This window comes from Stegodyphus dumicola, chromosome 1, assembly GCF_044657685.1.
Source record: "Stegodyphus dumicola isolate Sdum_Otavi_A_Nest chromosome 1, ASM4465768v1".
Classification (NCBI taxonomy): Eukaryota; Metazoa; Arthropoda; class Arachnida; order Araneae; family Eresidae; genus Stegodyphus; species Stegodyphus dumicola.
In genome coordinates, this window is record NC_140768.1 from 157,941,511 (window position 1) to 158,013,599 (window position 72,089).

The following is a 72,089-nucleotide window of genomic DNA, read 5'->3' on the forward strand; positions in this document are numbered from 1 at the left end:
GCTGAAATTTTGCCAGCGCCCCTGAAAGGCCAAACGGCATACGCAAAAATGCATAAGTGCCAGACTTGGTTATAAAAGCAGTCTTAGGCACGTCCTCAGGCCTAACCCCTATTTGAAAATAACCAGTCGTTAAGTCTAAAGTCGTCTTATATTTGGTGGATGTTATGTTCCTTAGAATCTCTTCAATAATAGGTAACGGATATACCGGATATTTAGTTATGGAGATTAATTTACGGTAGTCAATTGCGAATCTCCACCTTTTTGGATGTGTCAAAGGATAGTCATTATTTTTCTTACATAAATCCACCGGGCTAGCATAACTACTTGAGATGGGCGTTATGATCTTTTTTCGTAGCATATCGGTGATATGCCATTCTATAATTTTTTCCTTATTCTTATCATACCGGTATGCTTTGTGGCGAACTGGCATTGAATCTCCGGTGTCAATACTATGGTTAGTAACCTGAGTAAATCCTGGAATATCACTAAACAACGAAGCAAATTCACTTACCTCTTGTCGGATTCTTCCTTGCTCGTCATTAGGCAGGTGGTCAAGATTTAACATCGGTGGTTCAGCCTTTTCTGCACGAACTGGTTTCATTGTCAGCTCAAGGAACGCTTCATTAAAATCCAGCGTTGCTTGTGCCTCTGAAAGAAAATCTATTCCTAAGATTATATGTGCTTGCAGATTCTTTAGTATAAAAAACATCACCTTTACTTGTTCGTCCTTGATACGGACATAGAGCGGTAATTTACCTATACACTTACATTTTTCTCCTTGCGCCGCTAACACTGTCGTATTATCCGAATTATATATGCGGTATTTCCGAAAATACTTCCTAAAAAATCTTCTGCCACACAGGAACACTGCGCGCCTGTATCCAGGAGTGCGGTGGCTGGGATATTATTCACCCACAGTTCAATCTTCGGAAGAGTCAAATTTTTCACCATTACTGTATTTAACTTGAAGGAAGAGGGGTTTTCGTGGCCTTCGGATTTCCGCACCCTCTCGTCAGCAGAAATCCGTTTTAGTTTAAATTATTTTTCATTTCCGTGCTTTCCTTCTTTTTCCACTGGCCTTGAGACTTTTTTCCTGGATTGCTATTGAACTTTCGACGTTCGCCGGCTGTTTTTGAATGCTCGGGTTTCCTTGCCCACTGATTCGCTTTGCTTCCGTAGCCGTGTGCTTCAGTTTGCTGTAGTCTTGGCTCACCAAATTGGTTTCGCTGTTGATATTGGCGTCTTCTTTCAATGTCCGCCGTTCTTCTACTTTCAAACTGGATTGCTAGCTCAAATAACTTTTCCAGTGTAGTCGGACTTCTTAATTCAATAAAGTCTTGCACTTGGGGCAGTAACCTCGGCAAAATCACTTGAATTATCTCAGGATCCAGACGGTTTCCATACAAGAGTTTGAAGACGTGAATTTTTCTTAAAATAAAGCTTGAGAGGTTTTCGATTCTTTGTTGATATATACTAAAAAGTTCCATTTCTAATTTCGCACGATCCCTTACAACAGGGAATGCTTTTACTAGGGCATTCTTGAAATTCTCGTAAGTATAGGTGGGACTTCCTGCTTGACCCAAGAGACTTCTGCCTATACATTTGAACCAGTTAAGCGCTTGGCCCCTCAAAGCGCTGGTAGCTAAGGTAACTTTTTGAAATTCGTGCACGGGGTAGAGCATGAAGTGGTCATCCAATTTTTCCAAAAAACTGGTTACCGGTGAGTTTCCATTAAATGTTGCTTCTGGTTTCATCGAAGCGCGCATGGTCTGGACGATGTAACCAAATCCTTCCAGGGCGGCAGCTGGCATTTCTGGATTCTGAGCCGCTTCTGCAGGCTGCACAGGTTCTTCTTCAAACTCGGCCATGGTTATTCTTCTTCGTTGGGCGCCACTATCAGGTTCAATGTTCCGTCTTACTTTCTTCGGGAACATGCAAGGACCTGACTCGGAACAGAGAGCTTACTAAAGCTATGTTCAATCACTGTGGGAAGTAGACAGGATACACAAGAAGGGTATACAAAACCCTTTATTTTTCTCTATTTACAATAATTTCCGTACTTCGGAATACAAAGACTCACTACTTGTGGTCTAAACGCAAGAATATAAAAATAAAACTAAACTCTAATTTAACTTTAAAATAATAAACGTGGAAGATTGGCCTTATATTAACAGGAAGCTGTATGTAGTACAGAGAACTGTGAACACTACAATACGTTTAAAGTTATCAAGAGGATTAAAACCTCTAGCCTGGAAGGCAACCAGCAACTGAGTAAAACTTCTAAGGTAAGCGGCCTGCTTCGACTCACTGCTTTCTCTCTCTCGCTTGGCAAAAAGCCACAACTTAAATACTTGGCGTTCGCCAGACAAACTTTGCATAAATACATTAACGCTTATAATTCTGGCCGGAAGTAGAAAATAAGAAGTGATAGTAAAGATTTAAAATAAAATAAACGTTAGTAAAACTTAAGATCCTTACAAGCTTATGGAAAATTTCTGTCTGCATACGAACAACGAACAAAAAATTTCAGTAAAGGACAATGAAAATGCGCGAAGATCCCAAAATCAGGACAAATTTGCGACATTTGAGTTGCTCTTCATTACTATGACCAACATAAAGTTCTTCTTCTAGTAAACCGCAGCCAAGTCTCTTCATCAGAACGTCATGCAAGGATCAAGGATCAAGGAAGTGCAATTTACGGAGTTCATAGGCAATTACGCCTTTACCTCCACATCTTGAAAGGAAATTAAATCATCCGAAAGAAAGGCAAAAAACTCAGAAGTCAAAAAAAGGCAAAAAACTCAGAAGGTCTTAATTTTACGCCGAAAAAGGGCCAGAATAATTTAGATAGGGGCAGCCATAAAAATTTTGACTAGAAAAATAAAAGGTGATGTTTCTTTGAACCTTGATAATCATTTTCTTTGCATACGTCAGATGAAGAATAAGCAGGGGAATTCCGATGCGCGTTCTTCGAGGTGGGAGGGAGGGGGGGAATCTGTTTACAGGTCGAAAAAGTAGTTCTGCCAGTGATCAGCTGGGAGGGAGAAGTTTCATTTTTGACCGCTATTCAATGCGGTTTTTAAAGGCCAAAAAGGACGCTGTTAAGCGCCTAAGAAAGTTCCTTTTTAAAGGAAGAGAGAAGCTATAATTTAAAAATCTTTTTCAGTTTTATTTCATTTGATAGGTTAAAGTATTTTAAATCAGTCCTATTTGACTGTGATGTTTCTTATTAAAGAAACGTTTAAGGAGGTTCCTCGAGTTAATGCCGTGTGCATTAAAGAACTTTAGAGGCGGGGGGGTTAAGGAACGAGAGGTAGTTATTCACGTGGCTATCAGTGTGCTCATATCTAGCCCGTTTAAATGGCAGAGCTGAATATTCCCTGTTAAGAACCGCTCTGGATCTTTTCCGGGAAGAAGTAACAGCAGGATCGTATACGGGTAGCATATGAAGCACAGGATTTGCAACACGTTGAATATTTTTGAAAACTTTTTCCGAAAGTCACTGTATATAGCGATTAATGGGCATAATTTTGAGGTCGTTATGAATCTCTTCGTTCCGTACAAACCACGGAGCTTTTAGAATTTGCCGAAGCATTTTAGATTGAAAAATTTGGACATGTTTTCTGTTAGTCAGTGCACATGGGCCCCATACGAGACACGCATACGTAAGAACAGGCCTAATCTTTGATTTGTAGAGCAAGATTTTGTTATCAGTTGACAGGTCGCTATGACTAGCTAAAAGAGGGCGTAGGGCGGTTTTGACAGCTGTCGCACCCGCTATGATTTTGCGAATGTGAGGCTGCCAAGTTAATTTTGAATCTAGTAAAACACCTAGATATTTGTAAGAAGAGACCCAGGGAATGGGTTCACCGAAGAGCATAAAATTAGGTAAACTTGGGATATTCCTTCGGATGCACATATTGGCAGCACATTTTGCGACATTAATTTTGATTTTATACAGACCGAGCCAGAGTTCTAAGGTCGAAAGGTAACTCTGCAATTGTGAGATTACCTGGAGGGTGTTGGAGTGTTGTGAAATGATGGCTGTATCGTCTGCGTATAACGCAAGATCGATATTTGGGGCCTTAGGAATATCATTTACATAAAGGTTAAAGATTGCAGGGGCGAGGAGGCTACCTTGAGCCACCCCAGCATAGATTGGGCGGGGAGAGGAGAATTCGTGGTTAACTCGCACGCGGAAACTGCGTCCGGTCAAGTACGAGTTAATAATTTTAATGAGATGGGCCGAAAAACCAAGCCGCATGAACTTGTAAATAATCCCGTCCTGCCAAGTCCTGTCAAAGGCTTTGGCAACGTCCAGATAGACAATTCCAGTTTTCTCTCGCTTACGAAAGCCTTCATGAATGAATTCCACTACACGGAGTAACTGGTGTACCGTGGAGTGTTTAGGTCGGAAGCCGAACTGTTCCGGGATTAGTAAATTTTGATCCCGACAGAATTCATTCAGGCGATTAAGTAAGACAAATTCATAGATCTTAGAGAGAGAAGATAACAGACTTATGGGTCTGTAATTGACGGGAAGGTTTAAATTTTGTCCCGGTTTTGGAATGGGGACAACTGCTGCAATTTTCCAGCAGTCGGGGAAATAGCTTCTCCTGAGCATTAAGTTTATGAGTACCGTGATCCATACGATAAACATAGGGGGGAAGTTTTTGATCATGCGATTCGAAATAGAATCTATGCCAGGTGCCTTGTCAGGTTTCAATTTATCTATGAAAACCATGACTTCAGTAGGGTCCGTTGGCCTGAGTTCAGTTGTGATAGGTTGTGTTAAAAAATCTTTAACCCGTGCTTGTATGCCCCCCTGTGTAACCGGGCGGTTACAGTAGGAGTCGTGGTTTGGTGTGAATTGAGTTGCAAGGCTGTCAGCTATGACATTCGCCTTTTCTGAGTCAGTGTAGGCCATCTGTGCGCCATCGGCCGTTTGAAGGGGCGGAATGTATGTTTTATGTTTGCGTAATCGGGCGGCTGCGCGCCAAATCGATTTGTCTTCAGTCGTTAGGGACTCGATGTATGTTTTCCACTCCACTTGTTTTAATAACCGGGTTTCGGTCCTTATCTCGTTCTGTATCTTGCGAAATTGGGCACGGATATTGGGATCTCGTGACCTTTGCCAAATTCTTCGCAAGTAATTTCGCTGCTTAATTTTGAATTTAGTCTCAGGTGGGAGCCTAGCACCTGGGTGTTTGCGTGGTTTTGAAGCCGCAGCTCTCGCTTCTTTCAGTAAAGACTCCAGACTTTTGATATGCCTGTCAAAGTCCGAATTGCTGGAAATTTTGATGGGAAGGACTGACGTTTTTTCCAAAATAAATCTAAAGTCGTCCCAATTTGTTGAGACTTGCTCCTTTAATTTTGAGTATCGATTTTGAATATCTAGGGTTATCAAAACGGGGTAGTGATCAGAGTCCAATTCCTGAATCACTTTTATCTCATGCCGAAAAAATATATTATAAAAGGCAGCCAGATCAAGAACTGCAGGGGACCCTCTAACAGGGTAAAAAGTCGGGAGGGTAGGAGCTATGATCTGTACATGGTTACTCTGGCACCATGAATTTAGACTAATACCATACCTGTTCCTATTAGAACAAAACCATGCGGTATGGCGTGAATTTAGATCACCAGCAATTATTAGGTGATTTGAAATATTCAAAAGTTTATCAAAATCACTGACAGGAAAAGCTGGCCTTCCACGTGCTCTAGACAGTGGAGGTAGATAAGCTGAGACTATTGTCAGCGCGGAGGAATTTTGAAGGAAAATTTTGATGATTGTCGCTTCCAAAAAATTTAAATCAGGGGACGGTATCATGTGATGCTTTAACGAACGCTTCACATAGATACAAGTGCCACCACAGGGATTTCTGCCCTGTGACACCCTGTCAGTACAATAAATGTCATAATTCCCAATTTTGGGAGTATTCCCTGGGGTAAGGTGAGTCTCTTGGACTAAAAAGACGTCAATATCGTGCTCTACTACAAAATCACGAACTTCGTGAATTTTCGATGTTAATCCATTGGCATTCCACGTGCAAATGGTCAGTTCTCTGGTGGTGTTTGAACTGTTATTCATAAAATTGAATTTTAAACCGTTATTAGAGGTTCATCACTGAAAAACAGAAGACATGGGTCTAAAAAAGCCAAATTAGGTTGAAAGCTCAACATAGCTTTCATAAATATAAAATGCCCTCATTAAAGCATCTGCTTGCCTGAGTTTAGGCATTGCTTTTTTGAAGGCAAGGAGCAGAATATGCTTGTCTACCGCTGGGTCGCGGGAGATTTCAATTAAGCATTTTAGTGTAGATGAAAAGACATCGTCGGAATCATTGCTACACTCTGCTGTGGCTGACACTGCTGGGGCTTCTGCAGCCGGCAGCCTTGGATTCGTGGATTTGAATCCGTGCTCGGTGGTGTTCTTCACCATCTGTGCATAAGATGGTGAACTGACGTTGCTTCGGGGAGCAGGCATGGGACGTCTTGTCTCAGCAGTTGCTGGGGGCTTAGAAGAACCCTGCGGGGGGCTGTCTGAGCAGCTGACCTAGTCTTAGGCGCGGAATTTTTGCCACGAGCCCGTTTGTTACCTGGGTAGCGGGGACAAGATTTATATGAAGCAGGATGATCTCCACCGCAGTTGCAGAAAGTGGCAGGTACATCTAAGCCTTTGGTACACTCACGGGCCCAATGGGGTCCAGAGCATCTGACACAACGGATTGGAAGGGTGCAGAGTTCCGAAGAATGGAAAAAGCCCTGGCACCGAAAGCACTGAGTAGGGCCCTTGCGGCCGCGGTAACGCTCAATGCTGATCTCTGTGCCCCACATGTCAGTGACGGCAAACAGATGATCGAGGAAGGGGTGTGGGATGACTTGTAAATAAACAAGTGGCATTGGGTGTCTGGAGCGAGGCTGAGTAAGCCGAACGATGCGATGCACTTTAAATCCCATCGCCTCAACTTCCTCTTTGATGTCCCCGACGTCTGTTTCAACAGGGAGGCCTCTGATGAGAATTTTGACTCGCTGGTTCTGCTTGAGATCAAAAGTTTTGAATTGGATGCCGGCTTGCTTCATCCAGCGGGTGACCTCCCTGAACTCCAGCTCTGTCTGAACAAAAATTTTTAGATAGGGTCCAGTCAGGATGCTCCGTAAATTAGGGGAAATTTCTCTCATGAAAGACACTTGTGTCTTCCAGTTCTTGCTGCTTTTCAGATGTATTGCCGGAATCTCAGACTGCGGTGAGGGGATACGTTCCGTGCCTGCTCGGAATTAACTCCCTCAGTAGTACTTGCAGTAGCTATTTCTGCGTCATTGGTTTGATCGCTGATTAAGGAATTTTTAATTTTTTCGTACTTGTTAGTACTCCTCTCCTTTTTAGGAGTAGCATTTTTTGAACTGGTTGGCAATTTGGAATTTGGAATAGTAGCATTTGTTTCTTTAGCGTTTTGTGCCAAATCATCTATTGTGAGATCCACAATAGGCGCCTTCCCTTCTTTCGAGCCGCGGGGGTGATAAACCCGTCAGAGTCGATTGTCTGCGTCTTTTGCTTCCGCGATGACGTCGACTGGACCGGTTTCCCCCGCACCTCGTGCGTGGGAATAGATGCCTCTTGCTTACGAGGATCTTCTGTGGATTGAGATGCAGCCATCTTGGCTAAGCGCTCGCTCTCCAATATATTTAGAAATTCCTCTCTGGTCGAGGGAAGGTGAAAAATGGGTACATCCAGAGCATTAGCAATATCATTAATCTTGTGAAAAAGTGACTTACCCGCCCGGTCGAGCTGGTCGTAACCACTTGCATCTAATGGAGTAGGAGTTCGCTTCATGAAGCTCTTCTGCCGCTGAATCGCCTCGAACTGTTGTTTCAGGTCATAAAACTGGATGACAAGATTCATGCGTTCGTCATCTGGCGACGCTGATTGCACAGAGGTAGCCTGATCCCTAATCTCTCTCATATCATGATCAATAATTTCATTATTATCACAAAAATTCCCAGAATTGCCCTGCGTTGGCGGGAGCTCGTTACACGAGCGACCGTCACCCTCGCCGTCCATCCTCGGAATCCCAGAACGTCATGCGTGATTGACATTCATTATAACCAATGAGAGGGTGCCATTTAGTGGGAGGAGCGAGAAGAGGTCCGGTTAATAACGTGTCCCGAAGTAGACAGATGTCTTCTTGTTATGCACCCGCTAAGTCTTTCTGCCCGCATGACGAAAATCAAGCTTAGGTGCGAAAGAAAAGCAAATAGAAAGATCAACGATCAAGGATCAAGGAAGTTAATTTACGGAGTGCGCTAGGCTAGGCCTTTAACTCCACATCATCAGAGATAGAATAATTACATCAAAAGAGAGGTTCATCTAATAAGGGGAAATTTTGAAGCCTTATTATAAAAAGAAAAGCTTTTCAGTTAATGCCTTCCGCACGAGAAAAAAGGAAAACTCTTAGAAAGTCTTTAAATTAAATTTTGTGTTTAAAAAGGGCCAGGAATAAATTTTGAGAGAGGAGTGAACATTCAAAAAGTTTTGAAAAGAATAAAAAGGTGCAATACATTTCCTTGATTCTTGATATCAACAGCAAAATAAAATCCTTATGACAAGCAATCCGGAGAGTTGGGCAAAAAGGGCTGGGGGCGAAACCCGTTGGGCGGGTTCTAGTAGCAGTTCAGTGTGATACACTGAAGAAGGAGAAGAAAATTATTGGTCGCTATTTAGTGCGACATTAAAAGGTCCCCTTAGGGGATCGAAAGCAACCCGTTTAGCGGGTGGAAAAGAACCTTTTAAGAAGCTATTGAGAAATTAAGTGCAGTCGCATGCGGCTGCGGAGATAAGTTGTCCCTTGTTAAAGAAACGTTAGAAGACTCTTCTTAAGAACAGGGTTCCTCCGGTCAATGCCCTTACGCATTGTTAACGCGGGGGCGGTTGGGGTTTAGGAACGAGAGGTAAGCATCCACTTGGGCGTCTGTATTCCAATACCGACGCCGTTTAGAAGGTAGTTGAGCATAATCAGGTTGTAAGATTGCTCTGGGTCGCTTTTTAGAAGAGGCAACCGCAGGATCATAAACTGGCAGGGTATGTAATACTGGATTTCCAACAAGATGGATGTTTTTGAAAAATCTTTCCGAAAGTCGCTGTATAAAGCGATTAATGGGCATAATTTTGAGGTCGTTATGAATGCCATCGTTCCTTATGAACCATGGAGCGTATAAAATTATGAGGGTACACTTTTAGCTTTTAGAAACTATTTATTTACAATCTTAGAATGTATAATCACAGAGAACTGCAATACCAGCATAGTTCTATTTTCAAATCTGTATCCAAAGTGTTGCCAATTACAAGTTACTAAATATTAAATGTTACCATTTACAAATTATTAAATATTACATCTTCCGTTTTTTTTAAAGAGTTCAAAAGTTTTAACAGCCTAAAATCAGTCCAGATATCTGGCCGGCTTTCTAATTATTCGCTCACTTCGAGTTCTTAGCTCACCGTTCCTTGTTTCTGAGTTAGCAGAGTTTGGTAGTTGATCTTCTAAACTTTGCCCTTGAAATATCTGGAATCATATCCTTTTACATCTGTCTTCTGTGCATTAACTCCTTGTTCTCTTCCTCTGATATTCTCATCAACAGCTGAACTGTTTTCTCTAATATCTTTTCTATTTCTTCTCAATGATCCACCTGATCTAAGTATATATGATCTAGGCGTCTTATGCACTTCTTCTACAACTGCTGGTTTCCAGCGATTATCTTGATATACCCGAACACTATCTCCTTTATTTAGCGATGGTAATGTTTTTGTGTGACAATCATAATATGACTTCTGTTTAGTTCTTTCTTGGTTGATTGTTTCTTTTACATTTCTCACAACTTGAGGTTTAAGTAATTCTTCAGATGTAGGAAGAATCGTTCTTGTTCTTCTACTCATAAGTTGTTGAGCTGGTGATCCTAGCATATCATTAGTTGGAGTGTTCCTATGAGCTAACAAAGCTAAATAAGGATCAGCATGATCTGCTTGAGCTTTCTTTAACAATTTCTTCGCCGTTTGTACTGAAAGCTCTGCTAATCCGTTCGACTGTGGATGGTATGGGCTGCTTGTTATATGTTTAAATTCGTACTTCTTTGCAAATTCTGAAAATTCTTTACTTGCAAACTGAGGTCCATTATCAGATATCACTATCAATGGTATACCGTATCTTGCAAAATGAGATTTCATGTAACTGATCACTGTCTGACTTCGAGTATCCGGTAGTTTGGAGATTTCAAAAAAGTTGGAATAGTAATCTACAGTTAATAAATATATATCTTTGTTAATCTCAAATAAATCTGTCGCAACTTTATACCAAGGTAAATTGGGAATTTCATGTGGTATCATAGGCTCTCTTATGTTTTTGTTCTGGTATTCATTACATATAGAACATTTTGAAAATTTATCTTCTAACTGCTTGTTCATAAGTGGCCAAAACAAAACATCTCTCTTTTCTTACATTTTTCTATACCAAAATGACCCTCATGAATTAAATTTAACATTTCCTTTTGCATAGATAAAGGAATAATTACCCTTCCTCCTTTGAAAAATAAGTCATTTTCCATTGTCAACTCATCTCTGTAGTCCCAAAATACTTTGACTTGAGGTTCTACCTGATGTTTCCTTTCTGGCCAGCCTCTCAGAATATATTTCTTTAAGCACTGTAGTGTAGCATCACATTCACTTTCTTTCTTCAATTCATAAATTTTGTCATCAGATGCTGGAATCAGTGTACAAATTTCTGTATCTTCATAATTATCTTCTTCTGTTGTATTCAAATATGCTCTACTCAACGTGTCTGCTATTAATAAGTCTTTCCCCTTTTTGTATTGTACATCTAGATCATATTTTTATAAATTTAACAGCATTCCTTGCAATCGCTGTGGTGCTTTAAAAAGAGGTTTTTTAGTTATGCTTTCTAATGGTCGATGATCAGTTTCAACTGTAATACGTTTGCCATATATATATTGATGAAATTTAGAACATCCAAAAGTAATAGCTAAAAGCTCTTTTTCTATCTGAGCGTAATTTTTCTGACTTTTTGTTAGAGCTCTGGAAGCATAAGCAATTGGTTGGTTTTTTTGTAGTAAAACAGCACCTAATCCTTCAGAACTTGCATCTACTGAAAGAGTTACATCCTTATTAACATCATAGAATTTTAATACGGGTGCTTTTGCAATCAATTCTTTAAGTGTTCCGAAAGCTTTTTGATGCTTTTCAGTTCAGTGCCAGAGGACATTTTTCTCAAGTAACTGTCTTAATAGTGCAGTAATAGTAGTTTAGTTAGGAATAAATTTGGCTAAATAATTAATCATTCCCAAAAGTCTTTGTAGCGAAGGCACATCTGTAGGTTCTGGCATTTTAACAATTGCTTCCACTTTAGAAAAATCAGGTTTTAGTCCATTTTCACTTAACTCGTGCCCTATATAATTCACACGATTAACTTTTATTTTACATTTAGCCTTATTGAACTTCAAATTATTTTCTCGTGCTCTCTGGAGTACTTTTTTAAGTCGTAGCTCATGTTCCTTTTCATTAGATCCCCATATTAAGATATCATCTATAATACATTCAACGCCTTCTAGGCCTTCTATTATTTGGCTTAATTTTCTTTGGCAAATTTCTGGAGCTGAACATATGCCAAAAGGTAATCTTTTAAATTTGTATCTGCCAAAAGGTGTATTGAATGTACACAAATTACTACTTTCTTCGTCAAGCTGGATTTGCCAAAAAGCACTATTAGCATCTAAAACAGAAAATATTTTTGCGTTAGGCATTCTAGTGACAACTTCGTCAATGGTTAACATCGGATAATGTTCTCGTTTTATAGCTTTATTTAAATCTCCAGGATCTAAACATATTCTTATTTTGTTCGGTTTGACAACTGTGACCATTGAATTTACCCATTCAGTTGGTTCTCTTACTTTCTCAATAACATTTAAATTTTCCATTCTTTGTAATTCTTTCTTAACTTTATCACGTATAGCTATGGGTATTTTTCTTGGAGAATGAATGACTGGTGTTACATCTTGTTTTAACTGGATTTTATATTCTCCATTCAAACAACCTAAGCCTTCAAATACATCTTTGTATTCCTCCAGTAAGTCTTCAGTGTAAACAGACATTACTTTCTGAATCAAACCTAGTTGCAAACATGATTTTAATCCTAATATAGAAGGTACTTCTTTGTCAATAACTTGGAATTCCACAACATAATTATTTTTTCCATATTGGCAGTTAAGTACTACTTTTCCTAAAGTATCCATTTTATTCCCAGAGAATGTAACTAATCTTTTAATTTCAGACTTCTGTATCGGAACATTTAGCAATTTCACTTTGGTTTTAGAAATAACATTGAACATTGCTCCAGTATCTAACTGCAAATTTAGTTTACTTTTATTTACATTAATGTCAACAGTCCATTTCTCTTCCTTGTTATCTGAATTAAGGTTTAATGTGCCAACATAAAATTCTAATTCTTCCTCACAGTCATGATTTATTAATTTAATTTGTCTATCTTTTTTGTTTACCTTGAGTGGTTCATTTTTTATTATATAGCTTTTACACTGATTCGCAAAATGATTTGCCTTTTTACATTTATGACAGATTTTTCCATATGCTGGACACATTCGATACTCATGAGATGTTCCACATTTAGAACAAACTTTTGTCTTTTGCTTATCGGTATTTACCTCTTTGTAGATATTCTTATTATGTTTACTTAGTTTCTTTTTCACTAAGTTTACAGCAGTTTCCTCATCTTTTATGATTTTCATTTGATGTGCACTTATTTCAGCAGATCTGCATATATCAAGAGCTTTTTCTAATGTTAATTCTGTTTCATGTAACAATCTTGCTCTCACTATATCATCTTTAATACCACAAACAATTTTATCCTTTATTAAACTATCCGTTAATTGTGCAAACTCGCATGTTCTAGCTTTATTTCGAAGGTCAGTTACGTATTCATCTATGGTTTCTGACGCAGTTTGATTTCTAGTAAAGAATAAATGTCTTTCATATGTAATATTTTTCTTAGGAATACAATATTCCGTAAATTTTGTTTTAATTTCACTTAATTTAATTTCTTTACCCTCTTCTATAGGAAATGTACGAGTATTATATATTTCAAGACCACGAATTCCTATTACATGAAGAAAAGTACTTCTTTATTATGTAATCCACTAGCTACTTCATATATTTCAAATGATTGCAGCCATCTCTGCCAATTCGAAGACAGATTTCCATCAAATTTCATCGGCTCTGGTGGTTTTAAACTTTCCATTTTGAAAGCAAAACACTCCTGACACCATATAAAATTATGAGGGTACACTTTTAGCTTTTAGAAACTATTTATTTACAATCTTAGAATGTATAATCACAGAGAACTGCAATACCAGCATAGTACTATTTTCAAATCTGTATCCAAAGTGTTGCCAATTACAAGTTACTAAATATTAAAAGTTACTAAATATTAAATATTAAATGTTATTTGGACGTGTTTACGGTTAGTCAGAGCAGCTGAGGCCCAGATGGGACTCGCGTAAGTGAGAATAGGCCTTATGATAGATTTATAAAGCAAGATCTTGTTATCAAGTGACAGGTCGCTATTTTTAGCGAAAAAGGGGCGCAGGTTGGCTTTGACAGCTTCCGAATTCGCAATAATTTTTTGAATGTGAAATTTCCAAGTTAATTTTGAGTCTAGTAAAACACCAAGGTATTTGTAAGTAGTAACCCAGGGAATAGGTTCACCGAAGAAAATTAGATTATCTAAACGAGGGATGTTTCTTCGGATGAATAAAGTGGCAGCACATTTAGCGACATTAATTTTGATTTTATACAGTCCGAGCCAGAGTTCTAAGGCTAAAAGGTAACTCTGTAATGTAGAGATTACCGTGGTGATGTTGGTATGTTGAGTTAGGATGGCCGTATCGTCTGCATATAAAGCTAAATCGATACTAGGTGCCTTAGGCACGTCGTTGATATAGATATTGAAGAGCAGAGGTGAGACAAGACATCCCTTAGGACATCCAGCATGGATCGGGCGGGGAGAGGAGAGTTCGTGGTTAACTCGTACGCGGAAGCTTCATCCGGCTAAGTACGAGCTAATAATTTTAATGATGTGAGCCGGAAACCCAAGTCGCATGAGCTTGTAAATAAGTCCGTCATGCCAAACCCTGTCAAAGGCTTTAGCTATGTCAAGATAGACAATTCCAGTATTCTCTCGCTTACGAAAGCCTTCATGAATGAATTCCACTACACGTAGTAACTGGTGTACCGTGGAGTTTTTAGGTCGGAAGCCGAATTGTTCCGGGATGATTAAGTTTTGATCTCGACAGAATTCATTCAGGCGATTAAGTAAGACATATTCATATACTTTTGAGAGTGGGGAAAGCAGACTAATTGGTCCGTAGTTGACGGGTAAGTTTAGATTTTGACCCTGTTTTGGAATGGGGACGACCGTTGCAATTTTCCAGCGGTCAGGGAAGTAGCTTCTCCTTAGCATAAAATTAATAAGGACCGTAATCCAAACAATGAACATTACAGGGAAATTTTTAATCATGCGATTAGAGATAGAATCCATGCCTGAGCCTTGTTGGGTTTTAGTCTATTGATGTATTCCATCACCTCTTTAGGATCAGTGGGCCTAAGTTCAGGCGTGAAAGGTTGTGTTAAAAACTCTTCAACACGTGAATGTATGCGCCCTTGAGTAACCGGGCGGTTACAGTAGTCGTCGTTATTAGGAGTGAATTGAGTAGCAAGGCTGTCGCCTAAAGACAACGACGAAGAGACGGGTTTCAGTCCTTATCTCGTTCTGTATTTTGCGAAATTGGGCGCGGATACTGGGATCACGCGACCTTTGCCAAAGTTTTCGCAAAACGTTCCGCTGCTTAATTTTGGATTTAGTCTCAGGTGGGAGTCTGACACACGAATAGAAAATTGGTTTTGAAGCCGCAGCTCTCGCTTCTTTGAGAATGGACTCCAAATTTAGTAAACACCTGTCAAAATCCGAATTGCTGGTAATTTTGATAGGGAGGGTAGCAGTACGTTCCAAAATAAATCTAAAATAATCCCAATTTGTAGAGACTTGCTCCTGTAATTTTGAGTAACGATTTTGGATATCTAGGGTGATCAAAACTGGATAGTGATCAGAGTCAAGGTCATGAATCACTTTTATTTCGTGTCTAAAATTGACATTATAAAAGGCAGCCAGATCAAGAACTGCAGGGGACCCTCTAACAGGGTAGTAAGTCGGGAGGGTAGGAGCTATGATCTGTATATGATTTCTCTGGCACCATGAATTTAGACTAATGCCATACCTGTTCCTGTTAGGGCAAAACCATGCGGTATGATGTGAATTTAGGTCACCAGGTGATTTGATAATGATAAAAGTTTATCAAAATCACTGATAGGAAAAGTACCTCTTCCACATGCAGTTGATAGTGGAGGCAGGTACGCCGAGATGACTGTTAGTGGGGGAGAATTTTGGAGGAAAATTTTGATAATTGTCGCTTCCAAAATACTTAAATCAGGAGGAGGTATCATGTGATGCTTAATCGAACGCTTCACGTAGATACAGGTGCCACCTCTTGCACGCCTGGCTAATGACACCCTGTCAGTCGAGTACATGTCATAATTCCCAGTTTTGGGAGTTCTCCCTGGGGTAAGATGAGTCTCTTGGACTAATAACACGTCAAGATCGTGCACTACAATAAAATATTTGACCTCATCGATCTTATTGATGAGGCCGTTTGCATTCTATGTGCACATGGTAAGTTCTCTGTTGGTAATTGAACTTTGTCTTAAACAGTTGAATTTAAGCCGTGGTAAAAGGTTACAGCTCTGAAAAACTTAAGACACGGGTCTAAAATAGCCGAGAAATCCTAATTTGAAAGCATAATATAGCTTTCATAAATTAGGAAGGCCCTCGTAAGAGCGTCTGCCTGCCTAAGCTTTGGCAGAACCCTTTGGAAGGCTTGTATTAGAATATGCCTATCTACCGCAGGATCGCGGGAGATTTCAATTAGGCATTTTAAAGTAGAGGAGAAAACATCCTCGGAGTCTCCACTTTCTACTTGAGTAACCGGGGGAGCTATTTGAGGCACATTCGCCATAGCCGCCATATTTGGACCCTGATTTTTGGGTCGGGGCTCTGTAGGTCCTTTACCTAGGGTCGCTGCATAAGACAGCGAGCTTGTGCTTTTAGGTGCAGTCACAGTGGCTGGTTGTACAGCTTTTGCTGGGGTGTTTGTAGTTCCCTGAGGGGGGTTGCAGGAGCAGCTGCCCTAGGAGCATTCTTTTTTGAGCTCTTTTTGTTATTACCTGGGTAACGAGGACAAGATTTAAAGGACGCTGGGTGACTACCTCCACAGTTGCAGCAGCAAGCAGGTTGATCGTCACTTAATGTGCAATCTTTTGCCCAGTGCGGGCCAGCGCATCTCACACAACGGATGTTAAGGGTGCAAGTTTCAGAGGAATGACACTCTGACTGAAAAATTCCTTGGCACCTAAAGCATTGAGTAGGACCTTTACTGCCTCTGTAAGCCTCAAATTTGACCTCAGCGCCCCACATATCGGTGACACTGTACAGTTGGTCTATGAGGGGATGAGGTCGGACTTGTATGTAAACAAGTGGCATAGGGTGTCTAGTACGCGGTTTAGGCAACCGGGCGCACCTATGCACTTGGAAACCCCATGATTCCACTTCATTTTTGACGTCCTCGATTTCAGTTTCTTTAGGGAGTCCTCTGATAACAATTTTGATAGGCCTGTCCTGCTTTAGATCAAAAGTCTTGAATTGGATGCCGGCCTGCCGCATCCATCGTGTAACCTCCCTAAATTCTAGTTCTGTTTGAACAAATAATTTTAAAAAAGGTCCAGTGAGAATGCACTTGATATTAGGGGCAATTTCTCGCAGGAAAGTCATCTGCGTTCTCCACTGTTTGCTGCTCTTAACGTGAATAGCCGCAATGGAGGGTTGCTGTGGGGGGGAGCGCTCTGTGACTGCGCCGTACTAGTTTCTCCTCCTGAAGTTTCCCCGTTAACAGGGGGGTGATTATCGAGCTTCCCTTGGCAGGACTGCGACCGCTGTCCAAGAGGCTTTCTTTAATTCTTTCATATTTGTTTTTAGAAACAATATTTTTTGAATTTGCAATTACTTCAGTGGGGTTACTATCATTAATTGTAATGATTTCTGGAGGTTTTCCCTGTTTGCCTGATGCGGGGGTAATAAAGCCCTCCGAATCTACGCTCGCAGTCTTTCATTTTCTGCTGGAGGCAGTAATGGTATCTTGAGCCGAGGGAGTCGAAACTGGTCTATCTGCTTGCTTCTTTACTCTATGCGTGCGAGAAACAGGTTTCAAATTGTCCTTGAGTTTCTCCTTGCGGAGAAGAGCTTCTTTTTCGGCGACCATTTTGGCAATTTTCTCGTTTTCTAATAATTGCTGAAATTTTTGTAACGTGGCAGGGAGTTGGAATATCTGTACATTAAGTCGGTTTGCAATGTCGTTGATCTTATTAAAGAGTGTCTTACCCGCTAGGTCTAGTTGTTGGTATCCAGAAGTATCCAGGGGAGCTCCAGTTCGTTTTAGAAACATTTTCTGCTGTTGAATGGCTTCAAACTGAGTTTTGAGTCCGTAAAATTCAGTGATAAGATTAGATCGGTCGTCTTGGGTATTATCATCAGATGGATTGCTCTCTGTACATGATTGCACGTTTGGAGTATCCAAAGGTAAAGCATTTGTTTGCGAAGAATCACAAAATTCCATGGATGAAGGCTGTGTCGGCGGGAGCTCGCAAAGCGAGCGACCGTCCTCGTCCGCGTCCATACTCGGAATCCAAATAGAAAGAGAGAAATTTTGTTTGATCAGGCTTCTTCGAATAGCGCAAAGACCGGAATACCTGGTCTGTGGTGACCAAGGAGGTTAGAAAAGAAGGAGGGAAGATTCAACAACAACCGTAAATCTTCATATTACTACTACTGTGACTTGTGGAAGGAAGTCTGTCTTTGCAATATTTTTCATCATGTAGTCCCTTTATTAAAGGCAGCCTAATTCTAAATTTTCTAAATATCTGCAATTAAAGTGTTCTTTCATATTAAATCCATAGTTGTTTTCGAATCCTTTAGATTCGGTAACGGTGGACTAAGTGCCCGCCACAAGAAAAAAAAAAAAAAAAAAAAAAAGAAAGAAAGAAAATCTTTGATCTCGCTACCTTTCTGTCTTTAGGTCTGGCAACACTTTACAAAGAATTCCAAAACACACGCGTGGTTTAAAATCATCAACATGCAAGACTAACAAAGGTGGTGCTTTCAAGGTTATTTTATCATCTTGCTGAAACAGTGTTTTGTATCTGTCCGTATTTAATTAGGATGGTAATCTCATCGTTATGTGCTTGGTATTGCTAAGAATATGTACCAATCTGTGGTATAATACATTTTATGAAAGATGTTGGGTGAAAATGTGCTTTAGCCCACTGCTTCGCGATTTTCAGTAGCGGCGATTTTTTGAAAATCGCCAGTAAACGTTGTATAAACAAAGTTGCGAAGGCGGAGCTATGTGACGTTCATAAATGGGTGGGACTAAGATTGTGACGTCACAATGTATTCTCTACAGATGTAGAAATAAGTATACTAAATTTTTTGTATTTCAAACTATTAAATACGGTAAGTGAATTGTAACAGTTATTAAAACTGTAAACAACGTCGCAGTCTCTCATACAGGGTGAATATTTTTAAGCTTTAGTATTTATACAAATAAAAACAGATTTTTTTAATTTTAATTTCATATTGCGGAACATTTTAACTTTATCATCTTTACAAAATTACCTTATTGCTACGTAACGACACTATCTCTTACACACTAGTAAGTAAACAATCTTCATTATTTTCTAAAAATTTTTAAGCTTTATACTAATAAAAAAGGGAAAATATTTATTATTGAATATCAACATCATACACAACTTTCATTTCCATGTTTCTTAAATTCCTAAACCACGTTCTATACTTTCGTATTAGAATTCTACACATTAATAAATTTAAAAAATTTAATTTCTCACAATGAAAGAAAATAATAAAATATTAAAAATAAGCAATTTTAGAAAGAAAAAATATTTTCACTTACCCTTTTCAGGAAAATAAAAAGTCTTTTTGACAATGACGGCACGTTTGCCTTGCATTTCCAATAAAGTAATAAATTTACATGTACATTCACTCACCTCTCTCAGCATCACAGATAAATCCATAGCGATTGTTTATTTAACGAAATATATATGCAGAAAAATGGCAAAAGCACACAGATAAAACCACTCGATTGATAACAACCACATAAAGAACATTCAAATGGCAAATGAATTAACTGCTCAAATTACGAAGTAAAAATTCCAAAAGAAATCGTCTGCTTGGAATTCTTTTTAACTGCAAGTATAGTTTTGAATGCATAAATTATCGTCTGTTAATTGACAATTTGTCTTCGGACATTTGTGCTCTCTCCGAAGAAATTTATTCGTATCTAGTTATTATAAAGCGCTGTGAAAGCCATGGCTTTTCGATATCTAAAGCTACGATAGGTAATATTGTCAACGATAGGAAATTAAAAAAAAGACAACAAATATAATGAAATTAAAAAAACAAAATAAAATCTGAAATTTAAGATTTTACATTACAATTCAAAGGTGCATTTTTTTAACACTTTGCGTGTTACCTTTATTAATTAAATATCATGTTCTTCGCACTTAAACCGTAAAATTCAGTTCAACAGCAATATCACAAAACAATTTTAAAATAAGCATATCTTTAGATTTTCCGATACACAGTCTCGCGCGCTGGAGATAAAAATGTTTTTACCTGTAGAGCATTGTCATTGCTTGCTTTGAAATTCCTCAGTATGTTAATCAAAATTCGTTAAAGTTTTACAAAATATGAAAACGATAATAAAACAAATTCCAAATTTCATATTTGCCAGATGCCCATATTCGCAGGAGGATGACGTTATTCTAAATTTGATGTTTCTAGGTACCACTGTTTTATCAAAATGAGGGGAACATACATACATTTATGAAGATTTTTAATCGTTTAATTCCTTTAAATATAATACAGGGCGATAATATTTGTTGGCTGCAATTTGAAACATTGGCTACATTGGCTTTTCTCATGTACACATCGATCTATTTTCACTTAAAAAAAAACATCCCAGAATTGCACAAACTCGGCATCGCGCACGACCTCGGCATTGCGCACCACATTGGCTTTGCCCATGTGCACATCGATTTATTTTCACTTAAAAAAATCCCAGAATTGCACAAACTCGGCATCGCGCACCACATTGGCTTTGCCCATGTGCACATCGATCTATGTGCACTTAAAAAAACATCCCAGAATTGCACAAACACGGCATCGCGCACAATGTCGGCATTGCGCACGACATTGGCTTTGCCCATGTGCACATCTACCTATTTTCAATTAAACAAACATCCCAGAATTGCACCAAACTCGGCATCCCGCACAACCTCGGCATTGTGCACCGCATTGGCTTTGCCCATGTGCACATCGATCTATTTTCACTTAAAAAAAATCCCAGAATTGCACAAACTCGGCATTGCGCACCATATTGGCCTTGCCCATGTGCATATCGATCTATTTTCACTTTAAAAAAATCCCAGAATTGCACAACCTCGGCATTGCGCACCCCATTGGCTTTGCCCATATGCACATCGATCTATTTTCACTTAAAAAAAATCTCAGAATTGCACAAATTCGGCATCGCGCACAACGTCGGCATTGCGCACTACATTGGCTTTGCCCATGTACATATCGATCTATTTTCATTAAAAAAAACATCAGAGAATTGCAAACGTTAGCTTTTCAAATCTTCTAGGATTGAGCCAAAAAGAAATACAAAATATTAAAATAAGCAACTTTAAAACGAACCATACAAGAAAATTTTTTTTCACTTACTCTTTTCAAGAAAAGTAAAGTCTTTTTGAGGGGTTTTATATATGAATTTATTTCAGGGGGAAACCCTTTTGGATCCCCCCTCATCTTTAAATAAATTTACAAACGTTTATACGCCGTTTCCGTAATATATGCGGAAAAAAGGCTAAAACCCACAGGGGGAAAAACACTCGATTGAAAAAAGAAACCACATAAGAACATTCAAACCGCAACAGAATTAACAAGTTAAAAAAAAATAAAATAAAATAAAAATAATGAAAGCTTTTAGATTTTACATTGCGCCCAAAGGGCGTTTTTTTAACGTTTTGTGTGTTACATTTCTTTATCATATAATGTTTTTTACACTTAAACCATAAAATTCAGTTCAACAGCAATATCGCAAAATAATTTTAAAATGAGCATATCTTTAGAATTTCTGATACACAGTTTTGCGCTCTGCACGTAAATTTTTTTTTTTTTTTCCCGTGCTGTGTTGCAGTTGCTCGCTTTGAAATCTTTGAGTTTGCTAATAAAAATTTCGTTCAAGTTTTATAAAATATCAGTCAGATAATAAAAAAAATTCCAAGTTTAGACTTCCAGATGCCCATATTAGGTTGGAAACGTATGTTATTCAAAATTTGATGGCTCTAGGTACCGTTGTTTTATCACAATGCGAGAAACATTTATGCAGATTTTTCAATATTTAATTTCTTTAAATATAACACAGGGCGATAACATTTAGTGGCAACAGAATAACAACACAGCTACAATTCTGCAAATCGGAACCCGGAAGTGTGTTGTACGTCATCACCGGAAGTGTACCTACGTCATCGTTACATTATCTTTGCATACGAGCAGGGTTAATATAGTTCTAACAGTGGTTGCCCTACTCTTTGATTTATCACTGCTTGGCAATTAGAATAGGTAAATAATATCGTAAACAAGCACAGCCAAAGAAAGTCTATGTAAAGTAATTCCCAGTGGAGCGGTGTTTGAGACACCAGGGTGCCTGTGCCAGAGGCACTACCCCTTGTAGATCATATTAGACGTTTCGATTCACAATACAGTTAGCCAAAATAAAGAATATCGAACAGTTTTTTTTTCTTTTTTATATTACTTTTGTAATTTTTTATTTTTAAATTTTGTTTTATTTATTTATTTTATTTATTATTTTTTATATAATATTTTATTTTTTTATTCATTTTTAATTTTTTTTTTCCTTTTTCAAATTGAGCCTGAACTCATTTTTTCTTTTAGAATAAACAAGGCCAGAAAGCAGTCGAGCTGGTGAATTGTCCTGGAAAGGAATGTGTTAATACATGGACAGAGAAGTGTGAAGATTTTGGTGCCGAAGAATAGATAAGCAGTAAGACAACATTGAAGCTACTGGTAAGTATAAAAGCAGTACAAGTACACCATATAAAGAAAACAGTATAATATAAATAAGAGAGATATAAAATAGTACACAGTTACATAATACAAATATTTAGTAAGGCCAGCGGCCTGTCTTTGTTATTCAGATCATTAAAATCATATGTTGCAATCTTAATGGCAGGGTTGGTTAGGGTACTTTGTTTCATGTGGAATTTTTTTTGCTATTTTATAATAAAAGGACCTTAGCATACATACACCAAGTTCCTCATGAATACGGTTGTTCCTGATGTACCAGGGAGCATTAACAATCTGCCGAAGCATGATATTTTGAGCAATTTGTAGTTTTCCACGATATCGATTGCAAGCATAAGCCCAGACAGGGCAAGCATAACAGAGTAATGGACGCATAATGGTTTTATAAATGAGCAGTTGGTTATCGACAGATAAAACACTGTTTCGAGCAATTAAGGGGTAGAGTCTAGCTTTACGAGCTCGAAACTTTTGTATACTAGCTGTAATGTGTGGGTTCCATGAGAGTGTCTTACTGAGGATCACCCCTAGATAAGGGACCTGCTTGGCCCAGGGGATGGAGTTTCCATAGAATTTCAGGTTAGACTTGAATTTTTGCTTTCTGGTGAACATTATTGCTTGAGTTTTGTTGATATTGATTTGAATTTTCCATTTGATCAGCCAAGCCTCTAGTGAATGTATGTATTTTTGTAATCGTTGTATAACTGAACCAGCAAATGCACTTTGTGATAGGATAGCAGTATCATCAGCATACATGGCTAATGTTATGTCGTGTGATGTTGGGATGTCGTTCACGTAGATATTGAAGTATGTGGGTCCTAAAAGGGACCCTTGTGGGACCCCAGCCCTGATGGGGTGAGGTGTAGAGTTTGTACCAGATACGTGAACGACAAAGTTTCTACCTGCTAGGTAGGACTTAGTGATGTTTATGATGTAGCCAGGGAAACCCAGGCTGTGTAATTTGTAGGTGAGTGCCTCAAGCCAAACTCTGTCGAAGGCTTTTGCTATGTCAATAAAGACTCCTCCAGTGACTCTTCGGTTCTGAAATCCCTCTGAGATGAGTTTCACGACTCTGTATAGCTGGTTGGTAAGTCTATGTAAAGAAGGAAAGGCTCCATAGACGTAATGTAAACCGGTTTGTCTTCTACGCCGCTAGAAAGAAGAGGGACAATTCGCCAAGGGATTTGGCGACGGAACGTGTTGGCAAGAATTTCCTCCTTTGTGATGTACTTGGGCGAGATTTTCCACCTCCGCCACGTGTACAGGAAATTGAGGAATACGGGTTAAGATGAATCGTTCTTTGACTTTTCGCGATAATTTAAACTCGAATTTTCGTGCTTTTTTGCTTTACTAGTTGAACTTGTATTATCCATATCGCAGTTTGATGTCTGATTTTATATCTGTCAATATGTAGGGAAAAAAAATGAAGTCACACAGAGTAAAGATCCCTTCCTTATTTCAATATAATGAATATTGAATCTTGTAGGAAGAATAAAGCTAATTTTTCAGAATAAACAAAATACTTTTATTTAAATTTTAAAACAGAACCAAAAAAATAAATACTGCAGCTCTTAACTATCAAAATTTTAAACTCTTAACTACTGCAGTTAAAACTCTTACAACTATTAAAAATTCAAAATCCTCAACTCTCTAAAACAAAAATATATATAAAAATCTTTCGAATCCTCTTCTTGTTGCCACACCGTAAAATGCAAGTTCTTGTCCTATTATTTATATTTCACGTTCTCTTTAAGTCACGATCTTCACAAGTCATGATCTTTACAAGTCACGATCTTTACAAGTCCCCCCACAAGAAGCACATTCGTCACCGTAGAGACAATGTTGCTCAGAGTTCATTGAGAGAGAAAGAGTTAACAGCTAACCTTGACAAAGCATCAGCATTCCCATGTGAACTTCCTTTGCGGTATGTCACAGTCATGTTATACCGTTGTAACGCTAAGGCCCAACGAGACAGTTTAGCACCATGAAGGGCGCTTTCGGTCAAGTAGGTGAGGGGATTGTGATCAGACACAATCTGCACTTTGGCACCGAAAATCCATGTGTCAAATTTTTTCAAGGCTTCGATGACACAAACTGCTTCTCGTTCGAAGGTTGACCATCGTTGTTGACAGGGCGTTAGTTTCTTGCTGAAAAATGCTATGGGCATTTCTTTTGTAAATGGTTTATCTTCATTATCATTCTCACCTATGGTAGGCAATCCTAGTAGCTGTTGTTCCTTATCATCTTTCTTCTCTTCTATCTTTCCAATGGCTTTGTCGAGTAGCTCATACCATTCATCAATTGTTTCAGCTTTATCAATTTCTTCAAATATGGGATTTCTGTGCTTGGTGAAAGTCCTATAAACTAAAAAAAATCTCAGCAATTTTTTTCTTCTTCTTTTTCTAATAATTCTTCATCAACATGATGTAGATCGTCTACCTCGGACTCGGGCTCTTCTATTAATTTAGCAATTCCTTCCGTTTCTTTCTCGTCTTCCAGTTCTTCGATGTCATCCGAATAACTTTCTGTTCAATCTTCCATGTTTTCACCCTTGAACTTGAAAGGTTTCTGTGGTTTTCAGTTTCATTGTGGATAACATTTTCCTTTTCAGTTTCAACTTTTGTTGTATAATCCACACTTACTTTTTCATCTCCCAGTTCAACAGTATCTATGCTGTCCTTATTGTACTTTTTGTTTCTGTTATCATCCAGAATTTCTTTTTCAGTAAATTGTAATAGTTCACTGTTATCTGAAAGTTTATTTTCAGTTTCAAGATCTGCAGCTTCTGTGTGATTTACATTTTCATTTTCAGTTACTAAGACAGCTTTCACACTTTCCTTATGGATTACTAAGTCATTCTTTTTATCATCTACTTTTTCCTTCTCGTTTCCAATTTTAGCAATATATTCTTTCTCTTCTATGTTCTCATAATCAAGATTTACTTGAGTTTTACTTTCATTGACAGTTTCTTTTTCAACTGGGATTTCAGTCTCACCCATAAATTTGTTTTTACTTTCAGGTGGAATAATTTCTACATCTGCTATTTTGCTATCAATTAACTTTTCCTCTTTGAGTTCATCTTCTGTTTCTACCCTCTTAGTTTCTTCAGTTATAATTTCTTCCTTCTGTGCTTCCTGTTCAACAATTTTATCTTCTATCATTTCTGTTTTCTCTATTTCTGTAAAGGGCAGTTCTTTACAACTTTCACAGAATTTTTTAACATCTTGCTTAATAGTAGGCCAAAAGAATGAGTACTTGATTCGTTGAATTGTCTTTTTTCTCACCGAGGTGACCGGCAAGAGGGATTTCGTGTGCCATTCTTAGGACTTCCCTTCTTTTTTCTAAAGGTAACACAACTTGCTTAATGTTTTCACCACAGATATATTCGGAGTGAAGTAATATGCTATCATCGAAAGTATATGAATTTTGATTTTTATTTGCCCATTCAAAGCATCTTTTCAGAGTTTCGTCTTGTTCTTGATGTGTCTTGAATTCTAGTCTTACTCTATTCGTTGTTTTTCCAGACTCTATGTTTTCTTGGGAAAGCTGATTAACAACAGCCAAATTTGTAGTATTGTCTTCAACTGGTGAGGGTTTATCATCTGTCTCTTTGTACTCTAAGGGGGATGCATCCCAATGACGATCACTTTTCCACAGTTCGATATTTCCACAGAGTGTTTCATAAGCTGAAGAACTCAATAGCAAATCGGTAACTAGCTTTTTTGAAACAGCACACGTAATGGACACTCTACCGTGAAAATCATCGTCAATTTTCATCTGGAAAATCTTTAGTGGAGTAATTTCGTTTTCACCAAAAGCAGAAGATATCTCTATTTTACTTTCTCCTTTGCAAGGTATGTTGTCAACCAATTTCTCACGGACTACTGAGATTTGTGCTCCCGTGTCTACGATTCCATTTAAAATAATATCTCCACATTTAACTTTGACAAGTTTTAATTCATCTATGTTTCTAGACACGTCCACTGATTTTGAGACAGGAATAGAGATCTTGGCAGTTAGCACTTCTGGTTTTTCTTTTTCTGTAAGGGGTGCTTGTGTTTGTAATAAGTTGTTTTGTACTGTTGCAGAAGCACTTCTTGGTATCCGATTTTTGGTACATAACTTAGATGTATGACCTTCTTTTCCACAATTATAGCAAGTTAGTGTGAAACTAGGCTTTTGTGGTTCGTCACTCTTACGGGATGGGTACACTCTTGGCGTGTTTTCAGCGGACAGCGATTTATTTCTGAAAGCTCTTTCTGGAAGTGGAGAATGAGGTTGCCATTTTTTATTAGTTCTGTCTGCTGGTGGACTACCACCAGTCCGTTTTGATATATTACGAACACTGTCATATTCGTCAAGTTTATCAGCTAATTTGGTTGGAGAAACGAACTTCGCCCAGTCGTCAAGAAGATGGTCTCTTACTTCATAGGGTACTCATTTCTTAATTTGGTCAGTAATAATCAAGTCTTTTAACGCGGCAAAATTTGTGATTTCAAGACCATTGATCCATTCTTCAAAATAACTTGTAATTTCGTAGCAAAAATCTCTCCATGATTTTTCAGCGCTCTTTTGGTGCATCACAAATTTTTTTCTAAAGCTTTCAGGATTTAATTTAAATCTCTTCAATAAAATGGCCTTAATGTACTCATAATCTTCAAAATTTTCTTCAGATTCCCTACCAATTAATTGAATGATTTCAGATGGCAAAGTCAATAAACATGAAACCCAATCTTTAGGATCAATCTTTGTCCTTTTAGCTTGTCTTTCAAATAAGGATAAATAAATCACAATATCATCGTGTCTTAAATTGAATTTGGGAATAAGCTTAATTACATCAAAATTATGATGTCCATTTTCATTTGTTGGTGGAGTTTGTGTTAGTCGAACACGAGATTCAATTTCGAGTTTCCTCAATTCAAACTCCATTTGCTCTCTTTTCTGCTGTGCTTCTAATTCTTCTTTCCTTCGTTGTTTCTCATCCTCAAGCTCTTCTTTCCTTCGCCTTTCCTCAAGCTCTTCTTTCCTTCTCTGTTCCTCAATCTCTTCTTTCCTTCGCTGTTCCTCAATCTCTTCTTTTCCTCTCTTCAATAATCGTTAAAAACACTTCTTTAGCAAATGCTTCATCATATGTATCACTTTGAATTATTTCATTTTTTATCGTCACGATTTTTATACATGGATCTACTTGAATTTTTAATTCAGCAGCTAAAGCCAGCAAATCCTCTTTTTTCCCATGTCCCATAAAAGCCATGTCTCGATTTTATTCAGCCAATAGACTCTTAGTTTTATAAAAAAAAAAAAAAAAAATTTCTTTTTTCTTTTTCTATTTAAATATAATTCACAATGAATTTAATTTTATTGGGCACGAAAATCAATCAGTGGAATCAATACTTAATGTGTTGTTGACCTACTCTGGCGAGTCAAACGAAATTACATTTGAACACTGGCGTATTCATTACTTTGACAAGTAAATAAACTAAGATTCCGGAATCAATACTTAATGTGTTGTTCACCTACTCTGGCGAATCAAACGAAATTACATTTGAACACTGGCGTATTCATTACTTTGACAAGTAAATAAACTAAGATTCCATGACGGAAACAATAATTAACTTTTCATAATCTTAATTAATTATTTTACGTTTATAAGGTAAATTGAGCTCTCACCTGAGTTATTTTGGTTCATAATTATATGCGGGGAAACTCCGATCCTGTCGACTGCGCCAGTAAAGATCCCTTCCTTATTTCAATATAATGAATATTGAATCCTGTAGGAAGAATAAAGCTAATTTTTCAGAATAAACAAAATACTTTTATTTAAATTTTAAAACAGAACCAAAAAAATAAATACTGCAGCTCTTAACTATCAAAATTTTAAACTCTTAACTACTGCAGTTAAAACTCTTACAACTATTAAAAAATTCAAAATCCTCAACTCTCTAAAACAAAAATATATATAAAAATCTTTCGAATCCTCTTCTTGTTGCCACACCGTAAAATGCAAGTTCTTGTCCTATTATTTATATTTCACGTTCTCTTTAAGTCACGATCTTCACAAGTCATGTTCTTTACAAGTCACGATCTTTACACACAGCTTTAAATTTTTGATAAACGTGACCGTCGAACCTGTTCGAACTTCGACATCAGCTTCGAGCTTTGGCTATTTTATTATCCTGATTTAAAAACTATAGATACTTACTATAGTACGATATTCCTCATAGGAATCTTATCTATATAACATCTCAAAATACCTTTTTGTGCAATACACCCTAAATAAAATAATAATTTTCACACATCTTTTCAAATTTTATATCGAAATCGAAATCGAGTCAATGGCTAGGCGGCAATTAGTAGCCAACCGCTACTTTAACCGTCTCTGTTGGTAAATTGCCCTAAGGCGTTGGTACTTAAGTTTTTAATTAAGGCGATTTACGCCGCGCCAACTAGGCAAAACTTGTCAAATTTTGTGAAATGTAGGCGGAATAAGGGAGATGATTGGCAGGAGCCTGTCACGTGGGTGGTCACCAGCTTACGCGTACAATGAGAAATATTGGAAATATTAATAATTATCAAGTTTTGAAACAGGTTATCTGTCATCCGTCAACGAGGTCAATTCACGGGAGACACTGCCTCCGATCAACCGCTTAAGCTCCACCTACTTCGTTACTTATAACTAAAACAATATATTCAAATATGCTCGAGTGTGACATTCCTTACAGAAAATACCTTTGTCAGAGTTACTGTACCTTTCTTAAACTTTAATTCGCCATTATATCAACTAATAATATAAATCAATATTTAAATTTTTGACTTTCAAAAATTAGGGCGGGCGTTTCCCACATTTCTTACTATTGCAAACCCATCCTTCTTTAGACTTGCACTTTCACAGCTCGAACGGCTTTCTCCATAAGCCTGTTCTAAATTTTGTTTTGACCTTAGAACATAGGTGCTTTCTGGTTTTGCCTCTTTTGGTACGTAGTATGTCCCATGTTTTGCGGCCGAGCATGGTACATTACCCTGGGGGCGGTGTACCATAGGGGCGGTGTACCGAGTTTGGCAGTAAAAGTAGTAAAGAATACTAAAGACCGCCTGTGCATATGAGAAAAAAGGAATAAATAATTAAATAAAATTCTATTTTTATTTCCTCCCTGCATGTCTTAACACTGGGATTGACTTTAATTGTATCATGCTCATTTTTTGGACCATTAATATATACATTACACTTTTACATGCTTCCTCATGCCCCAATTTCTTTCCCTTTGATCTCAATTTATTTTTCCTTCTTATAACAATATATGTATATATACGTTTATCACTTAATAAATACTCAAGGCCTTTCTATTCAAAAAAAAAAAAATTACATCCGCATCCTTTGGAAACAACATACTAAATCCTTACAAATAAAAATCTCATACATACAATTTTCTCTTACAAAATATACTATATTCTAAGTCATGGAGTCAACACTTACTTCCAACTAAGTACTACCCTCTTAACTTAAGGGACTTTCTTACAAAAGATTTCATTAAGGAGTCTCCTACCAAACATATTATATTCATATTTCATAACCCCCCAAAAAGGGGGCAAAGTTTCTTTTGTTTTTCTTCTTTTTTAGTACATTTATTGACATACTAAAATATGGGAAAAACTGCTAGTATTAAAATTTCTTTATTTTAATTATTATAATCATTATTATTTGTATATTTATTTATTTATTATTTGCTTACTTACTTATTCATTTATTTAAATTTTTATTATCTTTCCTTTCTCTCCTTAAATTCCGAACATATACCTCATATAAGTTTTCATATCTGGTGTTACAATTGTATTAGCCCTAAGTGGTGAATACTCAGAAAGACTTTTTACCCTACACTACATCTTTGCAAATTTTTATAATACTATAATTATTTATTTACATATTTATTATTTTATTATTCGAATTTAAAAACTATTGACACTCACTACAGCACGATATTCCTCCTAGGAGTCCTATTTAAATAACATTTTAAAATACATCTTTGTAAAATACACCCTTAACAAAATAAAAAACTTTTCACAATTCTATTCAAATTTCAATATCGTCATCCGTCAACGAGGTCAGCTCACGAAAGGTTCTGCCTCCAACAAGTTGCTCAAGCTCCACCCACTTCTTTGCTTATTACTTACCAACAAATGCAAATATGCTCATGTGTGCCATTCCTTGTAGGAAATACCTTTTGTCAGGGTTCCTTTACCTTTCTTAAATTTCAATCTGCCATTGTATCAGATTATAATATCAATAAATATTCAATCTCTGAACTTCCAAATATTAGGATGGGAGTAACCTACATTTCTTACTTTTTCTATACCATTTCTCTCTAGACCTCCCTCACCACAGTTCGAACGACTTTCTAGGCGGAGAATATCTCCCATGTCTTTTATTTAACACAGGCCCTATGACAAAAAAAAAAAAAAAAAGAGAAAGAGGGGGAGGAAAGGAAAAGGGAAATATATAAATAGAGGAGGAAATATATATATATAATCTTACCTTCTTTCGGCATGTCTTTACACTGGGATTGACCTCAATACTATCATGGAAGCACTTCCGCAGAGAACCCGGAAAATGTAAACATCGCCAACTTTGGCGAAAATAGAAAATGAATAGAAAAATTTTCGTTATAATTAAAGAAGATTTCGTCGTTAGATGCCGGTTCACGGCTCCTGTTTTTATGGCGTAAAATTTTTACATGGTACTATATCGTTAATGCTTTTCTTAAAAGTACCTTTCCGAGGATGACAGGTATGACATAAATAGCTGATTAAATTGAAAAAAAAATTTTATCCAAGATGACAGAGTAGTTTGATGCATCCCCATGGTCTTAAAATAAACACACCACTGCTGGTATAAGGCATACAGTTCAAATCAGTCTTGAAAAATAATAAATTGTATAAAGTTCTATTACTGTTTACAATCCTACTGAAGAAAATTAGTTTACTGTTGAAGGTTATAAACTGTGTAATACATTATGTAAAACACAGCTTTACTTTCGTATATCACATTTAACTGGTTAGCTCTACATCTACTTGCTTTTATCTGGAAATTTTACTACCATATGCCTAAATTTTTATTTTTTCGCTTGCAAATTTGAATTTACATGCACTAATCATTTGATTGTTACTATCATGATTATGCTCTCAAATATTAATTTTATGTGGCATACTTGTGAGAACCACGTTATTTATGTACATAGATTTTACAAATTTCTTTATACAGAACACTTTTTGGGGCGTTACCTTACTCCTATTTAAACACAACCAGTTTCCTCCATATTTTCCTCATCTTACTCAGAAATATTTATGTTCTGATTTCTTCGCCCTTCACACTTTAGAAATCCTCCGATAATTTTAACATATTATGATCATTCTATCGAATACATAAATGTCCTACCCTAAATCCAAATACTACTTACTCTATACGTTCCTAAATATCCCCTCAAATCCTGACATATATTTACCTTACGAGTTCCAATACATCATGCATTTATGTGCATCATTCTGTTAATTACCCTTCAACATTAAGACTTTTACATTGCACGCACTTATGCGTCTTATTCAAAATCTACACACTCTCACTAAAATGAAGATACAAATTACCTTCGAAAAAAAATAATAAATATGCGCCAAATTCAACAACAAACGCTACTAGGAGATTTAATTTATTCCTACTTACAACGTCTGTGTCTTTCATTATCTCTTCACATTTACTTCGCATCACTTTGAGCTATCAAATACAGCTTTTTGAAACATATGTCCTACATCTCCGTATATAAAAACACCAAACCTCCCTTCTCCTTCTGCGGATGTGTGGGTGTTGCTCGCTCCGCCCACTGGGCTGGCCTGCCACCCTTGAGGTCCATATTTCTCATCCTCCACTCGTACGGACACTACACCCTTCACGTAGCTTCTCTAAAATAAAATTCTCAAGGCACATTTTCAGTAAAGCTGGTTTCGTCACACATTGTGCGATAAATTATCACTTACTATCTTTTCGTTTCGATCCTCTAGACACCTCACTGTCCATTCCGCCCTTGATAAAGTCTTCTCATGTCTTAAATTGCTAAAATATCTACATACCACTCTCACACCCACTTAAATCCTCTTTCAGCTCCACCCACCGTACCGCCTACATATTCTTCCACATATGGACTGACTTTGTGTATACCTTCCACCAGTAGAAGTTTTTTTTTTCTTTTTCTTTTTTCTTTTTTTTTTCTTTTTCTTTTTTTCTTTTTTTTCTTTTTTTTTTTCCACCAGATATGGAAGTGATGTCGAAATGCCCTCATTGAATTTGGCCTTTACACATACATTTACTTATCTAGCATGCTACGGATATCTATACTTCTATCCTCTCTATATGCTTACGAGCTTTTATCCCATTTTTCAAGCTTTTACTACCTCCGAAGTTCCACCATATCTCGGCCCACCCACTGGATCCTGATCTCTCACCTCCCTCTCCGTAATTTTCCCCTCCTATTTCTTTTTTTTTCCTTCTTATCTACTTGTGTATGTACAAGTGTGTGTATGTGCGTGTAAATGTGTGATTGTGCTCCCAAAATGTACACTACTCATTAATCTTGTATACTACACTTATTAACAAATTTTTTATATACCTCCTCTTACAAAATTCACTTATATCAAATATCCGTTATTATCCTTTACCAATCCACCTTGCCTAACACTCCCATTCTTAACGTATCTCGTCTCCTTGACTACCTGACTCTTCCTCTCCCCTCTCCCACCCTATTCTTCCTTCACTTTCTCATCATCTATACTTCCCTCTCTCCAGGTCCTTCCTCTCACCCAACTTTGAGACTTTTCTCACATAAATTCTGTCTTTCAGCCACCTCCATTCTACAATACCTGATGAGCATCTCTTAAAGCTCTGTCCCAGCAAGCTTCCCTGACACAATGTTCGTTCACTTTAACTGCAATGAACTCAACGGTCGCCTTACTACCATGCGAAATAGCAACCTTTTCACAAATGCGCATGCTATCTTCCTAAGCGAAACAAGACTGGGAAAGAAAAAATCTCCAAAACTAAATAAATTCATCTTCTATCGCAGAGACAGAGATACTTGCGCAGGCGGAGTCGCCATCCTTGTTCACCGAGATCTCCCTCAATGCGAAGTCTCCCTAGACCACCTTCTGCATGACTCCCGCACGGAAGCGATCGCTGTTAAAATCACCTTCAGAAAAAAAAACCCTTCTCCTGATTGAAGTTTACAATCCCCCTCAGCATGTGCTCTCTGAAAACTTCCTTTGGTCTCTCAGCACCTTTTCCTCTATCCCTACTATTATTCAAGGTGATTTCAACGCTCACTCACCCTTATGGGGTTCCTCTAGCACAAACGCTAGTGGGGCCTCACTCGAAAAATTTCATCTCCAGTCCCAATTCACCCTGATGAACTATCCTACTCCTACTTACTTTCACCACTCAGGCACTACCAGCACTCTAGACCTTTCTCTAATCTCATCACACTTCGCACACCGTCTTGCATGGCATGCACACCCCCACTCCTACGGCAGCGACCATGTTCCTATCTATCTTCACTTTCCCTCTTCCTCTCCTCCTCAGACGGTCAAGAGAAAGATTCTTGACCACTCTGAGGTTGTCTCTAAATTTGCTAAACTATCTCACCACACCTGCTTCTATTCCCTATCTGACTGTGAGTCTTTTTTCTCTCACATTCAGAACGTCTCCCGCGAGAGCTCCCATAAAATTACAGTACCTGTTTGGAAGAAAAACCTTACCTCTTTTAACAAATTATGCGCAATCAGAATACGATACAAAAGGATTGCGTATCGCACTAAAGATCCTAAAGATCTTATATCTTATCGTAGGATAAATCCTAAAATTAACCGACAAACCAAATATCTCGCAAAAAAATGGGAACATGCAAGTCTCTCCTTCGATCCCAAAATTCCAAAATCTAAAATTTGGAAAATCATTAAATCTCTCTCCTCCTCGCCTATCCCAAATCCTGCTTGGCATACCATCCTCGCTCTTGAAAACCGAGACCTAAATTCTGTCTGCACCCTCTTCTCTTCAGAATTTAACCCCCCTATAAATCCTATCCCATCCTTTCCTTCCAACTCATTGAGGCCTATATTTTCTTTCATAAACCTCCTCTCAATCATGCCCTTGACTCTCCCTTTCTCCCCTGCGAACTGCGTACCGCAATTCGTACCCTCCGCACAAACTCCTCAGAAGGGCCAGACGGCATTTCCAATAAAACACTGAAACTCTTTCCTCACAAAAAACTCAGCCTACTTCTCTCAACCTTCAATTTCATGTGGACTAACTCGAAATTCCCCTCCTCCTGGAAACAATCTCTCATCATCCCAATCCCTAACCCGGGGAAAGACCTTTCATCCCCATCTTCCTATCGTCCCATCTGTCTCAGCTCCTGTCTCGGAAAACTCTTTGAAAAACTTGTTAAGAATAGACTCTCTTCGGCCTTCGAAAACTTCAATATTTATAATCCTCATCTGTATGGATTCAGATCAAATAGATCTGCTATCGAGATCGTCCTACTACTTACCCTCGACATCCAAGATGCTTTTCATCACAAAAAAGAGACTTCTGTTGTCTTCTTCGACCTCAAAAGTGCATTCGACTCTATAAATCCAAAAGCACTCCTCTGCAAATTTCTTAAACTAGGATTTGGTAAAATTATTAACGAATATATCCAATTCTTTCTTTCTCGACGTGATTCCAGTATTAAACTCGGCTCCCATCTTTCCAGCCCTTTCTCCATGGATCACGGCACCCCACAAGGAGGAGTACTTTCTCCCCTTCTCTTTAATCTTATGCTCAATGACCTTCCCTCCCTCATCAATAGCAACATCCGCATCGCCATTTTTGCCGATGATATTGCGATTTGGTCCATCTTGAACAAGGATATTAACTTACAATACGCAATAGACCAAGTCTGTGACTTTTGCACAGAATGGGGTTTCTCCCTAGCCCCAGAGAAATGCCGCCATCTATTCTTTTCCAAAAAACGACATCCATGCCCCCCACTCTCTTAATCTATGACCTCCCCATTCCTCTCACCTCTTCTCACAAATTCTTAGGAGTCACTCTTGACAACTCACTATCCTTTATTCCACATATCAAACAACTAACCTCTAAAACAAAGTCTACATCTAACATTCTCAAATCCTGTACTGGCACTTCTATCGGCCCTAACCCACACTCGCAGCTCCTCCTTTATATCTCTACTGTCCGCTCTATCTCCATTTACAGCCTCCCCGTGCTATGTAATCTATCCACAAATAAGCTCAAACCCCTGGAGATTGCCCACAAAATGGCTATTAAGAGAGCTCTCGGACTTCTCCGATTTACCCCCTCTTCTGAGGTGTACATTGAATCCCAACTAAAACCCATATTCCTTGAAGCCCAACACCAACTCCTCCATCTTCTTCACAGAGTGTGCATCTCAGCAAATAATCATCCCTTAGCTCCTCTGCTACTTTCACCTATGCGTTCAGGCAATATAATGGATTTCCTCAAAATTAAAATTCCAAATCTTTCCTTTCTTACAAACCCCCTGCCTCTCCTATCAACTCCCCAGCCCCCTGGGACTTCTCTCCAGCACCCACTCGATGCTATATACCTTCCCTTCCCTCAAAATCCTCCCTTCCTTCATCAGCTATTCAGTCTCTCTGCCTGGACACTCTTACTAATCTTCCTCCTAATTCCATTTTCATTTTTACTGATGGCTCCCTTACACCAACCCACAATGGTGCAACATATGTTATCCCAAAACTGGGCATTCAACAAAACTTCACCCTTCAAGACAAATGTACCATTATGGAGCTGGAACTCCTTGCCATACGTGAGGCACTCTCATGGTTCTCTTCTTCTAATCATCCCCATAGCTTTATTCTCACCGATAGCAAATCTGACCTACTGGCCCTTCAAAAGCTCCCTTCTTCTACTTCCCTTCACACGCTTCTTTCAGAAATTTACTCCCTTTATAAGACTTGCATCTCGCTCAATAAATCAGTTAAATTTCAATGGATCCCCTCCCACATTGGCCTTGCTGGAAATGAAGAGGCGGATCGACTCGCTAAACTTCCCACAGGTACTCCAATTTCTCTTCCACCTTCCGCCCTCCAAACCAAAAAATCTCTTATACTCTCTCTCAATACTGACTTCACCTCCTATCTACAAAATCATTCTGCCAACCCTTGGCACCCCCTCTCTTCAATCACTCCCTCCAATAAGCTACTTTCTCATCCCCAAAAAAAGTTGACATTTGCCTGCGCCGTCTGAGAACAGGCGCTATCCTCACCCGCGAATTACTATTTAAATTTAATAAAATTGACTCTCCCCTTTGCCTATTCTGTAAGGTCCCTGACACCCTCGAACACCTCCTACTTTATTGCTCTCTCTACTCCGCGCCCAGGAACACCCTACAGACGCATCTTCTTGCACTCTCTGAATCCCCCTCTATCCTTGCTGCACTCTACTCCACTTCCTCTACCATTCTCAAACTCCTAGAAGACTTCGTCAAAGACTGCAATTTCATAAATATGCTTTAAATCACCTCTTTGTCCCTTCTACCTCCAGCCCTCTGTCTCCCTCAAACCACCACTACTTCTTCACCAACCTCTTCTAGAGCTCTACACGCCTGCTGGCTTTCCTCCTTCATTAACATCTGTCCACTATACTCAACTTTCTTCTTCCTCTTCTCTCCCTACTATGCATTACTACAAGACCGAGAGTCCAAAGCACTTACTTCTGTAAGAGACAAAAATACTACTCGACAAACGTTCCTCAACCGAGAAACTCTTCTCCTAGCCACCTCCAACACCCTACAACCAGCACCGACAAACCTCCGAAATAAGTAAGTATCCAAATTTATGTCTCTGTTCCTATTCTAATTTATATCTTCACTTCACCACGCCAGCTCATCACCTGCTCTACCTTCCTATTCTGAAATAGGTCATGCACATATTCATCTCCGGCTCTTCTGCTCCCTCATTCTACTTCCATATTACCTCCATCTCCAAATCCTGCTCTCAAAATATTCCTCCTCAGGACGCACTTATCTATACATTTTTTCACATATATCTATCCTTACTCTTAGAAATCTTATCAATCACCTTACATGGGCAAGTTTGCACGAATATATGAATTAATGCTACGTTATCTGAATTTTCCTGACCTTCCATCCTTCGCTTTCCCTTTACCCTATGGATATCTCAAGCTTTCCCGGTCTCTCTCCCTCTATTATAATTATTTACCTTATATATTCCTCTTCTCTCTAATAACCCGAAAGGGGCCACTCTATCTCCCCCTTTCCCTACTAAATAAAATCCTCCGTCCATTCCTTTTATCCATTTGGATTTAGACTCTGTCCCAAAGATTTCTAAAAATCCATGCACTAACCATTCTAGACTGATATCTAGATTCCAGTGTACTGAAAGTCATAGTTCTTTGGCATCGTCAAGTTCTCGGGAGCCGATCAGGACATCGAAATCGAGACGCCAAGCGACACAAGAAGAACCAAAACAAGGAAATTGGTTTGAGACACTCCTCCAAAACTGTAAGAACTTTCCTTTTTACCTTATCCCCCCAATTTTTTTTCAATAATTACCCTTTCATCTTATATTTATGAATAAAATTAGTCTAAATTTTTCTTCTCTTTTTATTAATTTTCCCCCCTTTTTTGCATTTCTATCAAACGTGTAATTCCTCAATCCTACTGAAGTTATTATATGATACTATAATTTCTATACGCAACTAGATATAACTATTCTATGTCGTTAAGTTCTCCTTACCATGATTATATGCTGTATTTACTTGTTCATATACTTAAAAAATTATATTTATTTATTTATTTATACATTTATTTATTTATAAATTGTTTTTCTTCCTCTACGTACAACCTGATGGAATCTACCTTATATTCTATTGTACAGTATATATGAAAGAATACAATGTGAAAATTAAACTACTTATAAAACTTCACAAGTCGACATGCTCTATTACTGCACAATGTACTTATGTTTTCACCGGGGTTTTTTTTTTTCCTTCCCTCTCCCTGTTTATCGTGTAAATTTTTAAATATGTTAAATACTTAGTGCCTCCTCGATGCAAATATTCACTGACTTTGGACACAACTATCTTAAAATAATATTATTTACCTAATTTTCTTACCTACACTCATCACATAGTTCCAGCGTCATCATACTCGTACGTATTAGCAAATTAGGTTTTTCTTCTCTTCCTTTTCCTCTATTGGCCCTTTTATATATATATATATATCTTTATAAATCTCTGTCCTCTCGATTTCACTACGGGCCATTTATTTTTTAATTTATTTTGTCCCAACTTTTTTTCGGGCCTTTTGAACTCGTATAGAACAATACGAAGATCCTTTTTACTATCCTCTAAATCTCGAAATTGCCCTCTTTCTATATACCTTTCCTTCGCACCTATGCTTGATTTTTCGCCCGTCGGGGCAGAAAGACTTAACGGGTGCAAAACAAGACATCTGTCTACTTTGTCTGTCTGTCTGTCTTCGAGCTTTAGCGCTTTTTGGCGACAGATATTTCACGCATGCGCAGTTGTGTCCCTTTTCGTTCGGAGGGAGCCACTCCTGCTGCTGCAAAGCTTTCCTTCTTAACAATACATATTCTTTGGCACAGCAGTTATCGGTAACAATTTGCTATCGCTGTTATATGGTATGCACTTGAACTTTAAGGATATAGGAAAACTATACATCTTGAGTGTTTTTTAGGCAGAACATTTTTAAATTCACAGATATTGTTCTTAGTTTGTAAACATTGTTCCCTATTACATATAATTCACAATGTTTGACAGAAAATTTACATATGATATTACTCTGTGTCTTATATTGAATTAAATTATTATAATTTGAATACTGTTGTTATTGTATTGCTACGCATCTACTTGCACAGTGAAATAAATAACAGTAAGAAAAAGTAATTAAACGGCATCGAACAACATTTTGGGTCACAGTATATTTCATATTTCGGTTATTAGCAAAACAGTTATTTGTAATGAATGAAAAGGAATAGAAAATCGAACTAATTCTTAACAATATTTATATACCACATGTACGAACTGCTAGGACAATAATATTTGACTTTTATTTTTATGGATTAAAACTCTACAAGAAATTAAGAAATATTATTTATTTTTTCATAGAAAACGTACTGTTTTGCAAAAATTTATAAACATCTTCAAGTTGATTCTGTTGATATTTTCATTGGGTCTCATCAAAGAGTTTCATATTTTTCTATCAGAATGTTTTAAAAATCATTTTTTCATTATAAATTGTCTGTATACATCTAGGTTCAGCTAAGAATTTTGTGTAGCTGGTACTCTTTTCATTCACATTTTTCACACTTGGGATCTTTTGTATTCCAAACTTTTGTATACTGTAGTTCTAAATTTGATGTACTTTGAAGTAATTATCTCACAATTTTGTGCATTTATTGAATTATAATAAAATTACTGTATTATTATTTTAGTTACATTTTAATTAATATTTTCATTCTGGGATATACAGTCTCAAACCTTACCTAGTGGTGCAGTGTTCCAGATTTAGAAAACATTTTGAACAAATAAGATCTTACTTCAAAATAGCTTTCTGTCCATCTTATCAAAAGAATGTAATCTGTCACTGAATAACAAATTTTCTAAAATTCCAGTCTTATCATTTCATCCTTTCCTCTATATTCTAATTTATATTAATAACTTCTTATAAAAGGTACCCTTCTAATGTTTTAATCTGATGCTATACTGCAGGCTCTTTTCATATTTCAAATAAACTAATTTTCCTGTAATTCTACATATTCTCTTATTATATTTTGTCTTGATTCAGATTTATTAATTTGATTATATAATTTTATATTACTTGTCACAATACTAACAGTTTTGGCTCAGATAATTAGAGCTTTTTAATTCTTTCCAGACATTGTTTAAATATTCATTGTATAACTGAAAAGCTGTAATACTAAAGGTAAATAAAGGAAGAAACTAAAGCATATTTCATGCATCTTCTTCTTTTCCCTCTTTTTTAATTCATGCAGTGTATATATTTCTCGTTGACTGTTCATTATTTGGCTCTAGTGTAGAATTGGGTGCCCCTTCGATTAGCGCAGGGGCGTAGCTAGAGGGGGCATCTGTCCCCGGGCGCAGAATCCAAGGGGCTCCAAACTGATGTTACGACATTTTAGAATTAAATGTTTTCCATCCTTGGCAAGCAGTAGGGGGCACGAAATCTTCAGTTGTCCCTGGGCGCTGAAAACCCTAGCTATGGATTAGCGACAATTTTTTAAAAAATTTTGCCGATGAAACCTCACTTCTGGTTACCATGATAGTTTTAACTGTGTTTTAGCTTCCTGAATTTATTTAAATGAAAATAGATTGATGTGTACATGGACAAATTTAAGGCAGTGTGCAATGCCTAGTTTGTGCAATTCTAGGATGTTTTTTTTAAGTGAAAACAGATTGATGTGTACATGGACACAGAGTTTGTGCAATTTTTTGACTTCTTATTTTGGTTTTGTGTAGCAGCCATCTTGAAATTGTGCCTTCCTGGCACCGATCTTGGCGTCAAAAAAGAATCCCCAAAAAACAAAGGGCACCCGATTGTAAACTTTTACCCATTATTTTTATAATTTGCATGTATTGATATGCATATTTTCGTAAATTTTGCATTGTTACTCATTTCATTCTTGATATTCTGTTTATTTATTACATCAATTAATGGAAATTTATTTATTTTGAAGTTTAGTTATTGTTTATTAACTCCCAGTAAATTTAATGTGAAACAGAGTTTCTTTGAGTACTTTTCTCTAGTGCTGTAAATATTTATACATAGCTGTCTGTTTCTATACTTATTTAAGGATTTTGATTTTCCATTAAAAACAAGAATCAAAATTCAATTTTATAAAGCTAATTACTACAATTAAAATATTTGTTGCAAATAAATGCATTTAAAATTTTAAAATACTTAAAAACAGTTTAAGTAACTACAGTTTTAAGTTTGCTTGTTGGAATTTCAAATAAAAATGCAATTAATTTGAATATTTTTATGCTAACTTAATTAAAGAGTTTAAAGCATTCAATATAGTAGTATTACATTAAAAATTCTGCATTATTTAATTTCATCGAGAAGACAATGAACCTTTATTACAATATTCAGTTCATTCAATATTTTCAGAAATGTACTTGTCCTAAAATTGAAAATATAATTATTTTTTAAGAAAAACTTCATTAAAAAATTTACTGATGGCTATTTTATTCATATTTCCCTAATTACTTATTTTATGAAGCTGTATTTTTTAGATTTATGGCAAAGCACATGAAGGCTATCTGCTTAAGAGGAATCTTTCCTTCGTGAAAGATTATGTAACATTCATATTCACTGTGCACATAGGAAAAATTATGAAGACAAATTGTGCACCAATAGTCTAACCTGGATTGAATTACCAATTCTTAGAGATTAATTTCGGGGTTCTTACTTTAAAGATAATTTCTGTACTAAAATTGTTGAGAACATAGGGGTTATTTAAATGTGCAGCTGTTATAAAGTAACACTTTTGTAATAAAATAGTAAAATTTATCTTTGAGATTCTTGTAAGAGATAAAGTTCATCATTATTATTCTTAATGGAGGCTTTTCTTAAGTTTTAGTTAGAATCATTAATATGCATGAATCACATATATGCAGAAACCACACAAAATTTAATTTTCTTTCTGAATTTTGAGTTAAAATTCTGAACAGATTTTATTTGTTTAACAACTAGTGAAGAACCTTTGGTATGTTTACAAAAATTATGCATTTTCTATATTAAGGTCTGATTAATAGATTTTTATTTTTTTTATATACTATGAGAAGTATAGACATAATTATTTCTTAAACCTGTTCATGACTTTCGCCATTAAACAAATCTATAATAATAGATTAGATTAGATATAACCACAGATTCTCGTAAATTCTATGCATTTCTTGTAATTATAAAAGTTGAGTTTTTTTTTTTTTTTTTTTTAATTTACTAGAATTTCATGTGTCAGATACCTAAAGATAAAAAATTATAGTTTAGTTAATTAACTTCGAAAAATGGCAGCTCAGTATCCAAGCATGCAAAACTGAAGGATAAAAATATTTATTCATGAATACATGAAAAAATCCAAAAAGCAGTATCCATTTAGGAATAAAATATTTAAAAGAAAAAGATAGAGACTGTTAGTTTAGTAAAATCTTTTTATATTAAAAGTACCTAACCTTATATTAAAGGCAAACGGGCTGGCTGCATGGGTGTTTTTGTGGTTTTCCCCATGTGTAATGTGTATACGAGCGAGTTTCCCTTAGAAATGCATGTCATCTCTTTCACCCAAGAACTTTCCATGTCACTGTCTCAATTTTGTTTTTTTAACAGGTCAACTTCATAAACTTCCGTAATTTGATATTTAATTTCACATGAAAGAGTATTTCTAGCGAGCAAAAATCAAGCAGGTGTCACTTCATGTAAATATGAACTTAAATTAGCACACATCATTGACTGATAATGGATGATTTTGATTGTCACTTGCTTATTGTTCAATCAATAGACTGGTGACAGAAGTATGTTACAAAGTAGATATGAACTCTTGTCTCCCAGTTCAATTAGTTGCTCAATACTATGAACATTTATATGGAAAATAGCCTGGCTTATGCATTTTTAAAATTAAAATGTTTATTCAAATAAATTTTTCCATTCCTTTTTTATTGTGAAATAGCTATAACATTTTGTGTATGGTATACAGTAAAGTACATTAATATTTTGCTCTTCATTTTGTATTCAACCAACTGTACACATACATGTATTAATTTTCATAAATTTACTGAAAGGTCATCATTTATCATTACCCATTAATAAAAAATTACCCATGTTTTACTGTATTAGAAAAAAAGGCTCATCATGGGTAGAATGTTGTCTGAAGCCATGGAATGCTATTAGTTTGTTCCAGATTCAATAACCAGTAGATAAATAGATTGGAAACACATGGTTTTCATGGCTTTCCCATAAAAATACAAATTACTTAACTTCAAAAAAGCTGCATTTATTCCTAGAGAAATTTAGGCTAACTGTCTTTAAAAAATTTCTCATAAAGGCATATCTTTTATATAATTTGTCCCAATAAATTATCTATCCACCTGCTTCATTCAGACTAATGCAAAAATGGGCTAAAAATCTCAGAATTCATCATTAATATGAAAAAAAAAAAAAAAAAAAAAAACTAAATGGTTTTCTGCGAATTGCTGAAAGGTACTTTGCGCAATGTCTATTTTTGAAATGACCTTTGTAAGGAAACTAGAGACACTGTTGAATGCATCATGAAAAAAATATTCAGCAAATTCTAACTATTGGGAGGGACTAGATGCTGTAGAAACAGAAGTCATTAAATTGTTTGTTTTATTTGTTCAAATGTAGCAAATTACATTACAGCTATCTGCTTAAATGAAAGGATGCCTTCGTGGAGGAATTTCTAAAAGAAGCTGTCTCATATTCATGTTGTATGTAGGAAACACTATGATCCCATCTTTTACTTCTGGGTCCGAAAGAAAAGAACTGATTAAACTAATTTTTTTTTTTTTTTTTTTTTTAGTATGACAAAATATACTGTTATTTGTTTATCAAGCAGAATGGCTTTGTGAAGATTTTCCTAAGAAAAACTAGCTGATACATCATTACACAAGATAAAATCTACAGAAATGCATGCAAGCAATTTCTTCCAGCTACCAGAATAAACCTCAGGAAAAATTACAAGTGTTTGTGTCTTTAACTACTTGTCAGGCCAGTCTTCTGGTCTATAAACAACTGTAAGAAACTGATTTTTGTCATATACATATGGCAATACTCATCTGTCTCATATGCCATAATACATACGAGAATCTCATTTGTCATATACATATGAATACATATGGTTGTCTCTTTAAACAGTAACTTCAGATGAGCAGCAAGAAATTAAATAGCTGAAAGAGAATGTGGACATCAAGCTATCCCCCTTAGTGCATAAGAAATATTACATATTCCCAAAACACTCATGAATCAACTATAAAACGCTAACATTATTTTAAACCTCAAAGTCTTACAGCTGATTAACAACTAATTCATCCCGTCTTTCAGAGCTGTATTTACACTGTCATCAAAATTTAAGGATAATGACAGAAATAAAAGTAGCTGATACTTAAAAATTATTAATAGAAATTTGTACAAAAGCATTAGTTAACATAAATTACAATATTTGGCAGTTGATTATTCGCAAAATATTTAAATTAAAAGCAAATTGATGGGAAAATTAAGTCCCTCTTGCAGAAAATTTTTTTCATTAATATGGTGTATGGTCACCTAGGGCAAGTTTGCACGTCTGACATCTTGATTTCATAGACTTTACCAAAGTGTTGATGAAGTCTTGTAGAATTGCACGCCAATGATCTAAAAGTGGATTTGTCAGCTCTTGGAAGGTCCGTGGACACCACATTCTTACACCACATATACTCGACCAAGCCACAAATTTTCATCCATTAGCGAAACTTCTGGGCCAATAGCACTCCTAAACAGTCTAACTTGGGGTTCCAGTAGCTCATCAACATATCTACAAACGGTTACAGAACCTCCTTGAAAGATATGCTTGAAAGATTCCGATGTGGCCATTGGTCGTACGCATTAAACCGCGGAAACGGTATATTTCACGGACAAGAGAAGGGAAGTTTTGTGTTCCTTTCTCTTTCCAGATCAACACACGTCTAGAATCACTGTTTATACTACGTGTGGACTTCTCAGTAAACAATACTCGGGATCAGTCGTTTTGGCTCCACTGAACATGACCACGGTACCAGTTTAAACAGGCCCCTCTGGAAGATGGAATGAATGGGGGACAAACCATTGGTTTTCTTGCATACAGTCCAATCTCGTTAAGCCTTCGTGCAGCAGCAGAATGGCTAATTCGAGTTCCTATGGCAGCATGAAGCTTTAAAACCAAATCCCTTGCAGTTTCTTCGCGTGAACAAGGATATAAAACGCTCTTCTGATGCACTTGTTGCTCTTGGTCGCCGTTGACCAAGGCTGTCTGTCAACCGATTCATTGCTTAAAAAAGCAGCTCCAGATTCAAATCTTTTGCGACTTCCATTTGTATTTGACTTCTCTCGATTATACCAATTTTTCGGCACTTTTGACCTTCACTTAAATGATGCTTTGAGCCATAATTATTGAATACTGATTACTCTCAGAAACCATATTCAATTTAAACAGTACAACAGACCGGAATTCCAACATGCATCCATTGCGCACCACATTGTCAGTCACCGAATTTGCATATTTCTGGCATTAACGTATGCGCGGAAGTGCAAATTGTGTTCAATTGTACATAATAGAGGTGTAGCTAAGGTTTTCAGCGCCCGGGGAGCGTAATGGCAGACTGCACATTGAGTTGAACAGTGTTAAGCGAATTTCGCTTACTGTGCATGCTTGATGGTGTACCTTTGGCGCGGGAAGAAATATTGGCGACTAAAAGCAACCCTACGCTAGCTTATTCGTGATCTCCATGGCTGTCGAGTGTGGGGGAATGATGTGTGCCATATATTGTGCTTAATAATTCGGTATTTAGATGTAATTTGTTTACATGTTATAATTCTCAGTAATGTAAACTGGATTTTCCCGCCTAGTTTGTTAACGTATATTCGCGCTTTTATTTCTTATTTAAAAGAATTAAATAAACAGCATTTTGGAATTGTAAAATTTCTTCAATGTTATTTCCAAACACTTGCTATATTTTTTACGTATGTACGAATGGAACGTATGGTAAATTCTGAGTTGTTTTTATTCCTTAAAAGTGTAATGAATAAATTTTCAACTAATATATCCTAAATTTCAGTCTTTTGAGCGAAAATTCGTACAGTTCCAAAGTAAAGTGCAGAATTTCATAAGTATAACATATTACATTTTGAATGCAAACACTGCTTCACATTATTTCGTAATAATTATTTACATCTCCTCTATCTATGCATGTATCAATTTTTTCACCGGGTTATTTGTCAATATATCCTGGTAGAATTGGAAATATATTATTAAAAAAGGTTTTTCCTGTATCATCTGCAAGGAACAGAAATTTAAAGCGATGAATTATTGGAATGAATTTTAGTCAGCATTTGAAGTTATTTAGAATTCCACTGCAGTGGAAAATATGTTATTTAGATTTCTGTTGCATTAAAAATTATTTAAAAGCTGCATAGAAATATTATTTTGAAATGCAAACATTTTAAGTACCAAAATTAAAAGTATTTAAAAGGTAGCTATTGTCATTGATGATAGATTAATTGACTTGTCAAGGGAAACAAACCAAGTCTTCAGTACATAAACAATATATTTTTTATTCTGGGGGGTGAACATTGTTATTAATGGTGATATAATCAAATAAATAACAAAGAATCTGCAAGTGAAACGTATTTTACCATTTCTTTGAATTTAGATATTTTTACGAATATTCCAAGCATTTAAATGAAATATATTACAATATTTTACATATTTTGTAACTGTGAATGTATTTGTAGTTCCGGAAGTTCTGAATATTTGCAGAAACACATATTTCGGTCTATGATTTAGCTGACTTCGTAAGTTAAGAAATAAATTTTTCTTTAATATTAACAAATGATTTTATATTAATAAGAAATTGGTACATTTGTAATTCCCCCCAAAAATTCTTTAAGACTAGCAAATACGTACATAAATTTGATTCCCCCCAGTATGTGTGATGAGTACGTTCCATTAGACTTCATGGTTATTTTGTAACAGCTCTACTTATTGCCAAAATTGGATCTTTACACACACATATATATATATATATATATATAATGCATACAACATAGATGCAAAGTTATGATAGCTGTTAATATATCATAATTGACTAGACATTACGAATATTGTTTCTCTTTCAAGACATGTACTTTCAAATGTTTTCATAACAACTTCTGTATTTATTAAGAATTGCCATGAATTTCGGTCTTGACGAGTCTTCGACCCGAGGGTCTTTACTCCTACATTATTTCCCCTACTGGGGCAGTCTTGGTACGCATAAATTTTCCTTAAAAAAGGAGCACGTTAACATCTTTAAGAACAGGAGGAAGGCGAGCGTGTCATCATCTATTGACGGTGGAAGTAATAAGCGTCTTGGAGTTTAATAAGCAGGACGAACGTAGTAGAGGTTACCGCAATTGTAAGGATGAAAGTGAAATTGTTGCATAAGAGAAAATGAGTATATCAAGTGTGGTGAACGTAGCAAAGTGGTGAGGAGAGTAATATTATCCATATGGTCACTGGAGGTGAAATTAAAATTTTTTGCAGGTCACGTGATGCGATATATACAAGTCCTTTGCGGTTTAAAGTTCTGCTGAGGATCGAACCCTGAATGCTATGAGTAGCAAAGTAGTGAGGGGTGACCGCTCGGCTATGAAGCTCTTATTTAGTTAGAAAAAATTCTACTGATAAAATACTACACACAGAAATATTTTTAAAATGGTGTTTAAGAATGCTGTTGATTTTTCAGAGACACAGTAACAATTTAACTGGTTATAACCTTAACAGAGCAGAGATGTCGAACAGAACAAGAAATGCTCCAATGCCAAATTAAAATATTTGATCATAAAACAAATGTAATTACAGTTAACTTATTTTCGAACTTGAAGATTAATTATCAAGTATAAGTTAATGTTTAATAAAAGAATTTCATGAAAACAACCTAAATTGGAAGTACAATGAAAATAGTAGATTTTATTTTACCAAGATAGCTTAGTACAATGATTTTGTCAATGTATTCGTTATGTTTATTTATGGGAAATTAACAGAATGTAACCTATGTTATGAATATAAAGGTAATTTTTATTTTTAACTCTTGCTAATTAAATATAAAACATTTACAAAAGTTTGAATATTTGGTGTAAAATTCGATTTTTCATTATTAAGATTAAATGCCCTTTCCACCGATTACTTTTCTTGATTTAATAAATCTCCTTTTGGTCTTTCTTACACCTTATACGAGTTTCACCCACTTTGGTAATGTATACTGTGTGAGAACTCTGGAAAACTTAAGCGACTTCTAGTTATGTTTTGGAAATTACAACAGAGGTTTGGAATATGTGTAAAAAAAAACCTTTTTATAGACTCGGACAAATTAACAGAGTGCACAGCGTGTTCATACAGAATCAGCCAGCATTTATGGCGTAAATCAAAAGTAACGAAATGAATTCAACTAAGTAAATTTTAGTTAGTCCGAAGGCTACACAGAAAGAAACTGCACAAATTATCTCAGACCTAATATTGTAGTATGATAATCAAATAGATTCTCCCATCTAAAACCTCTTCCTTTCGATACTACTGCTTTCTACCTCATTCGAATATACTCAAAATTAGCATTCTGGCAGGAAAATGGAAAGGAAGAAAGAAAAGCTAATTATCATAAAATAGCTGGTTAATAAAAATAAAGGAGAACTCTACAACCTCAATTCACTATTTTAATTTAGCCATTTTCATTTTTATGCAGCCTTTATATCGAAGTATGCATTTGTTTTGGTGTCAATAAACTTAATTCTTTCATTTTTTACCCGATTACGTAACATCACATGCGACAGCTGTAAATATGAAAAACACATGCATATATCCAGCAGCATGTTAATTTCTTTTGAATATATGGTGTCTGTAATCTATAAAAGAAAACTGTAAATTCAAAATACAAGATGTAAACATAGGTCTCCTGTTGGATAATATAAGAAAGTCACACTTTCTGGTATTACTATTATTTTTTATTATTTGTAGGACCTAAGGTCCTACAAATAATAAAAAATAATAATTAAAAATTAAACACTGTGTAGAGAGTAAAAAGCATAACGTAGAAACTTGTTGAAAAATTAACATGTATATGACTTTGCCCGAGTGTTATAGTCAGAATCCCATTCTGTATAATAATATATGCATTTGACATTATTAGGTATTGCTAATTAAATTAACATTTAAATACTTCAATGAAATATTAAGAAAATGAGAAAAATTAGGAATACTGCTTACTATATGATATGAATTTTTTAAAAGTGAGCTAATTAATAAACAAAGAACAAAATATATAGTTCCATATTCTTTACACTGAAATCTACTTCATGCTTATTGTATCATCATTAGTTATGAGGGCAGAATATTTGTGGTCTTCACCTTGCAAAATCACGAGGAACATTTTAATAATATAGGAAAATTTCATATAATGGCCAGTAGCTGAAGTGAATGAAATGAGTATTTTAAATTCACTAGAAATTTAGGGTCGTGTAATGTTTAAATATTTCAAGTTTTGGAAGAAACTATTTAAAATGCCTTCTTTTTTGGGGATGAGTTGCTTTAACTGCTTTTGGGCTACAGATTTCAGCCATATAATCTCATAAATAGCATTTAAGGATTAATTTTTTAACCCAGGCAGATCATATTTCCCCATATGAAATTATTGTTCAAAATTTATTCACTGCCTTACTTATTCATTACACACAATATATTCATATACAATTAATCATATATTAATACAATATTCAAATACTAATAATTAAATCCTTAAAAAATGTTCCTCTATTAAAAGGAAAAACATTTTAAAATGTCCAATTGAGCAGTACAGTCTAAAGTCGTTAATTCGGACACCCATAATCCGGAATGATCTATAATCTGGGCCTCAAAGCTAAAAACTTTCTGCGCATGCGCCGCGTTGGCACATGCGCTTTACGCGTGCGCGTAAGACTTTGACTACTGCGCATATGCGTGTGCGCAAGTGCAGAATACGTTTTCGCCTGCGCGTTTAATTTATAACGCACGGCGTAAGCTAAAATGATCTAATTATCTATTTCACTTAATGTTAATGATTGCGTTGTTCCTTAATCTTCGAATTGGATCCCGCTTATTATTTTTTGCAGACTGTAAGAGCAATTTTATAAAAGTAAACTTGAACTTTCGATTATGTCAAATAGAATTTCCGATGCTGGAACTTCCAAAGGATCTACAAAATGAAAGTATGTTTCGATGTCCAACAAACAAAAAGTGGAATTACTGCAAAAAAAATGGATAAAGACATGAAGAATGTGACAGAGAGGTTAGTGAAAACGAAAAAATTTCGATTGACAAGCTAGTCGGTATTCTCGGCACAGCAATTAACGAGACTTGAACAGCGGAACGTTGTAACTGAACAAGAAATTATGTCTTTTTATAGAATTAAAGAGAAAGTATTATCACATAAAATGAAGCAACTTAAACAACTTACACTGAAAGAAATGTTTAACAAAGTAAACAAATAAATATTAAGCTTTTTTTTTTTTTTTTTGTAAATTTTGATACCCTTTAGATCATAATTGCTCATTATTTTATAAATTATGGTTTCATATTTTTAATTTTATAATTTCTGCATGCCATCTTACCAGATTTAAACTGATGATCTATAATCCGGAAAAATCGAGAATCCGGAATCGCCGAAGTCCCGACGAGTCCGGATTAACGACTTTTGACTGTATTTGTTTTACCTCAAAATATGTCACTATTGTATTATTTTTCAAATTTGTTATTAATACATGAATTAAGTAAACTCAAGTATTATTTAGAATCGAGGATTAGTGATATGGGATGTTTAGAATGTTCAGGGTTTTATGGAAAAGTACTACTGAATGGTAAAAAGGTTTATTAAAATTCAAATACAGTGATTCAATGATGTAATATATACACATATAATTAATATGCACAACAAACAATTATTGTATGAAATGCATGACAGAGCAAGAATGAAAACATACATGAATTTACAATAACATAAGCTGCAGAATAAACAGAATACAAGAAAACTCACAAAAATTTACAATAATATGAAACAATTAAGTGTTACGAGTAATAATATTAGTCAGATTTTTCCTTATAGTTAAATCTTCATTTTCATTGTTCTTTTAATTTCTTGTGTTGGTGGTTGGCCTGCACGCATTCTTTAAGCGATAATCTCTATGGCACTTCATCAAACCCTAAATTGTTGAAACAAACATTACCAAATGCTAACTTGTAATGACATAAATACAGTCAAAAGTCGTTAATCCGGACTCGTCGGGACTTCGGCGATTCCGGATTCTCGATTTTTACGGATTATAGATCATCAGTTTAAATCTCGTAAGATGGCATGCAGGAATTCTAAAATTAAAAATATGAAACCGTAATTTATGAAATAAAGAACAATTATGATCTAAAGAGTATCAAAATTCACAAAAAAAAAAAAAAAAAAAAAGCTTCATATTTATTTGTTAACTTTATTAAACATTTCTTTCAATGTAAGTTGTTTAAGGTATCTATCTGCCTACGTTAAAAAAACGATTTCGGCGAAAAAATTCGATTTTTTTTTTATTGCCCAATTTGAAAGGTCAATTTTGTAGGATTCCGAAAATGGTTCATTTTTACGTTTGTGATAATTAGAAGAGAAGGTATAGCCAATTAACTGCACTGGAAGTGAAAGCAGAAAGACCGGAAGTGCCATTTAAAAGGCTCAACTTAAAGGTAAACAATGTTGTTATCCGTGTTTTTTTTTTAACTGTTTGTGTGTAAAATTGTGCTAAAACATTTCGTTTTAATTCTGGGTACTTTTTTTTGTTTCTGGCAATAATTATTTGCCTTAATTCTTTGAACTGGGACTGGCAACATTGCGGTTTTTTTAACTGGGTTTCGCAACATTGCGATTAGGTATAAAGACTATGTTGCACAAGCTCCTGGCCCCAGCCACCACCCCAAGCTCTTATTGGACACGACTTCTGATGTCTTACAGTGACGAAAAGAATTCTCCGCGGCATTATTGTGCGCCAAAAGCTTGAACCCGAGGTCATTTTAGCGCTGAAACAGGCAAAGCGATGGGCGATGATAGAATAATTTGCCATATTTGCGAAAAATTACAAAAATAAAAAGAAGCTTAAGAAATATATTGATATTAACAATATATTTAGAAAAAAGGTGCAGATCGATAACCGTTTAGTCATTAGATGAATATCGAAGTCATTTGACAATAAACACTTTTTATAAGATATAAAAGTTAAGAAACAAAACAATAATGCATAAAAAAACAGCATGATAACTCCAATTGACAAAGTCAAATAAACGCTATTATTAGTGCTTTAAAAATATCTTATCACTTTACCTTATTTTTAACCATAAATAAGAGAAATGAATGTCTAGAATTAGAAAGTGAAAAATTAATCTGACTACGAACAATTTTGATACCAAACAATAAATAAAAGGAAGGTTATTTTGTTAACAAACAGTTAATTTTTATCAAGCAATAACTAGCTTTTACATTTATATCACTTTTAAAAACACTGTTCTGCAAAATAAACCGCTAATTCATGAAAACTGCGGCAGACATTATTTACACAGTAAGAGTTCAGTGCTTGACATTGCTGACGAAGCAAATCTTGTTAATGGACTCCTGCTATATGAAATTATACAATATATTTCTTAAATATCAGTAAAGCGCTATGAATTGCATTGAATACAGATTGCTTAGCCAAACGATATTTACGCATTATAAAGTTTTATCTATTCCATTAACATGATTTAACAATTTATATAAAAAGTGCCGACGTATTTTCTTATACTGTTAGGTTCGTTTTAATTGCAAATATTCTGTTACATTGTACAAATTCACATTAACACAGGACATAAACAAATCCAAAGTAGTTATAAATTCCCCTTGACATAACTCAAACGAAGCAGATAATGGAATCTTTTCAGCCTGACGTCATAAACGGCAACCAATAAGAACAGGGGTGGTGGCTGGAGCCAGGCGCTTGTCTATGTTGCTGGGCGCATATATAGCCGTTTTAATTTTTAATTCAGGGTATCTTGGATTACTTCCTGTGTTTGAACATTTAGGCATATCAATTGAACAAGAAATGATTAAAAATTACTTTGGAATTGATAACGAAAGAATAAAGAACTAGAAAATTCATTCGTCGCTCATTTCGAAAACAGTCAGAAAAAAATTAAAATCAAATAGGAAATCAAAATTACTTAAGTATAAAGATATGGAGGGTGTGATGTACAAATGTGGAGAATTTTAAGTGTGTAAATACAACAGAACAGTTTTTCTGTTAATATGAAATCTTCAAATGCGTTTTCTGAAAAACTAATTTTTCTAGTGTTTTTACATACAAGAAATGTAATTACTCGAAATGTTCTAAAGATATCTCTATTAAATATCCCTAAAATGTTTTCTATATTATTTATTAGGTTTTAAGCTACAATCTAAGTAATATTTATTAATTTGATTGTTTTATAAGTATTTCTATATAAAACGATAAGAAATATTTTACAAAAAACTGTGTTTTTTCATGTAATTACACATATTTTAGTAAATTTTAGAAATATCATATACATTTTAGTTCATAACACAGATACGTGTTGTAGTAGTATACAGTATAAAAAAAATTGAAATATATGCTGTGAGAAAAAATATACGGCATTTAACGTAAGTATTAAATTCTCCTAAAAATTTGCATAAAATTGCATATATTTCAAAAATTTATAAAAATATTCCTAAAAATTTACCTATTTTCATGATTTGATATCATATTTTGACTAAATAAATATATATTTCATCAAAATTCTGTTTTTAAAAAAAAGTGCTCCGAACGTAGGCAGATACCTTAAGTTGCTTCGTTTTATGTGATAATACTTTCTCTTTAATTCTATAAACAGACATAATTTTTTGTTCAGTTACAAAGTTCCGCTGTTCAAGTCCCGTTAATTGCTGTGCCGAGAATACCGACTAACTTGTCAATCGAAATTTTTTCGTTGTCACTAACCTCTCTGTCACATTCTTCATGTCTTTATCCATTTTTTGCAGCAATTTCACTTTTTGTTTGATGGACATCGAAACATACTTTCGTTTTGTACGATCCTTTGGGAGCTCCAGATTCGGAAATTCTATTTGACATAATCGAAAGTCCAAGTTTACTTTTATAGTATTACTCTTACAGTCTGCAAAAAATAATAAGCCGGATCCAATTCGAAAATTAAGAACAACGCAGTCATCATTATTAACTGAAATAGATAATTACACAATTTTAGCTTATACCGTTCGTAATACATAAAACGCGCACGCGAAAACGTATTCTGCGCTTGCGCACACGCAAATGCGCAGTCGTAAGAGGTCTTACTCGCACGCGTAAACGCCTATGCGCATTCGTCAACGCGGCGCATGCGCAGAAAGTTTTTAGCTTTGAGGTCCGGACTATAGATCATTCCGGATTATGGGTGTCCGAATTAACGACTTTTGACTGTACATGCATCATAACAAATACACAATGAATATTAAGAAAATGTTAATGTACCAATATTTCTTGTTTCAATAGTATCAATTCTTGAAATATCATAAAAAGAGGAATTAGACATTTTTGATTAAACATTCAATTATACATCTATCAATTTCAGTGTTATTGTGTGGAACCAGGGTAACTACGCGAGACACACTAATCCCGTCGAAGATTTCTGATTTACAAAATAATTTTGGCAGTAACTTGTAAAGGTTAAAAAAATATTATCAAAAAGATACAATTCTTAAGTAATTACGTATATTTTGCAGAAATACTTCGGAACTGTTTGAGCTGGTATTCGTGAGAATCCTTGAGTAATTTTTTGAATGCAGAATAGTTTAACTGAGAAACAACAGAATGCAGCCAAATGATATCCCTAAGTATTATTTCATTTCACTTTCTAATGCATGCATAATAGCATTAATTAAGAATTTAATAAAAACATTAAAAATAATTACATGAAGCAAGATCTCTAAAATTTCAAAATTGCATATAATTAAAATCTAGTTTAATATCTGCAATATATTTTTAACTCATCATATTTTTATAAATTTAACTTTACAATCTAAGACTAATTACAATAAAGCATACTTTATGACACAAGAATATGAACTTCCAGATAATGTGTATCATTTAGTCTGAGATTAAAAACTATGGTAGGAAACATTCTGGAAAACCACATTTAATATGTTTTAAACTATTTTACTTTCCTAGATAATCTCATTAAAATTATTAAATGTTCATCAATCTTTTCGTCAATTTCTGTTACCTGCCAGCGAGGTAGAATGTATTCACCAAGACACAAAGAATATGTATTACATACATGTAAAATATAGAAAATACAGTGGCTTTGCTCTGCGCGAGCATACAACCTATAATTAACTTACTGCAGTTTCAGGATCTTGTCCTAGACCAGTACTTTTGAGAACATTCTGACATGTTATATAACCGCTAGTACACATACTGAATACGTGCCATTTTTCGTCAGACTTTCTTCTACCGCTGCTACAAGACCTTGCAGCTGCTCCTCCCATCTTGTTCTTTCTTTTGTTAAAGCAGATATGATGTAAAGTCTAAATTTAATCTTACTTAGTTTAAATCAATATTGAATATATAATTTTGAGAATTTCATCTAAAGGCAAAATGATCTGCTGGGAGAATTGAATAAAGATGTGGGATCTAAAAAGCTAAATCCTTCTTTGTCGTCATTTTGCAACCTTCTATTCAGCCATAACAATGCCCGGCCTATGATGTAGTTATATTGTCAAGCTTTCGTCATTCCTGTGCCTGCCAAAATATTACATATACACGTATGAAAATTACAGTCAAAAGTCTTTAATTCGAATGTCCATAATCCAGAATGATCTATAATCCGGACCTCAAAGCTACAAACTTTCTGCGCATGCGTAAACGCATACCTTTACGAATGCGCATATGCGTTTACTCGCGTGCATAATACGTTTACGCATGCGCGTTTAATGTATAACAGACGGTATAAGCTAAGCTAAAATTATCTAATTATCTATTTCAGTTAATGTTGCAGATTGCGTTGTTCCTTAATCTTCTAATTGAATCCGGCTTATTATTTTGGGAAGACTGTTAGAGCAATTTTATAAAAGTAAGCTTGAACTTTCGATTATGTCAAAAAGAATTTTCGATTCTGGAGACGCCAAAGGATCTACAAAGCGAAAGCATGTTTCGATGTCCATCAAACAAAAAGTGGAATTGCTGCAAAAAATGAATAAAGGCATATCCTTTGTTTCTCTAACTGTTCCGAAATCTTTTTATCAATTTCAGGCTGCTCTGCCGGGGAGGGGGAACGTCGCGGCGTGCAATGAACTGGAAGTTGACCTGTCAGCACTATCCTTATCTTCAGGGCAGATGTTTTTATTTTATTCTGCTTATAATTCCTTACTAAATGTAGTATTTCATCTCGATGTACTCCGTCTTTGATATGATTTAAATCAAATTCATCGTCATTATAAATATCACGAATACACATCAAATAGTTTTCTGGTTGCAATTTTCTAATTTCGACTATGCGTAATGTATGTTTTACGCATGCGTGCGTTGAAAGAAATGTTTAATAAAGTAAACAAATAAATATTAAGGTTTTTTTCTGTAAGTTTTGATACCTTTTAGATCATAATTGCTCTTTATTTCATAAATTACTGTTTCATATTTTTAATTTTATAATTTCTGCATGCCATCTTACCAGATTTAAATTGATGATCTATAATCCGGAAAAACCGATAATCCGGAATCGCCGAAGTCCCGATGAGTCCGGATTAAAGACTTTTGACTGCATTAATATAAGCTACATAATGTAATATACTACGATTGATTTGTCACAGTAATTAGAATAAAAGTCTGAAATATTGCCGTGTCTTGCAAAATATCAACTAAATCTGTACACAAGATACGAAATATCAACTAAATCTATACACAAGAATTTTCCATTAAAAATTTCTGTGCAGACCTGATAATCATTATATATACTGCTCTTTGTATAATGTACTGAACTGTAAAGCTCCAGGTATACAAAACATTTCAAGACACTCGATATTTATTCTGATGCAGAAGCAGACTGTTTATTTTCAATATATATAATAATAAGTGAAGATGATACGTGACAAATCTTTCAGTTCTATAATTTTTATATCTAATATTCAGCGAACTATTATGCTAATAAGCAATCTTTATTCTCAAATCCTTGCATTATATGTTGGTGATTATGGGTGGTCTATTATTCATCTGTTTTCTTATCTGTCATGGCGACTACACTAAGTCTGTTAATCAAAGCTCAAATATATGCCTGTCTCCTGTAATTTTGAAGAAATATTTGAAGGAAAGATAGGTTAAATTACATAATAATTATACATACTTTGCCTGTGTGTTTACAGTCAGACATAATATTCAACAACTAATATGCTTGAAAATGCCCAAGTGGGATTTGAATGGCTTCAATAACATATACTGGAAAATTAAATAAAAGTATTATAAAAATATTGTGCCCATTTGGATGGCTTAAATAATAATTGTGTAATAAAAGAACATTTTAGGTACATGATATTAACTAATTAATTTTTTTTTAAAATTTAATTAGCATCATTACAAAATTAAATAATATCTGTAATAATTGCAACTGAAACAACTGTATTTGAAATTTCACCTCTTTCATAATAACCACAATTGCCTAGTACATATTCATTAGCAAAGCATACAATTAAGTGCTTCACAGTATTATTAACAGTAAGGATGCTATCACACGTCGGTTTTGGAAGAACAACTGTTTGGAACAATTTTTCTGCTTTGTCACAACAGCCAATTATCATAGATCACTTTGGGGTTAACATGGGAAACTGGTTCCCCATTACAAACAAGCTGATAGCTGATTGATTGAAAACGAACAATTTGCAATTTTTTTAGAAAGGAAGGAAAAAGTCGCATGTCTTTCTTTCAATAGTAAACCAGGCAGAAAAATTGTCCGAAACAAGTTGTTCATGTTCATGTGTGATAAGGGTCTCGGACATCATTACTTACATCTAACATTTCACTTCCAGAAACAAGGGTCAAAATTTTTCAGCTGCCATTCACTGTGCCAATGCCTGAAATTAAAAAAAAAAAATCATTTTATAAAAATCTTTAAAAGGATGATTCAAGTATTGAAAAATCTTAGATCATAACTTGGTCATACACACAAAATATATTATTTTTTATACCAATAAAATAATATGTTGTTCAGTGCTGAATGAATTATTTAACAATAGGAGAGGGTCAATGGTTGTGAAATCACATCATAATAATAAGAGAATTTATAAAAAATGAAATAAGGGGTTTTATTTTTATTTTATTTAAATTTTACTATTTAGTTAAGAATAATTATCCTACTAACTTTAATTCATATATTCAACTCTGAAACACACTTTCTACATCTTATCTTTGGCTACTATAGTCTGTGTAGTCAGCTTGACAGATACAGTCAGCAAATGATGATTGACAGCCATAATTGTTATCTTGTCTTCCTGGTACATGTGCAGTACCCGTACATGTTTTCCTACAACTTGCATGATCGCATACATACTTTTTCACCGCAGAAATATACAATTTTATGAAGAACTAATTTGCAATAATATATAGCACACATGAAAACAAGCCAAGCATACTTTACATTAAAGTGCAATGTTATGTAATCATTGATGAAAATTGCATACATCAAAATATACTTTATTGTTGACTTTACTATTACTTTAGGATTATTAAAAATCATCATCAATTCCTACATGCTGTACAATCATCTGCCTTTTAAAAATAGAACATGTTACATTTAATATTTCAACAGGTTTTTCTATTGAATAGATATTTGATAATATAAGGAGTTAAGTAAATTTGAACTAATTATATTTTATTTTTACCAATTCTTTACAGTTATACCACAATTCATTACATTATTTTATATCATATTAACTTCAACCAAAACATTTCAACACATTTGGAGATAAAAGACTCAAGTACCTTGCATCAGTTTTAGCTGTAATAAAATTACGCTGTACATACTAATAACTTTCTTCTTGAAGTTTCTCGAAAATGATGTTTCTTTTCGAAAAAATTAAAACAGTAAGGAAACAAATTATTTCTTAAAACATCTCTCTTAATGCTACATTATATAGAAATTTAGGAAATGTTAATGAACTGTATATGTGTTAAAATACAATATATCACATATTGCACATATAACATATCAAATTTACTGAAATGGGAAAATATATACATACCTGAAAGCAATCTTGCAATAGCATTTGGTTTGAAGCTCGCGCTATCCACTGGAGCATCTGCATTTACGCTAATTTCCTTTACCCATTTTTTGCACTCTTCAATCGAATTTAAACTTGATAGTATCGTTCAATTTTCCAGTTGTTGGAGCAGTACAGGAAAAAAATCTAATTTTACACAGTAATTACTTTACATTGCACATATACTCTACGAAGACTTAAACGCCGGATTTGTTTACAATCAGATGGCGGTGCATCTACCACATACCGTATTTATCCTCTTTTCAAATCGCGCCAACATAATAATTACGACAAATTTGTTTCTGGGCATGTGCAGTATGCGACATTCGTTTAACACTGTTCAACTCAATGTGCGGTCTGCTATTACGCGCCCGGCGACACCTAAAGATTTTGCGCCCCTTTCTGTATTCCAAGAATGGAAAACATTTCATTCTGAAATGTATATCATCAATTTGCCGCCCCCTGGATGCTGCTCCCGGGGATGAATGTCCCCCTTGTCACACCCTAGCTACGCCACTGTTAATTAACGTAAATAATTATAGCATCGGGCATTGGTTGTAACATTAACTTAGTAAGCATATTTTTTCCTCATTATTGATATTTAATTTTGATAACCAGTGTATATGGTGCAGCACGAGTTCTGTAACAAAATTGGTCTTAGGGCTTCAAAAGCAAGTCAGCAGCAAGACGCGTTAGAAGCGTACTTGTTCATACTTAACGTATTATTTAAGTTATTTTTACAGTTTAAATATTTTTGAACTCAGAACTGAAATATCTACAAGTGCATGTAAGAAATATATCTATATAAGAATAAAATGAATTTAAATATTTATAGAAATTTGCAACAATTAATATTTATTTACCTACCACAGAAATGTAATCTTATAAACATGTCTGTCCGGTCATGTACTTACAGAAAAATACTTGTGTGTATTCAGAAATATTCATGAGCATTCACTGATCCATCTATATAATGTAAAAGAGATGACAGATCTCCTGAGGAACAAGATAGCTTATTTGAATATGGGAAAGTATACTAGTCTTATCTGCTGAGGGGAAATGAGGACTTTCTAAAGAAAACTGGATCAAATTCATGTTCCAGATGTAAATACTGTGAAAACCTATCATGCAACCAGCGTTCGCATGGGTTCGAACTTGGGTGATACTACTAGTATTCAGTAGTCTTAATCATTCAGCCTGTGAAAGTCTCATAAAACCTCCAAAGTGTAGGTGGAAAGAACTGAGCACCTTTGTCGCCTCATCCGAATTGCAGCCCTCTGTTTTAGTGAAATTCTTAATAACATGTTTCGTCTGATATTATTTCTTTATGCCTCTTGTTTTCATAAAGAGACAAATTAGTCCTTAACAATTTAGAATCAGCCATAATTTAAGTTTTAGAAGCTAGAAGTCATTTCTGGCCAATCATCCAAGATATAGGTTTTTAATGTGGTTTTGCATGTGATTCTCATGGACTATCTTATAACCTACAAAAACTTAAGACCTACAAAAAGCTTCCGAAATCTGTATTTATCTATCTTAAACTGCTCAGGTAGTTGAACTGCATAAGCATCACATGTGATTGTGTGACACAGCAAGTCGCTTTTCAAAAGGTAGAACAGATCAGTCTAGGAATTTTGTACTGTTTTACACGTATCCTAATTACCTCTTTGCCTACTCCCTTTTTCTCATTGACCTATGTTCATCGCCTTTGCTTTCCTTTTCATAGTGGTGCAGTTTCCGAGATGAGATGTCTGCTCCAAATCCTTTTGACATCCTCACCGTCCCTCTCTGTGTTCTGACATCTCGCGAAGACGGTACTACTCACGTATAAGAATTATTTGAAAAATAAATGGATTTTATTCATTGTAAATTTCCAAATTATTTAATTTACTATATTCTGTATGGTTGCTAAAGCAGGCTCCACAGATACACTACCTATCAATTCTTGCAGAACTGGACAGGCTGACTGCCAGTACATTGTGCATTTCGATGTCCGATGAAAAATGCTTTCCTTCTGGAACATCTATGTGTTTGGCTCACTACTGTCTTCAACCTGTACAGACTGATATTATATATCTGGTATCGATTTTACCTGCCTTGTAATGGACTCATAGATAATATCAACCGAAAACGCTTAAGATAGCACTTATCTGCATCATTCGTTCTAACCGATGATTTTAATGACGATAATCCTCTTTGAGGAAGTAAGGATAAGAACTTAAATATATAAACAGGGCTACTAAGTATGTCACTGCGTATGCCACCATAATGATAGATAGCAAATCCATATCTACAAACTTAAAAGGCTACTTCACAGCACTGATCTGGTTATATGTACGCCATTACATCTATCATTTTATACATTTAGAATCTAGAGTGATCCATTTAATACAGAATATTTCCCAATATTTGCGTCTTTTAAAGGAATATGAGTGTTGGACATATTTAGAATTCCAAGGTTTCTTTAAGAGTGAGAGACTTGACCTTGTTTCCATCTCTAGCTTTTCTTACAAATGAAAAAGTAAGGTCTGTAAAAATAGATGATACTGTGAAGGCAGTTACTGATCTGTTGTCCAGGCGTTCAGAAACCACAAATCTGTATTCCTACGTCATCAGACAGACTTCCTAGATACATATCTAACATCATAACAGAACCCTATGAAGAGAACTTTAGTTAAGACATATAAGGGAAACCCTAGTCTCAGAATATTAGCAATTCCATGCTGAAGCATTCGTTGACTAAGTCTTTTATTAGTTTCCCTTCTCACTCTTTGTAATAAAGGTTGTAGCAGGGCATTTAATGTTTGGCATATAGGAATCCAAAAAACAAAACTTGGGAAAAGTCAGAATTTCAATAATGTTCCGTTATATATTTAAAAATGCTTTTTACTATATTTGCCCATCAGCAGCGGAGCGGTAAAATCACTGAACACTGATAGTTCGGCCCGTGGTTCGAATCTCGGAGAATGGGCTGGCTGCATGGGTGTTTTCTTGATTTTCCCCATGTGTAACGTATATATGAGGCAGTTTCCTTTAAAGAGTCCTCCAAGAAGGCATCCCTCCCTTTAGTCAGATAGCCCTTGAGTGTTTAGCTGCAATCAAACAAAACGAACGAAATCGCCAGAATTTTGCACTAACGAATCACCTACGCAAACTTCTGGGAGAGGATGGCATACTGCAGCCTTGATCACTATTTAGAAGAAAATGATACCTTTCCTAATCACAATGGTTTTCTAGAAAAGGAGATCAATACTGAAAATGTACTTTTGTTCAGAGCTATATTTTCTGCTTTTTTTAAGAGGAATCACTTGATGTCAATATTTTTGTGACAAAGAAAAAAGTGTATGAATCAGAGTTCTCTAAAATCTCTTCATTGTTGTTTGCAGAGACCTTCCAATTTTTAAACAAAAATTTCTCGAAGGACTGGTTGTTTCTCATAAAAACTGGTACTTTGTTGTTTTAAGTCATTAACTCTTTCCAAAATTTTTGGAGTGTTATGTTATGTAGGTTATTAAATTATCTGCAGTATCTGAAACCTTTTGGCTGACTGCCAATAACCATCAATATTTTTGATGGGCACTGCTGTTCTTTAGTTTAGTTTTAAAATCTGTTCAGTCCTTTTTTCACTGTCTTACACCGGTAAACCAATTAGGCGTTCATCTCTACTGGCTGCCAATTCATAGGCCAGTAGTGATCTTCATGGGTACAAGTTTTCTTGGATTTAATTTTAAAAAGTATCTAAATTTACTGCAATATCACATATCAGGGATCTTTAATTTGTAGGTCTCTGGCGATGAACAACTTTGGCAGGCATCCATGTTCTTCAATATAATTTTAATTAAAAATGCTATTTAAATTTAGTGCACTACTCTGTACTAGTGAATCTGTTTGTTAACAAGTGACAACCAAGCTTTAACTTTTTTTGGATCAAATGTTATAAATTATGTAGGGGGCTACCTTTCTCATAGAAACAGCCTCACATTACCTGAAGATTTGGAACATCTATTCACAGACTACGTGGTTTGTTTCTAGCAGTCACTGCACTTAAGGTACAAAAAGTTCTCTTTGATTTCAAAATTTTTTAGAAATCTGATCGTCCAGTGCTTAGTAACTACCATTCTTGGTACAAAATGCATCCATTCTGCACTCCTTCGGATCTCACGACCAAAAGGTAACACAACTATTACTATGCCTGAATAGAGGATCTAGAAATATCCCTCTGCACATATGAAACTTTTGAATTATTTCAGAATTTTATTAAAGATAACAGTCATGTTATTAACTGTAGCATTTTTATGAATACAGACAAGAATATAATAATTATATCTATACAAATGTTTCTAGGTTTCCTAATCACATCTGTTTGGCTGTTATGTATAATACAACACTACTTTAAATACCTTATATGGCATTGAACCTACGGTAACGTTTTTAAAAAGTACAAAATCTTTTTTATAGATATATTAAGTTTGTGATAAAGCCACGGTTAATTTTTATACTCCATAAACACAACAACGTGGTTTAACATGGTAAAATCTAAAATTTTTCTGTAGTTTTTTCAACAGTTCGCAACAATTTTATTTATATGTAGTAGTATTTTAAAACTATACTTGGACGTATTCTTGTCTTTACTTACCAGTTTAGAAAATCTGGAAAATGTTTGGTATATATTTGATACTGTATAATGCATTTAATTTGCACCAATAAAACCAATTCTTATTTTTGTTTTGCTCTTACTTTGCAAAGTTCATAGGATATGTTTCATGTTTTGCAGGTGTAATCTTTGGCATGAAAATACAGTTATATCTTGAACAGATCACTTCCACATACACAAATGATATACCATAACACAAAATATTCTGGTGAAATCCTATCTGAAATAATCTAAATTTTTGTGTCATGTTTCTCAGTATAAATCATACACACCAATACAGAACAGTATCTCGTATCTAAAAAATATTTTTTGGTTCCTTACGTATATCATTACAGTATTCATTTATGAAACCTCTCATTTTCTAAAAATGCAGGTTTTATTCCATATACTTTTGACACTTTGACGTTTTCAATCTGTAATAGTGCTCAACTAGACCCAATATTTAAAATTGCTTGTTGTAGGCTTTTTACACCCCTATTCTGCATATCACAATATTAGTTGCTGTTATAATCAGTCACATTTATTCATGCTGTGAGAGAAAAACAGCACAGTTCAACATTGATGAAATAATTAACACTTAATTCCAAGAACCATTCCTACTATATTATGATACAAATTTAAAAGATTTATGAATGTGTTAGAATTGTAAAGTTTTCCGTTTAATGAAAACATTAGGAAATGTGACTTCAAATGGTTGCTACAGAATATTACAAGTTTGAATTTAACTGCACACTTTTGCCCAATTCATGCACTATAGAACCTCATTATTTTGGTTTAGTAGATTAATAATTAGATATCAGATTAGCATTAAGTTTTATTTTCTCAGTCATAGAGCATCCAAGAATAGAAATGATAATTAATTTAACACTTCAAAATATACTCATGTGCATGAAAATAACTGTAACTGATGCAAAATGGGAGAAAACATGGTCTTTGTAAAAGCAGTGTTTGTTCTTTAGTTATGAATGTTTAAATCAAATCTGGATTTTATGTATATGCTATTATTATTAAATTTAAATGAAATACATGTATATGCTTAGAGCAAATATTCACTTATTTTTAATGTGTCAAACAATTTATGGATATTAAGAGTTCTGCATAAAATTCAACTCTTTGAAACCATCCATGCAAATGGGAAACAAAGAAATTTCAGCAAGTACTTCTGTAATGACAGGAAATAATAATAGGCATTATCTAACTATTAAGTAATGATAAGACTTATTCTAGAATTAGAATTATTTAATTTCCTGAATGCTTTAACATAAGTCTGGCTACACTCTTCTGTGTGAAAGACCACAAGCCCTTTGCCTGACACACAAACTTTTAAGCCTCCTTATTTTGCAATAAATAGTTAAAAATTAAAAAATGGGCTGTAACTTTAGCACTCATTTTTCATAATTATTATAAGACCAGTATATTCATCTTTTTGATTAGCAGCAAGTTCACTCCTATTTCTTTGTTTTTGAATGTTGAAAAATTAAAATATCTAATTATTGGTAGCTCTTTTGATATTGGAATGTGTGAAAGTTTAATTTGTATACAGCTTTACGTACTGAAACTTAACAAATATGCAAGTACTCTTATTAACCAGCGAAAAAAAAAAAGTGTCCACATTTTTAAGTGACTATAGTGTTTTTTAATCTTAATCAATGAAAATCAATTGATATCATGGATGATGAAATAAAGAATGTGTGTGTGTGATTATGGCAAAGCCTCGAGGGCCATCTGCCTAATGGGAGGGATGCCTTTCGTGGAGGACTTTCTAAGGGAAACTGGCTCGTACAGACGTTACACATGGGGAAAACCACGAAAACACCCATGCAGCCAGCCCGTTCGCGGGATTCGAACCTCGGACCGAACTACCAGTATTCAGCGACTTTACCGCTCGGCCGCTGGTGGGCGAAATAAAGAATGAAAATATATTTTATTTAAGAAGAAATTGGGATAATGTATTAGTCAATGTCTTGTAAGAAACACTACTTATATTATGCTTCATAGATATGACTAATTCCTAATATGTGGAGTAATTTTCAGTAAAAAATAATTCAACAATGGATAATTTTTTTCCCAGACTTTATTCAGAATACATAATAATTATTTTACAAAGTTTTTATTCATCTTTTATTTCTGAAAATAAAGACATATCAGATAAAATTCCTTGAATAGAGTATAAATATTATTATTATTCAACCATATTACTCAAAAATTTATGAGTTTCAGTTTCAGAAAATTCTCCTGGCAAAGCTTGCTCTTGACTTTTAAATACATACCAGATTCCTGCCAATCGTTTACTGAAAAATAAAGAAGACTAAATTCAATTGTGAAACAGCCAAGATCACTGAAAACAATGCACTATTCATTTTGCAAACATAAGCCTGAAATATTAAAAATGATCAGATTGAGATCAGATATGAGATTATTTATGAACAGAAAAATTTGCAGTACTTGCATACTATCCCATTGGCCATGAAAATTGGTGCAGAACCACTAATCATTCCTGAGGAAATCCTTCACAGTCAATGGGATGAAGTGTTAAGTACAAATTCTCTGATTCCTCTTTAAAAATAAGAGAAAATTTTGGCATGTAGGTCCCCGAGAATGCATTGTTAACATAAAATGAATTATTCTCTATTATCCACAATTGGGGGTATCACCCTGGCCAAAAGGGTTCATTGTTGCCTACTTTAACAATTTTCTCTTATACTACCAAGTTACATACAAACATAAGCATTTTTATTTGTTTATTGGCCATATAACATCATTACAAAATAAAGCAAACTAAAAAAATAAAAAAAAAAAAAGTGTTTTTATAGAAACTGTATGGCAACAGATGAATTGCAAAATATTTGTCCATTATACTTTATATTTTTCAAGCATCACCAAAGGAATGGAATGCTGTCCTGAAAAACATTTCTTAATTTAAATTTCTTTAAATATATCAATCAAATTATATGCTCGTATATCAATTTCCGGAATTCAGTTATATTAACTGGCGTATTTAAACTTTGATTTTTAATCCTCTGATAAGCATAGTAGCATACTAAAACACCACAGCTCATATTATCAGTTTGCAAAATATGTGAAGGACAAATTATTTTCCATTTAGTGCTAGTAGCAAATATTTTAGCTAAAACCTCACACCATGTATGAATTAAAATTTGATACTCTTGCCCACATGATTTATTTTGTGGATCATAAAATTCAAAAACCATATCTGGAATATTTACTATTATTAATATCCAATGACAATTTAAATTTGCAGGGATAAAAAATAATTTCGCTGATTTCAATCTTGTTAGTAATGGATCTTTAATACAAAAATTTGGTTTAGGAATTTGTAAATTAGACTTAACAAAGGCAAAATCTTCATAACTGTTTAATATTTTAAATAAAAAAGCATCAATTATAGTATTATAGAGCCATCCTTTTCGAAAACATGAAGATACAGATTTAAACAAGTGTTCTTCTTCATTACTTATAAAAGGATCTATAGATTTTAACATATATGGTGTAATTTCAATATCATGTATTTTTAAACATGATTTGGTCAAATCTTTATTCATTCTAACACTTACTGAAAAGTTTTGCTCTGCTGAAGATAAATTTATCTTTTCCTGTGTATAAGGTGGAACATTCTCAGTTAAAATATTATAAATAAATTTTCTAAATTGAAGGGTATCTAAAGGAAGATTTAAGGCTAATTTATTTACATGTTGAAATGCATAATAACAGATGAAGACCCCGCAACTGCTTTCATCATTTTGTAAAGCATGCGGTGGACACTGAATATCCCATGAACCGTTAATTTGTAACTCACTGTTAATTACATTAGACCATTTATTAGTTAAGTTTATGTATTTTGGATTGCATGAATTTATTAACGAGTCATATAAATAAAAGGTATTTTTCTTTAAATCTGCTATGATCAGAACCCAATGAGAATCAATGCAAGCAGGAATCAATAAATATTTGAAAGATTTCAGAGAAACAGAAAAAACATTTCCAAGTGATAATGCATCAGATAAGATAAGCTGGGTAATCGAGGAATCAGCAAAAGTATATTTATCATCACTTTCTAAAATTTTGTATAAAAATGCATTTATGATTACATCAAATAACCACACCCTAACAAAATCTGTACAAACCGATTTTATAAAAAATTCTTCACTTTTACTGATATAAGAATCTAAAGACTTTAAAGCAATAGAATTGATACTATAGCAGCCAATTTGTAAAATTCTTTCAGAAAGATTTTAATGGAAGGGAAAATGATTTATTTTGATCAACACTAATTAAATCACATAGATATTTATCACTGTCATTTAAATCAAATGCTATGTCTTTAAATTTAATTTTCTTTTCCACACATTCATTTATTTCTGGGTCATCTACATTATCATTAAAATCTTGATTCTTATTCTGCTGACGTTTCTGTAATTTTCTCTTTTTAGAAGTTTTAAACAATTGTGGGTTAAGTTTTTGATTTGGAGCAACTGGACATGATGCACTTGAAACTGCTCTTGAATTTTCATTCGAGTTTAAAATTCCTCTACATTCTGAAACTAATGAATTTAATGTTGTATGAACACACTTTAACATGACATTTTGGACTTTTGGTTGTCTTATTAATTGCAGTAATTCTTCTACAAGCTTTTCACATGCATTTACTCTCTGTTCAATACTTTGTGGATTGTAATGATTAACAGAATACACATTTATTGATTTCATACTTTCATTGCATTTCTGATTCAATTCAAGATTAATCCCCGAGAGATTAAACACACAATCATTTTGTCTATTAAGGAATGAATGCACTTTATGTATATGTTTGCACAGCAATTTATCTAAGCAATTGCAGTGATACAAGTGACACATGATACTTTAGGGCATCTATAAAAAGCAAAAATCCTGACACGGACAAATTTCAAAAAGACGCTGCACAGTATATATTTTATTTTTTGTCTGAGAACAAACAGCCCAAGAAGTATCAGAGCATTTATTTACATCACTGTCCCTAATTTTTAGTCCTCTCTGATGCCTACTTAAACAAGAAATGGAATTTCTGGGAGATACATTAGTGTATAATTTATAGGTATGATTTAAATATTTATCTTTCTCAATTGTCAGAAGTGTAGAAATTAAAATATCTAATGGTCTATTATGTCTCCGCTTAAAATAAACAGTTTTCAACTGATTGTGAAAAGATTCACAGTACATGTTAGTATCAGTAAATGCATGTGGAAAGTTCCGATAACACAAAGCCCATTCCTCTAATCTATTTTTATAATTTTCAGAAAAATATTCAATAAAATCTCTACTTTTTCTAGAATAGTCATTCAAAAACTTACTTATTTGATCATGAAAAGTGATCTGGTTTCTTTCATGTAATATTTTTGTTAATTCTCCTAGCATTTTTTGTCGCACTTCCTTATCTACCACTTTAGAATTTAGTTGCCGGAACCAACTTTGGCGTACGTGCCACGAACATAAAAGATGCTTAACATCTTGGCCAAAAACCTTTAAAAATGCAGGATATGTAACTTTGTCATCATCTGTCATTACGCAGTTTACATATAAATTTGGTACACGACACTTTAAACTATTAAATAAACAATAGTGTCAGCATCTAGAAAATTAGTAATAAAATGAGCAACTGGATAGCCACAACCAAATTCATCAGGTACTATAAGATTAAAAAGGTAAAAATCATACTGGTTAGTCTTATGTGTAGAATCGATACATAAAATCTCTGTACAACCTTTTATCATCATTTCTTTCTATTCACGCGTCTGAAGACCAAGAGCAAACGATACTTTATGATTTGGAAGATTATCTAGATCAGTTGGACCGTACAAAGTTGAATTATTCTGAGGCTTATATAATAACACAGGATTATATGCTTCACATTTTAAAGTTTCAATGATTGAATTAACAGAAACTGCATCACTACTTGGACACAATGAATTGTTTAAATATCTAGAATAAGCAGAAATAGTTTTACGGGAGACAAAGCTTTCCTTTACAGGGAAATTATTTCTATTCTCGCGATTTCTTGATCCATCTTGTAAGATATCCCTTATTTTTTAAAATCATACTGGTTAGTCTTATGTGTAGAATCGATACATAAAATCTCTGTACAACCTTTTATCATCATTTCTTTCTATTCACGCGTCTGAAGACCAAGAGCAAACGATACTTTATGATTTGGAAGATTATCTAGATCAGTTGGACCGTACAAAGTTGAATTATTCTGAGGCTTATATAATAACACAGGATTATATGCTTCACATTTTAAAGTTTCAATGATTGAATTAACAGAAACTGCATCACTACTTGGACACAATGAATTGTTTAAATATCTAGAATAAGCAGAAATAGTTTTACGGGAGACAAAGCTTTCCTTTACAGGGAAATTATTTCTATTCTCGCGATTTCTTGATCCATCTTGTAAGATATCCCTTATTTTTTGTGGAGGCACAGATAAACGTAAATTTGCTTTTATCAAACACCGCATACTTTGTTTCAATGGCTGATATTTACAATTTTCAAACTTTTGCTCATGATTATGTTTAGGAAAGTAATAAACAGAGATTTTATTCATTTCTTCACAAGCCCATATTCTGACCGGACAACATACACTTTTTGAAATTGTACCTTTTTCATTTTTCCGAGTAGTTTTTTTTTTTTTTTCAAAATCAGAATAACCTTGCATGGTAAACTGACAACAATAATAATGATAAGTTTTAGAATTTTTCGTTACTTTAGAAAACTTTCTGAATGAAGTAAATGTCGAGGTTTCTTCCAGTTCTAGCCAATCTTGAAAATAACTGATTGTTTCAAATGAATATTCTTTTAAGTTATTTAAATTATGTTCATCTGCTAAATGCTTATTAAAATTTAAAACATATGTAAAAGACTTATGGCAATCAGGTATGAAGCATACATACAATTTATTAACTTCTGTGCAAAATTTCTTATGTTTAAAAAATGATAATTTGCAAGGATAACATTTATCACAATTTAGACATTTCCGAGGGTAAACAGATGAAAAATTTTGTTTTAAATCAGGTACTTGTTTATTTGAACTTTTTTTTTTTTTTTTTTTTTTTTTTTGTGGTTATAAAATGAATTTTTCGATTTATAAGTTTTCAAGCATATTTCACATTTATGAAGATAAGCCATTTCTATTTTATCACTAATACATTCTTTGGTTTCTAATTTTTTAGCACTCAATACATAATCAATGTTTATAAGAATATTACTCTGAGGAGAAGTTATTGAAAGTTTAAAATTTTCAGTTTCAAGTTTTTCTTTGCAATTTTTTTTATGATTATTAAAATAATTTTTAGTTTTATAGTTTTTTAATTACAAATATCACATTTTCTAGGATAAAGCGATGGTGCATTACAGTCAATTTCGGACCCCCCTCCAGTCAGAATAGGACACATAGACTTCTTTTTCCTCACTTGACAATTAATTTCACTGCTTTCTACATGATCTTTTAGTAAACAAAATTTATTAAAGTGAAAGAAACTTAGGCCTGAACTACAAGAAGTGCTTTTTCTGGTCATAGAAATGTTCTTTTGCTGCAAAGCATAACTAGAGGCAAAGTCAGAGTAAAAATCATCTTTTGTTATATACAATTTAGGTTGTGAAATATCAAAATTTGTTCAATCATTTTTAAACTCCCTTTGCCACTAACAGAAGCACAATACAATGGATAACAATCACTGAAAGAAACAGCACTTGCCTGCTGTACACTACAACCAGCAGCAGTCACTGCATTCTTTAGTGATGATCCCAAGTAGGCCATTACACTTCTTAGGTGCAAAACAGCTGAAGCAGCATTTTTCAG